The following is a 52,007-nucleotide window of genomic DNA, read 5'->3' on the forward strand; positions in this document are numbered from 1 at the left end:
TCCTCTCTTATACCATAGGGCAGTGGCTCCCAAACATTTTGGTCCTTGACATTTTTATAAATGGCTGAGGACCCCAAAGAGGTTTCCTTTATGTTGGTTGTATCTATCGATACTTCCTGTATTAGAAATTGAATTGGAAACATTATAAATATTTATTTATTTGACTTCATGGATCCGCTGAAAGGGTCTCAGGGATCCACAGGTGTCCTCAGACCACATGTTGAGAACTGCTGCCATAGAGGATCAATCATGCTGGTTTTGAGTCTTTCTTATACCTCCTTCTTTGTCAGAATGAGGTTTTGTTAGTTGTCTCATAATTGCTCCTGCATTCCGTTGCTAACAATAAATTGTTGATCATCTTCTCCCCATCAACCACTATAGAGACCAAGGTAGTACTGAATATTCTTAAGCACTTTTCCTTTTGGTTGATAAGACGAGATGCTCTATTTCTAAACATGCCTTGGGCCATGACCACATTCTGTTTTCAGGAAAAATCTGTGATGATAAAGGCCAATGCTAAGGTTTTCAGCTTGCCAGCTCCTACCTACCTACCTACCTACCTACCTACCTACCTAAATATGTATCATAAATCCTACATGACATAAACCTAATGTGAAAATTATTTAATGAGTTAAATAATCTTTGAGCGTATTTTGAAAAGCAGGAATGATAAGGTGGGAGTACAACTGGGAAGAGAGTTTAAACCACAATCTAGGAATGAGGCATGATTTTTTATAAATTAATTTAAAAAAAAAGACTTTAGTAGGTCAGGAGGTTTTTATGGGTTGGAATCTGATGTGATGTTTGGAAGTCGAATTGAGACCCAGAACGCATGAGCATTGCACTGTACCTGTGTTTCAAAATAAAAAATAAAATACTGGGATTAATCTTAAAAGACAAACAAAGTAAAATTATCCCAAAGTGCTCCTCCTGGACATACAGTTTCTCTCTTTGTGTGTGTGTCTATGTGTGTGCATGATTTAATTATTTTGTTTTATTAGTTGGTGCCTGCTGTTAAGTTCTGGCCTCAGCACAATGAAGAAGCTTTTTGGGAAGAAGATGCATCCCAGTAAGGCAGCACTGGAGGATTTATTTATTTATTGGCCACCTCCCTCCCTTTTCCAGAGACAAAAATTGACACTCAGAATGACTATTGGATTTGTCAACATCATAACCCATATCCTACCTGGGGAAGTTTGTATAGACTTACGATGTCTGCAGTATGGAAGGAGGTGTCAGTCCCAAGTCCCCCAATGATACCCAGGAGGGTTTTCCTGGTGTCACATTTATATCTGGGGACAATTTTTTGAGAATTGAAGAGAAGGTCCAAAGTGGTTTGATAGGTCATCCTTGGATTGTGCTAATTGTCACAGATGTGGAAGCCAAGTATGACATTGGGCAATGTGTGTGGATTCTCACTGACCTCCTTCACAGCATATACCAAGGCAAGAACATGCTGGTAGGATTTTGTCACCATTCTACCAATGGAGTTAATTAATTATTTTGCAGAAAATGCTGGAATAGATGAAACTATCATACCATGTGGTACTTTCTTCTGGAAAGACCATCTGATTTTTTTTTTCTTTGTATCTTTTTTTATATACTTGTGCAGAGTTTCATACTATGGAAAATATTCTTGATAGTCAGGGTCTCACAATGTTTTCAGCAATGTAATTGATTAAAAAATATCTCTTCTATGGTTTACAATTTTAGAACAAATTATTTCTATAGAAATAAAGGCCAAATTTGCATCTTCTCAATATATGTACATACAAAAATGCCTTTTTCTAACTTTGGAACAGTTTTCTGCTTTAAAAATGCATAAAGGATATTTATTAGGTCAATTGCATGCAAAAAAGCATAAATTAAAGAAAAAACATTCCCCAAAACATATCTAGGTGAAAGTAGGCACACTTACGTTAGGTGAAGTTGTTTGCAAACATCTCTTTTGGAAAATATGCACACAAATTGCATTTATTGCAACATATTAGCAAGAATAACTTATTTTTCATGCAGTTTTTTTTTAATTCCAGGCACAATTTTAAATTCATACACACAGAGAAACAGTTATTAAATTGCATTAGTAAATGAGTAAAATTTCCACACTTCAATCCAGGAAAAATTACATTGATCTGATCAGGTTCTCAGCATAGAAAGATCAGAGTAAAGACAGAGACATAGAAATCGTTTTAGAAGAATATATCGCATGGTGGATGAGAGAGCGAAAGAGAGAGAGAGAGAGAGAGAGAGATGGAGCCATAGAAGTATTGTGCACTTTTTAATGAATTTTGTGAGAAGAAAATCTAACATGACTGAAAGGAACAGAGAATGATCATTAGAGGAAAAAACAAATCGCATAGGGATATTCAGAAGGTAAGTTTAGAAGCATAGGAATATACTGCAGAAGTATTCAGGCATAGGCATCATACCGAAGCATTCAAGTGGAGACAATGTATAAAATAACTAATTGGATGAAAAGTGCCTAAGAGAAAAGTACAGGTTTATGGAGAAATCCAGAAATTGACTAGGGTTTCAAAAAAAGAAAAGAAAGAAAGAAAGAAAAGAAAGAGAAAGAAAGAAAGAAAGAAAGAAAGAAAGAAAGAAAGAAAGAAAGAAAGAAAGAAAGAAGATACACAATAGATAGGTATAGATAGATAGACACTGTGGATAGATAGATAGATATAATAATATTCTCTTGAAAGCCAGAAATGCAAGGATCTATCCAGTTTGGCATTGTTCAAAATCTTTCCCTGAATGTGATGAATGGAAGAAATTAAACAAGGAGGAAGAAGGCCTTTATAGACCAGTCACAATCCAAATGAAGATTGTTTCTGAAATCTAAAGTATGTTGGCCTTCAAGGAGATGATACAATCATTTTTCTTGCGTTGTTGTTGATAACTTTTGTATACCTGCCTACCCCCCACCAAACAAACAAACAAACAAACAAACAGACACATGCAGCGTAAGGATTTCTTTTATTTCTCCTATCTTAAAGAGGAAAAAAAATAGCTCAGACAATTTCCACATTTGGGCTCCCATGGTGTGGCTCATGAAGAAGACCTATCAGATGTCTTTTGGTCAGAAAGGTGGATGCAGCTCAAATTAATAAAGCCTTACCTTGCTGAAAATTGTGTGTCCTTTTCTGAACTGACTGAACTGACAATTTATAGATTTAGGGAATAAAAAGGGTTAAAGAGGGAGGGGAAAGAGTAAGATGGTAATTACTCAATAGCAAGAAGGGTGGAAGTCATCATGCTATCTTTTCTTTCTTTCTTTCACTTCTTTCTTCTTTCTTTTCTTTTCTTTTTTTCATTTTTTATGCTTTTATTGTATTGTAAAATTATAATACAAATATTTTTTTTTTAAAAAAAGAAACTGCTTGCCCCAAATCACAAAGAAATACTGTGATATTGATGATGAGATATTTTGAGTTTATATACATACGTTCTCTCGCAAATCCTGTCTGAACAGGGGCTTTGACTAAATTACCTCTGTGGTCCAATACGTATTAATTATTATTATTGTTAGTTACAGAAAGCCAAGAGAACTTCGGTTTTCCACTTAAAACCTAAGAACATCCCTCTTAACAGACATTTTCTGGGACAAATGAAGGAGTCCCTTTGAGATTCAACCTGACGATAGATAGATAGATAGATAGATAGATAGATAGATAGATAGATAGATAGATAGATAGATTTCATTTATTTACTTATTTATTTATCTAATTTGTCCCCGCCCACCTCCTCCCGTCAGGGGACTCTGGGCGGTTTACAACAATCAATTAAAAACAATTAGATAGATAGATGATAGATACATAGAGAGATATAGATAGATATTTTTCTATGCTTTGTTACAAGTCAGTTCCATCTCATGGGCTTGGATGCACCACGTTTCCACTCATTCTGCAATTTGATTTAGGTTTCACTTGGTATCTAGTAGGCTGTTGCTTCTTCTCTGTTAATTTCTCCATTTTGTCTTTGAAATCTGTTAGGTATTGTTTTACTGGTGATGCTGAATGGCTCATATCAGTACTGATAAGAACTTGGAGAAGCCCACGCACTGAATCGTCCCATCTCTGCATTCAGTATGTATATTAGCATGTGCCAAATGTTCCTTGCAGAGCTACTGTATTTTCTAGATGGAACAGCTGGCTTGGAGCAGTCCTTGTATGGGTGACATTCAAAAGCACGTTCCTGGCCCAAATCAGAACACACACGTCCCAGCAGAAGAGTTTTGGGGGGAGAGCAGGGGGCCAAAGTAGGACAGTGGAGAGTGTGCAATACTAACATCTAAGGGGAAGTAGGTGCTAAGCAAATCAAGACAGATATCCACCACTGGGGCCTACACACCAATGCCCATCACAATTATTGTGTCCCTTCTGCAGCTGGAAACTGCTGACCCAGCCCCTCTTAATCCCCCTTCCCCTGCCTTAGGGGCTGCAGTAAGGGGCCAGAAACCATAAAGGCTCACCGCCCCCCCACCTCCAAGATCTTCATCCAGGGGGGTTCTGGCACCAGGGCCTAAAGTCCAAAACACTCATTGCCCCCTGTCATCAGCCACTCCACTGCTGGGGCCCACAGCCCAGAGAAGACGCCAAGTCTGCTGCTCCTCACCGCAAGGGTGCCGTGTTGCTGAGCTGACTCGGCTATGCTGGAGTTTGCTGAGTTCTGCCGAGCCACCAGGGGTCAGGGAACCGTTAGGCTGCTCCTCCACACCACCAGGGCCGTTGTGTCACCATCCAGTCTGCCAAGGCCCCCAGAATTCACAAAGTATATCCCCAGACCTGCTGGACCTACCAGGATCCACCAAAAGCATGGAGCACCTCAACTGCTCCATCCCAGGGACTCCGTCCACCAAAGATATCAGCAAGGAAAGGATGGGACCTGGAAGACCAGCCCATATTGCAGGCAGGTGAGAAAAGAACAAAGGATACTAGCCTTGCCTACTCACCCCAGGGGGTAGTAAGTAGTAAGACACTTCTGGACTCAGAACATCCAAAATGTTCTGGCTTTTAGTTCTGCTAAACTACAGCCTACCAGGAACAGTTCCAAAAAAAAAAAAAAAGTCTAAAGTGCAGTGTGTTTGAGGAGGGATTTTTCCCATTTGATATATACCCCTTAATAGTTACAGCACCCATAGCAGCATATTACCCTGAATTATTGATGTTTGTGGAGTTCTTGGTGCTCTCTGAGCTTGATTGTTTAACTGCAAATGTTTCATTATTCAACTAGAGAACATCATTAGTGAGAGTGGGTGTGAGGTTTCCTGCCTTTTTTGCTTCAATTTTATAAATAGGGATAATTTATTATTGGTTTAATAAATAAATAGATTTTTTTTAATGAATAAACTCATACTTACGTATTTCGTAAATGCGTACTTTACACCAAAACCCAAGATAAGCTCAGAATCTGTGACTGAATACTCAATTCACTGAAACATCAATACGATGACAAATTGTAATATTTATTTTAATGGCGCCTTTCCCTGTCATGCAACAATACAATTACAAGAGAAAACAGAGACTAGATTATTTTCTCCTAATTAATAGTTCTCTGTCATTCAAATGAGGTTTCAGCACAATGATGTAGCATTTAGGGAAAAAGATGAAAGCCAGTAACCCAGCACTGGAGGTCAAAATGGAGAAGACCTCCACGGCCACCATGTCTTTCCCCTTGGAGCTCAAGTAGGTGGGAAGAAAGGATATCCAGACGCTGCAAAACACTAACATGCTGAAGGTGATGGACTTGGCTTCATTGAAACTGTCAGGTAATTTTCGGGCATGGAAGGCAACAATGAAGCTGGCAGTAGCCAAGAGGCCCATGTAGCCCAAGACAAGATAAAACATGGCGGGAGACCTTTCATTACACTGCAGAATGGCTTCCTCAATAACTGAGTCCATATCTAAATCAGGGAATGGGGGAGAACTTGCCAACCAAAACAGACAAATGCCTATTTGAATGACAGAGCCAGAAAAGACAATGGAAAGGGCCAATTTTTTCCCTATCCATTTCTTTGCGGTTGACCCGGGTTTTGTGGCCATGAAGGCGAGAGAGACAAGGATGGTTTTAGCTAACACACAGGAAATAGCCAGAGAGAAGACCATCCCAAAAACTGGTTGTTGGAGAAGGCAGGTGCCTTCCCTTGGTTGGCCAAGGAACAGCAGAGGGCAGAGGAAGCAGAAGAGTAGAGAGATGAGGAGAGTGTAGGTGAGGTCTCGGTTGTTGGCTTTGACAAGGGGGGTCTCTCTCTGCTTTATGAAAATTCCTAACACTGCAGCATTGATGAGGGACAAGACAACTGCAAGTGAAGTGAAAGTGACGCCTAAGCCTTCTCCATATGACAGAAAGTTTCTTCTTTTGGGAAGACATCGATCTTGCTCCTTGCTTGGGTATTTTTCTTCTGAGCATTGAAAACAGTTGTTCATATCTGGTAACAATGATAAAAAAGAAAGAAAGAAGGGAATTCAGATTCTTATCATTATACCTGTTTTACAAAAAGTGCCCATTCTGTGGCACTTCCATAATGGCAACCTTTTCTTTTTTTCTTTTCTCATCCTACAGATCAGATATGGTGATGTAGGAAATGTAGGAAACCTTTCAATAACCTTTGAGATAGGTGTCATCCTGAAATGGAAAACCATCCAATCTTTTCTTTCTTTGTCTTCTGTGAACACTGAAATTTATCTTAATATGATAGAAAAATGGACGTCCCTACCCTTCTGGTTTGATATCTTGCCTTCCGGGCAGGGAACACAATCATAGCAACAAAATTTTTCGCCTTCTCTCCCTTTTTTCTGATTTCCCTGATAGCAATGTTCATTGCACACTGAAAGGGGCAGGACCTATGCAGAAACAAGAAAAGCATTTAGTATGGAGGATTAAATTAATAAATACATCTTTCATATGGAGAAATTGAACCTACAATCATTTATAGAGAAATAATCAACAGCTGGCTTCTGAAAAGAAATGCCAACGTATTTAAGTAACTAATCAATCATACTTATTTTTCATTAAGTTTAGAAATTATGAAACCATAATTTATGAAATCAATTTATGAAGTTATGAAACCATCATTTATGTAATTATGAAACCATCAGCATTTTTCCTGAAAAGAAATAAGCCACATAGAACATGATAAAAACAGTCCTGCAGGACATCGGCATCCATGGAGAGGTGGGGCACTGTGCATCGTGCCCAGCCTTCTTTGTTATCCAGTGGCCAACTGGATCCATTTGAAGAAGCTCTCCAACCTGGGCAATCAGCAGGAGTCACTTTCCACTCCTACTTCCTAATAACCACTAATGAAGGTCTTATTCCTGGGATTCAGGAGGTAGCCAACAGCCATATAATGTTAGTGGCTCATGATGACCATGTCTTACATGAATTCCTCCAGTCCCTTTTGAAATCCTCCATAACGGCTGCAAGAGTCAGCTAGTAAGCTGACATCAGCGTTAATGCCCACGTCAACCTGTTCTATCCTCTTCTTAAAGATGTATTTTCTTCTGCTGCTCCCTTAATAATTCTGAACATTCTTTCAGTGGATCATCTCAAATTCTAACCTAATGAATGAGGGAGAAACCTAACCTCTCTCTTCCTATGCTAGCTGGGCAATGCATGATATTTGCCCAACTTTATCCCAAGCAGAGGGTCCTCAATCGTAAGACTTTTTTTTCCCTCCCAAGTGGAGGTGCTGCAGAATTCTCATCCCTGAACCTGCCCAGTTTGGCAAATTTTCTTTTCTTTTCTAATTTTCTTTTAATTATTTTTTTTACAGTTGCTGTACAACGCACTAACATTTCATCAAGCTGTCCACTGTCACCTTATTTGCCATTCAATATGCCCTACGTTTCATAACATTTCATACCATTTTCCCCAGAAAGCTGTCTGAGGAGGATGGGAAAAAGGGACTTTCCAGAAAGACACAGACATAAAGAGATAGTTCTCTTTTACATTCAAAGGAAGTTTATTCCTACAGTGCTTTCCGAGTACATTATTTGCCCTTATTTCGAGAACACAGCATGGCTTTACCCTATCAAGCTAACTAGTTTACAATTCCTTTATCAACTTCTTTTTAAAAACAGAGGTCACATTAAGTTCAGTCCTTGGCAAGAGAAGTCAATGCTAATGAGAAGTTGGACATTTTTTGGTGAGATCAAGAGTTTTATATTTTTGAACTTGAGAACTTTGAGGAAGACATAGCCAGGGCCCATGGATAGGGATCAATTTCCTGTTGTCAGTTCAATGCCTAATTTCATCTCTCTTGATACCTATTGATCACTGTTTACTGTCTAGTATTATTTCTATTGCTTGTTCTGATCTTAAACTCTGTATCCATTTCCATACCTCATTAAATCCCCTGTGCCACATAATCAAGTTTTCATTAATCAGGAGCTCTTTTCCTTCTGGAACATCTGGGTCCAGCTTTCCCACTTTCACTCTCTGGAAGGATGTATTTGGGAATGTGACCATGTTAAGGATGTCGAATCCAGTCTCTATTTCCCTTTCCTTACTGAAAGACACACTTTCTCCAGCCGAGTTGTTAAACAAAATACCTTGAAGAATCGGATGGAACTAGACAAAAAGGAAACAGGGAAAAGTGAGGGGGAGTAAAAGCAAAGTACTCTATGTGTGTTTAAGATAACATATGAGAAATTTCATATGACTCTTTCAACACTTGATTTTCCTTTGGAATTTCGAGCAATGTGTCATCTGTATGTTTTCATTTCTGCTGTAGATCATGTTATGATTATTCAGATGTGGTGTTCTGAACTAAGAAAGCCTGTTGTTGGCTCAGCCCATGTCCAGATCACCCTCTAGTCTGGAGGAGCACCATTCCAAAACCCATAATCCATGAAATAGTTGATATTGTTTTGTCCAGAGGGGAAAAGCAACATTCTAGAATTCTGTCAGAACCTTATTTTCCAAGGACAATAGTTCTTTACATCCCTAGTAAATTCCAGTAATGTTGATGTTGAAAATTGATCTGTATGTTAATCATTAAAAGGTCTTAAATACTTTAAAAATATTTATATTAGGGATGGGGCCTTTTCCCACCCATCCCCACCAAGTCATATATAGGGATTGGATGGAGTGAGGGCTACCCAAAAAGCATCTACCCAATTCTCACCATCTGAGATCCAGGGATCAATGGGAATATCCCAGCAATTTTTGAGGACCACAAGGTGAAATCCCATCCAATCTGTTATCCATGTAAAATAAACAAAACCATTGGATAGGAAATCCATTAATATTACAATATGTACATCAAAATAATTTCCATCTGGTTGTGGACACATTACCTGCCAAGGATGGAACTGCTGGTATTCAGTATATTTCTGTTTCATCTTTCGGTTAATGTTCAATCTCTGGGAGTTCATGACGTGCAAAGAATGAGCTAATATATAGACAGCATTATAGATACTGTAACTATGACCAGTCATGTCCAATTCAAATTGAGGTGTAGGGAGATTTTCCAGCCTCTCTTCTCCAGTGCACCTTTCATGTTTTTTTCTTTGCTGTCTGGAATTGGGCAAAATGCAGTCAAAAGCTTGTTCCCAGATGTCCTGAATAAAGCCATCTCCTTCAGCAGAGGAAGGACTGATGGTTTGCAGATATTCCCTGAAATCTAAATTATCTTTTGAGTGAATGGAGAAAGAAATAAAACCATGGAACTGTTCAAGATCCCACCCCTTTTGAACACCTGTTAATATTAAATCAATCTGGGCTGTCAAGATCCAAACTTTTCTAAATGATGAATAGTTCTGATTTCTAGGACCCATCACAAACATAACAATTCTCAGCCAAGCAATGCTCAAACATTCCCCATAGATGACAATGGTGTTGGTTTTATCATCTGTAAAAGCTTCACAAATATTTACGGCTATAATCAGCATGCCTTGGAAGTTACTCATATTTGGTTGTTGTGGGATCTTTTGTGTGAAGGATGAACAAATTCCATTCTCAGATAGCAGAGACTCCATGGTTTGTAGGAAATGCTCTCCACTATCACCATCCATCACAAAAATCCCAACCCAAGTCCATCCAAAGTGTAGAAGCAAATGGATAATTCCTTTGTGTTGATGGGCTTCACTGGTGACCATGCGATAAAACAAAGGGACCTCAGCTGAGGAAATCTCCTCTGGGGCCACAGAGCCATAAGTGAGCTAAAAGAAAGATGGGAATAATAACAAGTAGCTTTCCTTCCTGGAAGGATCATGGCTTGAGAGAAAAAGCTGGACCCTAAGCTACGGCTATTCTCCTCTATTGAAATAAATATGATAATGCATGGCAATAGTCAATCTTGATGCCTTTACTTAGCTTAGCATGCAACTGATGACACCTTTTCTGCACAGAGAGGAATAATATTCCAGTTCTCTTTAACCACTGGAGCCTTTCATAGCCACTTCTACAATCAAAGAGAGACTTCAACAACTGTCATGTGAAGTGTCAGTCTAAAAAACCCAGAAGAATGACCCCTGATCTTGAAAAAGCAATCCAGGGCCATGTATGGATAGTACTTTCCATAGACAGGAGCTCACAAAGAAATCTCAGAGCACAGCAATGACCCACCGCTACATTGATGTGCCCATTCCACCAAGAACTGAGTGTGTGTTCAGGGAGCCTTTCTTTCCACTGGGTCAAAAATATTGTGGGGGATACGAGTCCTACAGATTGAAATAAGCATCTCTGCAATCCTATCATCTATCACCTCAATAGGGGAAATCTTTGACCCATCAGAGGGAACAAAATCTGTATTATGAGCTTTGTTTCTCCTGTTGGGCCCAATACAGTAAAAGATATTGTTAGAAGAGAAGCGTAGATTCAGGAGATTGAGTGGCTATTCCATCAGAACTTTCTGCTTCTGGATTGAAAAGAGGAGGCTCTTTTTAAACCAAGCTATTTTTATTGGTTGCCTTCCTTTCTCCTGATGCGTACCTTTACAATAAGAATGTCAAGGGGTGAAAGTTATGTCTGAGAAATCTTGGCTTCTTACTTGTGGAATCTTATAAAGACTCAGAATGTCTGCAATATGGTAGGAGGTATCAGTTCCAAGTCCCCCAATGACACCCAGGAGGGTTTTCTTGGTGTCACATTTATAGTTGGGGACAAATCTATCCGAACTGAAGAGCAGGTCCAAAGTGGTCCGATAGGTCATCATTCTATCATAGTAGCTGTCATAAATGTGGAACCCAAGGGTGACGTTGGGCAAGAATCGGGGATTCTCATTGATCTCCTTCACAGCATATACCAAGGCAAGAACATGCTGGTAGAATTTGGTGACTGCTCTGCTGACAAAGAGACTGAGATAAATTACGACTTAAGCAACAGACTTTTAAAAACATTTTGCTTCTGTCTGTTGGCATCATTTCCATCCTGTGGTCCACCGGCAAGTTTAAAATCACTTGTGTGCATCAGTAAATTATTAGTCTCAGAATAAGCCTAAGCATCAAAACCCAAATGCATTTAGTTTTGATGATTTATAGTTTTCATGGGAATCCTTTGGAATGCCTGCAAACCCAGAGCATAGCATCGATTGTTAAAAAGGATACATATTTGCAAAAGATATACCATACAATCCAAGCAATGAGTTGCCTAATAATGTGTGATTCTGTACAATCACTTTGTTCAATGGTCACGTAAGTTTGCCTCAATAGTCCCCACCTCACGGGGAGTACTCCAAAATGAACACAGATCGATAGGATGAATACATACCATAGTGTTATTACTGCCCTCAGTATTTTATTACCCAGTTATTTTTTTAAAAAATGTGACTGCCTAACAATTGCCTAATTCTGCATTTTTATTTTCAACACTCTTACCATGAGACTAAGAATTTCTATGTTGCACAGAGGGGAAACCTTACATTGACATCTGAAACAATTTCTGGGAGGGATGCTCCTTAAAAGAAAGTTCTTCAGAATTATAAAGGAACTGAGAAGCAATCCCACCAATGAGGAAGTCACCAGGCTGGTACCACTGATGTGGAACAGGGAAGGGCTGAAGCACATGGCATTGATGGTCATTTCCTTTATAGCACCCAAGAGAGGAGAGAAGCAGCAACGCACAAAACACCCACATCCTGGCAATGAACTCTCCTCTCTTCAGGTAGATTGTGACCATCCATAGCATCTGCCTGACCTCAGGAAGCTGAAACACTACAGCAGATCTCTCTGTTCTTACACATTTTCCTTTCTTTTAGCCACAACAGAGGTGCAACCATCTGCCTAGAAGGCTGGTTATAATTATGAGGATTACTATTTCAGGCCTGGAGAAAACTGGAAAATGGTGAATTCTGTTAGGCAGAGTCCTTTGGGAACATGATCTTTCTTTCATCTCTCAATAATGCCTGCAATTAGACATAACCACTTGCAGGTTTGGCTCTTCATGGTTTCAGAAAAATGATTAGCCACATGAGACAATGATACGAATTTGGGCAATTGCGTGGCGATAACGACCTCACTTCTGAGACTGAATCATCCTGCGTGACTTGTGGATATACATACAGACAAATATATTTATTAGTGATGTGGATAATTGCTTGGGGAAATAATTACTTTTTCTGAGTTTCAATCACCCCGAGTTACTTTTCGTAAAAAATATGTATGTATGTATGTATGTATGTATGTGTGTGTGTGTGTGTGTGTGTGTATGTGTGTGTGTATGTATGTATGTATGTATGTATGTATGTATATATATATATATATATATTGCTGTTTTTTTGGCTTCTGACTACATTGCAAACTACCAGCTATGGTGAAGAAACCCATGGTCCCATGATTCCCAAGAAATAATTCCAAAATTCTAACCTCATGTGAAACCATTATCGTGACTGGGGTCAAAAGGTCATCCTAATTCTTGAAAGCCAAACAAACGTCTCACTGAATTTGTAAGAGGTACTTCTCCTAACACATACAAACTAGCACACACATACATATATAAACCCAAACATAGAAAAAGACATAGATTTTTTTCCCTAAATTTTAATGCCTGCCCAACTATTGTTGTTTGAAGAAATGCGATTTAAGAAATCACACTTTCTCTCTCAGTCCAGTCTATCTAAATGAGTTGCTATTAGAAGGTAAAACGTAAGTAACTAGTTTAGACATGTTTCCCTGAGATCTAAGAGAACAGATTGGATATACAGCCAACAAATGTCAAATGTTCCACTGCTTACAACTCCTAGAATTTCTTCCCCAACATCTTTAGCCCAGCAAAGCCCTCAGAACATCTGACAGGTCCCCTTCTTTCTCTCTTTTAATCCAATCTGTGCTCCTATTTAGCAAGTTACACTTTCAGAATGTAATAGTTAGGGAAAGTCCAAAGTCACTGATAGGATCTTGAGGGGAAGTCCAACATGGAAAGTAGACTTCTCCATGAGGGCCTGCAAGTCTTATGCCATAGGTTTATGAACACAAAGTCATCTTTTCTCTGTTGCTCTACAATGGGCAAATTAAAAATAATGACTACAGAAGTGTCTGGGCTGTTCGGATTTCTCCTAAAGCATCCAATCTCTCTTTCGAACCCTGTTTCTGAGGGTTTCTTTATTGGTCGCCAGGCTTATGCAAATCCCCCATGAAACGTTCCCCTGTAAAGGGAAGTCTGTCATGGTTTTTTCCAATCCTTGTCCCCAATATGTGTGGTGGAAATTAACAAGGGTATGATGAATTTCTCGCTCTTTTTCTTTTCTTTGATAGTCCTGCCAAAAGGTGAGTATGCAGTTTTAAAGTATGTGACCATTACTCTCTTGTTGCATTATCTACTGTATGAATCTTATTTCCCCCCTGCTCTTTGAGGGTCCTTCTCTGATGTTCAATTTGTGTCATCTGGGCCAGAAATAGGGGGACCTGGAGAAAGTTTAAACCTACTCTTAAAAGTTACCGGTGTCTCCATCACTAGTAGTAGCTATTCGTGGCACTGGGTCCATCAGGGAAAGGGCTTGAATGGGTGGCCAGAATTGAGCCCTATGATGGGAGAAAATGGTATTCGCCTTCTCTTCAAAGCTGCACCAGCATTGCTTTGGACAACCCCAAGAATGAGTCCTTCCTTCAGATGAACATGTCAGCTGCTGACACTGCCTCGAATTATTGTGTCCGACTGTCGTTCTTAACAAAACCAGGAAACTGATTCTGAATGTACATTTCAGTTCCATTCAAAGATTCAGTACTTAAGAGCAGAAAGAGTTTAGTGCTCCAACTATCAAATCATGCACTCGGATGAGTGTTTCTTCAATATTTTTTTTTTGAAAAACAATTATTTCATTTTGCTATTTCACATGCCAGTAAGGTAATGCTCAAGGTCCTGCAAGTTAGACTTCAGCAATTCATGGAGCGAGAATTGCCAGATGTACAAGCTGGGTTTAGAAAAGGCAGAGGAACTAGGGACCAAATTGCCAATATCTGCTGGATAATGGATATATTGTTGTTTATTTGTTCAGTCACTTCCGACTCTTCGTGACTTCATGAACCAGCCCACGCCAGAGCTTCCTGTCAGTCGTCAACACCAACAGCTCCCACAGGGATGAGTCCGTCACCTCTATCATCCATCCACTTTGCCCTTGGTCGGCCCCTCTTCCTTCTGCCTTCCACTCTCCCTAGCATCAGCATCTTCTCCAGGGTTTCTTGGCTTCTCATGATGTGGCCAAAGTATTTCAGTTTTGCCTTTAATATCATTGCCTCAAGTGAGCAGTCTGGCTTTATTTCCTGGAGTATGGACTGGTTTGAACTTCCTGCAGTCCAAGGCACTCTCAGAATTTTCCTCCAACACCACACTTTTCTAGCTACAACTGACTTATGTACAGTCAGTACTTGATAGCGGAATAGAATGATATATCAAAATATGCCATTGCTTCTGACCCATCTTCAGAATTTTTGTGACATATATTTAATCCAAGCTGTAGTGATCTGAACTAAGGCAAAATTCCTCTTGACTGATATATATTTCCTGTATGAACTTACCAGTATGACATGGAAAAGGCATTATTTATTTATTTATCACATCCAGCAACCTTGGGGTTGTGTGGAGATAGGTATTCTCCCACAATCTTGTTTTTATTATCTTATTTATCTTATTCTTATTTAGTTTAAAAGTGTTTTAATAGTTGTGATATTGCTTTATGTATTGGTTGTAAGCTGCCCAAAGTCAAGTATAGTGAGATGGGCGGCTATTTAAATGTTTGAAATACATACATACGTACATACATACATACTGTACATAGATAATTCTTTTTATTAGTTGATCCCTATTGTTTATCTCAGGTTTCAGCACAACAATGACAGATTTAAGGAAAATGATACATCCAAGTAGAGCTGCAGTGGAAGCAAAGATGTAGAAGATCTCCACAGCCACCATGGCTTTTCGTTTTACACTCAGATAGGTTGGCACAAAGGAGCCCTACACACTGCAAAAGGCCAACATGCTGAAGGTGATGAGCTTAGCTTCATTGAAGCTGTCAGGTAAATTGTGTTCAAATAAAGCCACAATGATGCTTGTGAAGGCCAGGAGTATATACAGACTAGGACAGAATAAAATGTGAAACTTGACACTCATTGCATGGTAGAATAATTTCTTGAAGAGCTGAACTCCAGTCTAACTTGGGAAAAGGAGGAGAGTTTGCCAGTCACACCATACAAGTGCTTATTTGAAAAAGACAACCAAAAGACTTCCAGTGGAGTCTCTGGGAGAGTGGAGACAACAACCATGGCAAAGACTAACAAACTGGTGAGTAGACCAGTTGTTTGGAACCTCTCTGGACAAGGAGAGGCCAGGAGGTCACCCACATGTGCTACAGATGGCTGCTCCTCATGAAGAGACCACAGGACAGTGGTCCCCTGATGGGTTTGAGTATTGGCAGACAAAGGGATCATCAAGGTCACAAACATGGAGCTTTTTAAAGGACATGAAGTTGGCTAACCTTGCTTCTAATCACTTTCAGAAATTGCTTATCTAAGCATCTTAAAGCTCTCTTTGGAGATCTTTTGAATGACAAGTTTGAAAAACCACCTGGTGAGTCTATCTTCAATTCTGAACAAAAGAAAAATTACCTATGAGCTTAAGAAATTAAGAATTTGAAAGCAACAGCAAAAAATGAAATAAGATATTGAATGAAGAAAGTAAAACACCAAATAAGGGTCCAGACAAATGTGGAATATTGAAACTTTTCCTAAAAGTCCTTAGAAGTAACTATACAAAAATAAACAGCATTCTATGGGAAACAAAATTATTTTGTCTACTGTAAGTCATAACAATGATTAGAGATCTTATGATTTAAATTAGACTCTAGGTGGGACTAAAAATTCCAGGCAAAAAGAAGAAGACAGCCAAAAAAGACAAAAGAAAATGCCAGTTTCTTCCCCACCCATGTTCTCATCCTAGATCCTGGCTTGGTGGTCATGTATGCTACAACTCCAGTTTTACACTTTAGCTTTCCTGACACAAGGAGCAGGAGCAGGAGAAAAAGTAGAAGGAGGAGGAGAAGGGAAACTGCAGCACTAACAAGAACTGAAGCAGCGATATGTTATCTCAAGCAGCAAATGAGAAATGACCATGGGGGAACAGAATCTGATGACCAGAGGGAAGGGATGGTTCTGCAATGGCTAAATGTTGCTCAGCAGGTCACCAATCAAACCAGAACATTTGCATAGGAAGGGTGACTCCCTTTTCCCTTGGAAATCCCTACCTTGAGCTGGCTTCAGCCTACCTCAGCAGCAAGAGGGCAGCAGGATGGACTCTCTGTGTTACTTACTTACAAGGAGAAGAGACTTGTGATCAAAGGGCTGACAGCTCAAAAATCATCCCTCACTGAAGGACATCACTTACTCATATACGTACTGCATATCCAAAGATGATACTCAATTTCTCAGTCATTTCATGGCCTTTATTATGCTAATACTTTGCCACACAGATTGACTATTCCAACAGGAGGATGGAGGGGGAAGTGAGTATTTTAAGCCCACCACTTAATTTCCCATTTCTGCACCTTTTCCTCAAATTGAGAGAGACACTTTTTGCCATGGCTACTCAAAGCAAGAGCTCAATTTTTTATCTAAAGCCAGTTTTGGTTCATGCCGAGGCTCAAAACAATGCTTTTTTGTATACAACTAGCCTGATTCAGGCTTTCCGTAGACCTAATCCCATCTCTTCAGCCTCCCCCACCTCTTTCTCTTTCATTTATTTGAACTAAAACTCTTAACATTTCTTTGAAAAATTTGAAGCTGTGAGGTTGGTGAAGAATCTGTTGATCTAGAACTCCCATATTATCTGTACCCCGAGCATAAAAAATGTGACTAGACTAACCCATATTTTTCTACTTGCTCAGACACAAGAAGCAGATGGGACTTTGTTCCCAAACCTCAAAATATTTACCAGCAAAGAATGTTAAGCCTTAAGAATTAACCAACTGCCCCTGGAATTGGTCAAATCCATGTAAATTCAAGTAGCCCAAGTCCCAATGGATTTACAAAAGACAGAATAAAGTGGTAAACATTCAGGGCACCAGTCTGGAGCCTTTATAAATATCAACTGCACAATGGAGATGGGGAAAGAAAGAGAGAAGGCCATTTCTCTCTCCTTTCGATCTCATAAGGCAGATTTAAAGACAGGCTCCTGGCAATCTCTGCTAGATGTCAAGTCCTAGTTTAATAACCCTGATGATACAAGCATTCGTCTTTCCCATCCTCTCAACAAACATTGGACTAAGTCATTGGATACTCTGTGAGTCAGACAACTTTTAATCAACACATTTTTTTTAAATCCGTTCAATTGTGTCCGATTCTCGGCAATTGCCTGGACAAGTCCCTGAAGTTTTTGTGGCAAGGGTTTTTAGAAGTGGTTTCTCATTGCACTCTTCATAAGGCTGAGAGAAAGTGACTGTCCCAGGTTACCCAGCTGGCTTTGTGCCAAGTCCGGGTTAGAACCCAAACTGGCTCTCAAAATCTATACATAGAAAGAATAAGTAAACCTGTTATTCATCAAATGTTATTTCTTCTCATTTCATTGCACCTGTTGCCTCCTATTTGGGGCAAAGAAGCTAATCTGCCGTGCCAAGAGGGTGATGCCTTCCCTGTTCCACATGAGTGGTTTCAGCCTGGCGATCTCATCATTGGTGGGATGGTTTCGTATACCTTATACTTTTACAATGAAAATTCATTCCAGGAGCATCCTTCCCAGAATCTCTTTGAGGTTCCACAGTAAGACATTATTTCTACTCACTTCATACACTCTCTCATTTTTCAAAGCTAAAAAGTATAAGTGATGCATGTTAAATTAAGAAGTTCAAAATATTGACTAGTGTTTGCCTCTAGGACAGTTATGGAGTTTGTTCTCATATAATGATAAAGAAAATGGGCAAACTCTATTTCAGCAAAAGATGAGCAATGAGTATGTGTCAGCAGACGTACGGAAAAGATCTGCCTTAAATGGATTGACTGGGTGGGGTAGGGGGGATGTTCAGATAACTTGAGAAGAATTTGCAATGCTATCTCACATAGAATAGAACAATAGGAAGAACCTCCATTGATTCTTATCTCTTTGTTTGGAATCTGACATATCCCTTTTGCAAGTCAGCCAAAATATTAATGGATTCTAAGGCGATCTGAAAATGGTGTGGAGAAAGAGAATCAACCTCCTTTTCCAATAGAGGCACAATGTCCTTATAGGAGGCCCTTTCCTTCCTCTTGCCAAGAGAACACTGCATGGTTATCCAAATAATTGGAGAGCCCAAATAGTGTCATTTTCCCGTACCCTAAGTTGTATTTATTGTGGAAAGGAAAGTGTCTGCACAGACACATCCTTGTCAACTTTAAGTTAGAACAGAATCTTGATGGAAAGGTATTGTGCAGTTTGACGTTAACTTCTTAAAGAGACAATTGATTCTATTTCTAGTGTGTTGACAAAGTTCTACCAGCACCTCCTTGTCTTGGCATTTGCTATAGAGGAGATCAACAAAGATCCCCAGCTCTTGTCCAATACAACCCTGGGCTTCCACATCTATGACAGCTATAATGATGCAAGGATGACCCATCGGACACTTTTGGACCTGCTCTTCAAATCCCAGAGATTTGTGCCCAGCTATAAATGTGATAGGAATAAACATCTCATAGCCATCATTGGAGGACTTGGCTCTGAGACGTCCTCTTCTATCGCCGATATTGCAGGTGTCTATAAGATTCCACAGGTAAGACGCTTCAGAGGGTGGAGACTGGGGATCCGCTCCATTCTTCTCAGTCTACGAATACATTTGCAGTCAGAAAGGTGGGGAAAGCCCAGATGTGATTGATCAAAATAAACATGCATAAAATTATATCATATTCACGTATTTCATAAAAGTTATGAATAACATATTTGAATAAACGAAATGAAATGTTCCTTCATTTAATTTCCTATTTCTCTTGATCCTCACTCATCTTGTACACTGTGCATGACTTTTAGTTCTCCTATGGCTCATCTGTCTCAGAGAAGAACCATAACCCTCGGCTGTTTCCCTTTTACTCCATGGTTCCCAATGAAGACAGTCAATTTGTGGGGATTATCCAACTGCTTCAGTACTTTAGATGGTCATGGATTGGGATTTTTGCTGTTGATAATAACAGTGGAGATCATTTCTTGCAGACTATCGAGCCTTTACTTTCTGAGAAAGGAATGTGTTCAGCCTTCCTGGATCTCAGTTTGAAATGAGCATGACGGGCCACAGCTACAGTATCTATAATGGGGTTTATGCCGTGGCTCATTCCTGGCATGACCTCTCCTTATACAGATCCAGGCACCGAACTACGGTGGGTGATCGTAGGTCTGAACTTCCAGATCTCCAATCCTGGCAGGTAACTTATTCACAACAAACTGATGAGTACACAACCAGAAATCCTTTCAGTCTTCTCTTCGTGATCAGGTGTCAAAATGCAACTCCTTTTGTAGTGAGATTTGGGGAGATCACAGCACAGCACCTACCTGAAGCTGGAAAAGCTTTTTATATTTCATTGTGACCACTCCTACTCCTAGGTCCAAAAAGCTCTTTGTTCCATTATTATCTGCAGGAAGAAATACTTTTAATGTAAGTTCTTTTCCAATCCTTCAACTCTTCCTTAATTACCTCGTTCTGTATTTTCTTTTCATCAGCTCCACCCATTTGTTCAAGGCATTTCATTTAACAACTCGGCTGGAGAACTTGTGTCCTTTAATGATAAAGGGGAGGTGAAAGGTGGATTTGACCTCATGAACATAGTCACTTTTCCCAACAGCTCCTTCCAGAGAGTGAAAGTGGGAATGCTGGATCCAGATGCTCCAGGGGGAAAAATTATAATCTTTAATGAAGATCAGATTGTCTGGCATCAGGATTTCAATCAGGTGGGAGTTTGGGCTTATCTTATTAGATGCCCCTTTTTTACCATCCTTTTTGTTGTACCTGGAAGCTAGAAATGAGGAGGAAAGTTCTAGCATGGTCTACCAGGCAACGCTGCTGTTTCAAGCAGGTTGCCATCTCCAAAATTCCTTCTGGCAAGAGGCCATCAGAAACCAAGTGAAAGGAAAGCCCCTAATGGGAGGGAAATTCTTCTCACCTGTGCTTGGAATTTGGAAATGTGGAACTGGGCTGGGAAGTCTCCGATTCCTATGTCTTTTTTACCCTGTGGAGAAAGAGCCAGCAGGAAAGATTATGATTCTGAGGTCTTCCCTATCATGACTCAAAAGGGGCCCACTAGGGAGAGAATCAGGAGATATTATATCAGATTTCTTACTCTTGTGTCAGAGGGTTCTTTCCAACTCAGAGGGAAAGTTCAGTATGGACTATGGTACATTCCAAAGTAATACCCTAGAATGGTATTTCATTTCATTTCATTTCATTTTGTGTCCTGCCTTTATTACTTTTATAAATAACTCAAGGCGGTGAACTTATGTAATAATACTCCTTCCTCCTCCTATTTTCCCCACAGCAGCAACCCTGTGAGTTGACCTGGGCTGAGAGAGAGTGACTGGCCCAAGGTCACCCAGCAGGCTTTCATGCTTATGGCGGGACTAAAACTCTCAGTCTCCTTGTTCCTAACTCAGCACCTTAAGCACTATACCAAACTGGCTCTCTATTTATTACTTCTTAAAAATATTATCTATATTCTGAAGCTGCTAAGTATAGTCCAAATTTGCTATGTCCCCTAAATAAATTTTCTTTGCTAAGCACCAAGATTTTAGTCCTCTTTATCTGGGTCGAGAAATCAAATTTTTTAGTTTGGAGTGAGACTCCCTCCCTCCCTCCCTCCCTTTTCAAAATCGTATTGACAGCCCTGCAATAGCATGCAGGAATGACCTTGGGAGACAGGCAGGGAGGAAGTGATGCTTCCTGGGGAATGATCAGATGCTGGGTTGGGGGACCCTTAGCTGCATAAGAGGCAGAGAGAGAAACTCAGAAAGCAAACTCTCAAATATATCAGGTGTTAAAAAGAGATGGTGGGAGACTTGTACTTTCGGATTTGATTTAGCCTTACAGTAAAGTAGAATCAGCTCATCTGGTCCTGTGTTATGTCCGGTCTCCCTGGGAAGGCTGACACTCCTTTCACATTTATGACTGGGTCCTTCCGTTTTCCCTTTGTAATGCACAATGTCATCCCGGAAATCAGAAGAAAAAAAAAGGAAGGAGAGAAATTCTGCTGCTATGATTGTGTTCCATGCCCAGAGGGGAAGATTTCTAACACCATGGGTAGGCTATGCTATATACAATTATTTACATAATGTATAGTTTATTAAAACTTTTTCCTAAATTAAAATTAAGAAGAACTAGAATGCAACACTTCAGCAAACGATCGTTACCTTGTCGTGGTGCTGGACCTGAGCACCTCAATGATGCCATGAGCTAAACCGTGAAGGGCCACCCAAGATGGGAAGGTCATGACAGAGAGGTCAGACTAAATGCGATCCCTGGGGAAGGTAATGGCAACCCAGCCCGGTATTCTTGCCATGAAAACTAAATGGATAGGTAGAACCAGAGATATGTCGGTATACCATGGGAAGATGAGACCCCCAGGTCGGAAGATGGAGAGAATGTACTGGGGAGGAACAGAGGATGAGTTCAAACAGCCCCAGACGTGATGACGCAGCTAGCTCAAAGCTGAAAGGACGGCTAGTGGCCGACGGTGCTGGTGGTGAATGTCGAATCCAATGTTCTAAGGATCAACACACCTTTGGAACCTGGGATGTAAGATCTATGCGCCAGGGCAAACTGGATGTGCTTATTGGTGAGATGTCAAGATTAAAGATAGACATTTTGGGTGACAGTGAACTGAAATGGACTGGAATGGGCCACTTCACTCCAGATGACCACCAGATCTACTACTGTGGACAAGACCACAGAAGAAATGGAGTAGCCTTCATAATTAATAGTCAAGTGGCTAAAGCAGTGCTTGTATACAATCCAAGAAATGATAGAATGATCTCAATTCGAATTCAGGGCAAGCCATCTAACATCACAGTGATCTAAATATATGCCCCAACCACAGATGCAGAAGAAGCTGAAGTAGAGCAGTTCTATGACGATCTGCAGCACCTATTGGACAACACGCCTAAAAGAGATGTTATTTTCATCACAGGAGACTGGAATGCTAAGGTGGGCAGTCAAATGACACCTGGAATTACAGGTAAGCATGGCCTGGGAGAACAAAACGAAGCAGGACATAGGCTGGTAGAATTTTGCCAAGACAACTCACTCTGCATAACAAACACTCTCTTCCAACAACTTATGAGATGGCTTTATACATGGACTTCACCAGATGGACAATATCAAAATCCAATTGACTACGTCCTTTGTAGCCAAAGGTGGTGGACATCTATACAGTCGCTAAAAACAAGACCTGGAGCTGACTGTAGTTCAGATCACGAACTTCTTCTTGCACAATTTATAATCAGACTAAAGAGATTAGGGAAGACCCACAGATCAGCTAGATATGAGCTCACTAATATTCCTAAGGAATATGCAGTGGAGGTGAAGAATCGATTTAAGGGACTGGACTTAGTAGATAGGGTCCTGGAAGAACTCTGGACAGAAGGTCGCAACATTGTTCAGGGGGCGGCAACAAAATACATCCCAGAGAAAGAGAAAGCAATGAAGGCAAAATGGCTGTCTGCTGAGACACTAGAAGTAGCCCAAGAAAGAAGGAAAGCAAAAGGCAACAGTGATAGGGGGAGATATGCCCAATTAAATGCAACAAAATTCCAGAGGTCAGCCAGAAGAGATAAGACATTATTTTTAAACAAGCAATGCATGGAAGTGGAAGAAGACAATGGAATAGGAAGGAGAAGAGATCTCTTCCAGAAAATTAGAAACATTGGAGGTAAATTCCAGGCAAAAATGGGTATGATGGCAAGGACCTAACAGAAAAAGAAGGGATCAAGAAAAGGTGGCAGGAATATACAGAAGACCTGTATAGGAAGGATAACAATATCGGGGATAGCTTTGACGGTGTGGTCAGTGAGCTAGAGCCAGACATCCTGAAGAGTGAGGTTGGCTGGGCCTTAAGAAGCATTGCTAATAACAAGGCAGCAGGAGACGACGGCATCCCAGCTGAACTGTTCAAAACCTTGCAAGATGATGCTGTCAAGGTAATGCATGCGATATGCCAGCGAATTTGGAAAACACAAGAATGGCCATCAGAGTGGAAAACAATCAACTTATATCCCCATAGTGAAAAAGGGAAACACTAAAGAATGTTCAAACTATCGAACAGTGGCACTCATTTCGCATGCCAGTAAGGTAATGCTCAAGATCCTGCAAGGTAGACTCCAGCAATTCATGGAGCAAGAATTGCCAGATGTCCAAGCTGGGCTTAGAAAAGGCAGAGGAACTAGGGACCAAATTGCAAAAACCGCTTGATAATGGAAAAAGCCAGGGAGTTTAAGAAAAACATCTATTTCTGTTTTTTTGACTATTCCCAGAGCCTTTGACTATGTGGACCATAACAAATTGCGGCACGTTTTTAGTGGTATGGGGATACCATGTCATCTTGTATGCCTCCTGAAGAATCTGTATAAGAACTAGGTAGCAGACCACGGAAAAACGGACCGGTTTAAGATTGGGAAAGGATTACGGCAGGGCTTTATACTCTCACCCGACCGGTTCGACATGTACGCAAAACACATCATGCGTCATGCTGGGCCTGAGGAATCCAAGGCTGTATTTATAATGGCTGGAAGAAATATTAAGAATCTCAGATATGCAGATGATACCACTTTGATGGCTGAAAGCGAAGAGGAACTGAGGAGCCTTATGATGAAGGTGAAAGAAGAAAGTGCAAAAGCTGGCTTGCAGCTAAATCTGAAAAAAACCAAGATGATGGCAACCAGCTTGATTGATAACTGGCAAATAGAGGGAGAAAACATAGAGGCAGTGAAAGACTTTGTATTTCTAGGTGCAAAGATTACTGCAGATGCTGACTGCAGTCAGGAAATCAGAAGACGCTTAATCCTTGGGAGAAGAGCAATGACAAATCTCGATAAAATAGTCAAGAGCAGAGACATCACACTGACAACAAAGGCCCGCATAGTTAAAGCAATGGTGTTCCCTGTAGTAACATATGGCTGCGAGAGCTGGACCATAAGGAAGGCTGAGCGAAGGAAGACGATGCTTTTGAACTGTGGTGTTGAAGGAAAATCCTGAGAGTGCCTTGGACTGCAAGAAGATCAAACCAGTCCATCCTCCAGGAAATAAAGCCAGACTGCTCACTTGAGGGAATGATATTAAAGGCCAAACTGAAATACTTTGGCCACATAAGGAGAAGACAGGACACCCTGGAGAAGATGCTGATGCTAGGGAGAGTGGAAGGCAAAAGGAAGAGGGGCCGACCAAGGGCAAGGTGGATGGATGATATTCTAGAGGTGACGGACTCGTCCCTGAGGGAGCTGGGGGTGTTGACGATAGACAGGAAGCTCTGGCGTGGGCTGGTCCATGAAGTCACGAAGAGTCGGAAGCAACTGAACCAATAAAAAACAACAGCAAAAGAATGTAATAAATCCCCTATAATAATTTAGCCACTTCAATTAAATTAAATTAAATAATTAAATTAAATAAGCAAAAACAGAAGCTATTTCTTTCTGAACACAGTATAAGTACATTTGTCTATTATGAAATTTATGCTAATGCTACATATTTCATTTGATTACACTTTTCTTATTGGAGCACTGTCCTGTGTCATATGGGTAGAAATGCAGAAGGAGTGAGTGGGTTTTCCATTTACAAAGAGAATTTTTTCGATTATCCATTCCTTAATGGGCCATCCGGCGTGAGTGGCCTGAAGTTGGATAAGGGATTACCGAAAGAAATCTATCACTGCAATATTCAGGACAATCGTAGATTACTTTCAGGGAGATGCCATACATGTATGTATGTATGTATGTGTGTGTGTGTGTGTGTGTGTGTGTGTGTATGTGTGTATACATACACACGCATGCACACATACAGACACAAACACACAGGAATAGCCCAGGTCGTATTTCGGTGCTAATAGGCTTTCCCCCATTCACGTTTCATGAATATAAATGTATTACCCTTGACCACACTTTGAACTCTTAGCTCCTTACATCTTCATTTGAAGGGGCTTGTGAAAAATGAGAGTAGACATCAAAAGGTTATCTCTATTTTTCAGATGTGGATGACTGTTTCCAATGCCCTGATGATCAATATGCAAACAAGGACCAAGATGGATGTATCCCTAAAACGATAACTTTCCTATCGTGTGCCGAACCACTGGGCATCGCATTAGCTTCCATTTCCCTTTCCTTCTCATTGATCACCACCTTTGTCTTTTGGTCCTTTATTAAACACAGAGACAGTCCCATCATCAAAGCCAACAACCGGGATCTCACCTACATTCTTCTTCTCTCCATCCTGCTCTGCTTCCTCACCTCTTTACTCTTCCTGGTGCAACCTGGAAAAGTGACCTGCTTTCTCAGACAATCTGCTTTTGGGATCATCTTCTCATTTGCTGTTTCATGTGTGTTAGCCAAAACCATACTAGTTTCTCTCGCATTCATGGCTACAAAACCTGGATCCAGGATGCGGAGATGGGTGGGGAAAAGACTGGCCTTTTCCATTGTCTTTTCCTGCTCTCTCCTCCAAGCCAGCACATGTACGGTGTGGTTGTCAACCTCTCCCCCCTTTCCAGAGTTAGACATGCACTCAGTCACTGAAGAAATCCTCCTCCAATGCAATGAAGGGTCGTCCTCCATGTTCTATTGTGTCCTGGTCTACATGGGTCTCCTGGCCCTCACCAGCTTCATCGTGGCCTTCCTTGCCCGCAAATTACCAGACACTTTCAATGAAGCCAAGTTCATCACCTTCAGCATGTTGGCCTTCTGCAGTGTCTGGGTCTCCTTTGTTCCAACCTATCTGAGCACCAGAGGAAAAGCCATGGTGGCTGTGGAGGTCTTCTCCATCTTGTCTTCTGGTGCTGAGTTATTGTGCTGTATTTTTTTCCCCAAATGCTACATCATCATGCTGAGGCCTGAGTTAAGCAAGAGGAAGTTATTACTAAGAGGCAAGGAGTAATGAAATTATGACATTTTCTTCTCTAAGCAAATATTTGCAGCTCAGGGTTGAACTGTGGAGTCCTTGGTGCCCTCTGAGCCTTCTTGTTTTCTTGCAGACATTTCATTGCCAGACTAGGCAACATCTTCAGTGCAAAGAGGGAGTGGACCTTGCCCTTGGTCTAGATACCGTGGCTTGCCCTGCTTCTGTTGGTGGGGGTGTTGTTCTCTCCTTACGAGTGCTTTGATTGGGCTGTTGTTTGCTGCTTGGTTGATTGCCTGAGTTAGTGGTGCCTTGGTTAGGGTGTATTGTGCCCTTTGATGGTTCCTCTGGTGTTAACCCTAGTGTTGATTTTTGCATATCTGGGTGTTGATTGCTGGCAAGGGAGTGTCCTGGTCTTTTGGCTTTTCTATTGTCTCTTTTGAATGGTGTGTAAATTTGGTTGACCTCTATGTGTCTGTTGATGGCTGCTTTGTTTGAGTGCCAGGCTTCTAGGAATTCTCTGGCATTTTTGGTTTTGGCTTGGTCTAGGATGCTCATAGTTTCCCAGTTGAAACTGTGGTTGAGTCTGTCCATGTGTTGTGAGATTAAGGAGTTCTCATCATGTCTTCTGACTGCTAGCTGGTGTTTGTGGATGCGCTCTGCTATTCTGCCGCCTGTCTGTCCTACATAGTGGCTGTTACAGTCTTTGCATTGTATGATGTTAAGAACTCCTGTTTTTTCTTCTTGGGCTATTTGGTCTTTTGGCTTGCTTAATATGTTTTGAAGAGGTTTAGTTGGTTTATGTGTTACAATGATGCCATGTGGTTGTAACAGTCTGTTGGCGGTTTCTGATACGTTTCTGATGTATGGCAGTGTTATCCTTTACGTAGTTTCCCTGGGTTGGGTGGTGAGGCACTTTTTGATAAAGTTGAGCGGGTATCCATTTTGTTGGAAGACGCTGTACAGATTATCTTTTTCTTCTTTCTGGTGTTCTGGGTTGCTACAGTGTGTAAGTGCTCGTCCGAATAATGTTCTTACACAGCTTGACTTGTGGGAGGTTGGACTGTTACTGTGGTAATGGAGCACTTGGTTGGTGTGGGTAGCTTTCGTGTAGACTTGTGTTTCTAACTTACCGTCATTTCCTCTACTGATGAGGATGTCCAGGAATGGGAGTGAGTGGTTGTTTTCTTCCTGCCTTGTGAATTGTATTCCATTAAAGATGTGACTGATGGTTTTGTGGGCTTCTTCCAGCTGTTTCTTTTGTATTATGACAAAAGTGTCATCTACATACTGGATCCATACTTTGGGCTGTATGTTTGGGAGTGCTATCCTTTACAGATGCTGCATTAGGGTAAGGGTTAAGGTTAGGGTTCATATTTAAAATATTAAAAAACTGCAAAAACCTCAGCTCCTGCTGTCTACACACCTATCTCTGCCATCATGTTGTCCTCGCTCCTTCAGGGATGTCTATCTTGCCATGTCCTCACCAGAAGTTCCATTCTACTTTTCATCCAGAGTGAAAGTGGGTCCACCCAATTATCAGTCTCCCATGCTTTGTGGGAATAAAGCACCAAGTGGTTAAAAGAGTCTCTAAAGAGGTCAATGAATATTTGATACATAGATAGAGACTAGATAGAGCAGTGGTTCTCAAACTTTCTGTTCCCTTGACATTCTTAAAATGATGGAGGACCCAACGAGCTTTGGTTTATGTTGGTTGCATTTATTGATATTTCCTCTATTAGACATTAAAATGGAGACAATGTGAATATTTATTTATTTGTTTGACTTCATGGATGCCCTGAAAGGGTCTCTGGGATCTCCAGGGGTCCCCAGACCACACTTGGAGAAATGCTGTCAAGGACTATCAAGCATAGTTGGTTTGAATCATTCTTATACTTCCTTTTATTTCAGGATCAGGTTTAATTCCTTGTCTCATATCTGTTCATCGCTCTTGCATTCCTTTGCTAAAACTGTCTCTGCCTCCCTCTACAAGAGATAGTATTGGGTTCATTGGATTCAGAATCCAAAATACTAAAAAGGTGTGGATTCCCAAAGTGCTGCTCCTCCTGGGCAGATGATGGTCATAGTCATGTAGCAACCAGGTGGGGGGCTGCACTCAGAGAGACAGTTCCAGACAAGGAGCTAAAATTAATAATAAATCTTACAGTGAGATTTAGTATTAGAGAATTATTTTATTCTTACATACTGAGTTCTGGTGAAGATGCCTACCAAGATGTCATCAAAATGATAACACATTTTTGGTGATGTCAAGACTCAAATTCCACCCTTATGGTTCTCCATCTGATTCAGATACTGAATTTGCAAGATTCACATCTGTATGCCATGACACATATTATATCAGAACCTCCCTTGCCTGTCCTCCTCTGGCTGATCGTTGATTGTAATGAATTGAAATTGAGTTTCCTGTCCCCCTGCTGATGCCTACAATGGGGAGGTTCCATGCTTTTCTTTTTAATCTGCAAATGAATTGCTTCCAAGAAGGTGGCATCACTCCCTTCAAAACTGCAATAGGCTGATTCTGCTGTGCTGGTTACATTCAAGAAGCTCACCCCACAACAGAGCTGCAGAGAAGAAGGCACCAAAGAACCAGAAACCAGAAACACACAAGGCAGAACGGAGGTGCCAAGAAAATACACTATGCTATTATGACTGGCTATCGAGAACATGTGTTTTTCAATTCAGTTGTACCTTGCTGGGTTTTCCCCAAAAATGCCCTGGCCCAAACTAGAAGCAGTCCCAAAGCCCTGCAGGTGCCTCTTTTCCATATGGCTTCACATTCTTTGATTCAAGGCGGTTGCCCTCCTTCCTCCCATCCCACCCTGAATTCTTAGAAAACCAGAAGCATCTGTGATGGGGTTTCCAGTGTCATTCAGCTAAAAATCTTTAACATTTGCACCTCAGAATGATCATTTGGATTTCAGAATGTTCTCAGGGAAACACGGGATCACCTTGGTATTTGACTGCAGTGACCACCTTTGACTGTTGTCTTTCACTGCATGAGCCACAATTTGCTTGGAAATGTCTCAGCTGAGATGATTTTCCTCACAGCTAAAAGGCCCTTTGTGGGGGATATACTGTACAACACCGTTCTTCCATAGCATCTACTACTAAGTGCCCTGCAGCTAATGTTGCTGTAAAGTAGCTGACCTGATTGGACAAGATGTAGTAATGAATATCATCTGCTTTGTATGACCATCCCTTCCACTTCAGATGCTGATTCTTAGGATTCAGGGATGAGAAATAGGGTGGACGGCTCTTTGGAATTGGGGAGAAGCGATTTCTGTGAGCTTCACCGTGGATATAGCTTGCTGGAAAGGCACTGGTTGTGTCACTACTTTATGAAGTGTAACAGATGTCTTAAACATAGATTAGGGGGAAACTCCATCTTCTGTCCACCTGTCATTCAAATTACCCTCAGCAGCTTTTAAGGGGAAGTTTATTCCCTTCCCCTTCCCGCTCCCTCCCTCCTCCCTCCCATCCATCTATCCATCGATCCTGAATTTTGGCAATTGCCTGGGCAAGTCAAAGCAATTTTCTTGGCAACATTTTTGGAAGTGGTTTGCCTTCCCATTTTCTCAGGGCTAAGAGGAAGGGATTGGCCCAAAGGTAGCACTAGAACTGATGGGGACTAGAACTCATGAGAGAGAGTTTGGTCTGGGGGAGAAGGTGCTGGCCTAGAAACCAGGAGATGGTGAGTTCTAGGCCTCCATTAGGTATGAAAGCCAGCTGGGTGGCTTTGGGCCAGTCTTTCCCTCTCAGCCCAACCCACCTCACAGCATTTTGGTGGTGAGAATAGGAGGCAGGAGTTGAGCAAATTAAAAAAAAAGTGTGATAACAATCTGATGGTGGTGGTGGTGGTGATGATGATAACCACTACAGCCAGCTGCTTTGTTTTGTTTTTAAATGGGCTTTTATGGTGTCACAATGCTTTGCATATGCAAGTCCAAACTGGCTTAATAAAAACCCATGAGCAAAGCCTGCAGTGAGTTTGGAGAGATGGATCTAGTCATCTGTCAAAACCGTCTTCCAATCACAGCCATGTTATGTAAATCTATTTTTTTTCTTGTTTGGGGAGGGAGGTGTCACATAAATTACCATGAATTAATGGAGGGGTCGCGTTATGGCAAAATGTGAGAATCACCAGTCATTTTCGACCATCTCCTAGATTCGTCCAAACATTGCGTGTTCGAATATATCATCCCTGTGGGTGGGAGACACGAGAAGACCTGCTAAATGAGTCTTGTGCCTTAAGAGTTATGCCTGATGCCTGCATAATGCATGATAAAGACGTTCACTGTAGGTCCCTTTGGAGGTCAGCAAAATGTTGGGGGTGAAAACTCTGATTCTTCTTCAAGATGGTGGGAGAGTCCAGAGTTGTGCCAGGTGCAGCTCTTGCAGCTGCAGGAGACAGGGCCATCCAGGGACGCAGGGGCCAAACCGTTTCCCCTGACGAGACCTGGAGGCTTCCGAAGAGCTTCCCTCAGTACTTTAAAGTACTTTATTTGCAGATACTGCAAATCTTGCTGCAAGGTTGTTAATTTGCGTCCCTACTTGCTTCTCAGGTATCTCGTGATTTCAGTCTGCACATGAAACTCACTTTTCCGCCATCTCCTTCGCAATCTAATTTCTGATTTTGTTAAAACAAAAAATTATTGATCAGGACCTTCAAAATACTATGAACTCCTGTAACTGCCTGGAGAAGTCCCTGCAGTTTTATTGTTTTATTCACGGCTTTATCACACATTGGCCTTAGAGCAAATAGAGGACCTACGTGGCATTCTCAGAAATAAAGCTAATGCTAAATGCTGGGGCTTTGCGTTTTATCTTATCTTATTCTTTTTTCATTCCATTCCATTCCATTCCAGATTTCACTTCACTTCACTTCACTATTTCTATTTATTTCTATTTCTATTTCTATTTCTATTTCTATTTCTATTTCTATTTCTATTTCTATTTCTATTTCTATTTCTATTTCTATTTCTATTTCTATTTCTATTTCTATTTCTATTATTTCTATTTCTATTTTATAATAAATGTTCCAACATAGAACACCTTTGCCTAATATAGAGTGGAGGGGAGCTGTGTCAATTTGTCAGTCTCAGGTTCACATAATAGCATTAAATGACCCAGGAATCTGTGTTAAGAAAACATTCCACATGGTTTCGGTTTGAATTCATCTAGCATGTGTGAATTGGTTTGAATTTTCTCCATGCTTTGCGTTTTGACATGTCTGTTTTTCAACTTGGGACATGCACTCCAAAAATACGGGGATGAAATTCAAATCCTTGCAATGTACTCATAGAGAGGATTCTTTAAAAAAAAAAAGAAAAAAAAGAACAGAAACAGGACCAAAGATCGATAATTGCCTCATCAGAAATGGTAGATGTGAGGAAGGGGGAGATTGGGAGAACTACCAAGGGGGCCTTCCAGCCTTTCTTCGTCAGCCATTCCTCTGGGAATGCTAATAACTCTATCATTCAGTCACGTTACGGTGTGTAATTTCAACGCGGAAAGCCGGTCTGGCTGGCGGCAATTCTGCTAGGACGTGTGCCAATTGTTTGGTTGATAGGCCTAGAAATAGGAATCTTCAGGTCTGCTGGCCGGAAGGGTAAACACAGGAGTATAACTGAGGCACAGTGCTACAGACATCTTATGACGCTGTTGTCTCTTTCCCAGGAGAATGGCCCTGTAATCTGGCTTTAGATGTTTCCTCAGCCTCAGCTTTGAAAGCAAGAACGCTTCCAGGCTTTGACAGTTGGACTCCCCAAGAGACCTTCTCACAAAGTCCTCTTTTCACAGCTGAGAAACTCTGAACCTCCTCCTGTACTTCCTGACATGTTAACAGAATTGCTTCAATAACATTAGAGTGGCTCATAGAAATCAACAAACATACACACACAAACACAAATACACACAAACATTTGATTTATATCTCTGGAATCACAACTGACTTTTCCTGCTGCTGAAAATGTACATCTGTAGCTAGGACTGGCACTCCCAGCATTGCATAATAGAAAGTGGGATGAAATAATAATAATAATAATAATAATAATAATAATAATAATAATAAAAATGGTGTTGAAAGATTTAATGGTTAAATCTTTGAACACCGTTTTCTGAGGTGTTCAAAGATTTAAGTGGAAGTATTAAATCAAAACCTTGCCAGTGTGAAGAAATGCAGTGTTAAAGATAACACACACACACAAACAGATACATATACATTTATAAATTTAACCTTCAAAATATTTCTGTCTATGTATGTCTATATGCTTCTCTCTCCCTGTGTGTGTTGTGTGTGTATTTATAGTATAAACATCTGTTTGTGCATGTGTGTACCTAGCTTTGTAGAGTACATGTTTGAACATACACACACACATATACTCTAAAAAGCCAGGTCCTTTCATCTACATACATTCATAAAGAAGTGGTACCATTTTGGTTCCTATACGGTTATCCAGTTCAGCAAGTTGTCAAAACAACATAACTGTAGCCACCTCTTCACCTGTACTTCACCTGCAGAATTCTGGGTAAATTACGGAAGTTGATCGATGTGGCATGAGGAAGCTACGGCTTGCCCCATTCCTAATGTGCAGCCACATCTGGGCAGCCAATCTGAAGAATCTAACTCACCCCCTAGAATGCATGCAGTATATAGACACCCATTTAGAATACCTATTTTTAACTTTCTATTACTCCATAGGATGGGCTGATCCTATAGTTATCTCTTCTCTGTTAATACTTTCCAATATACTCTCGTGGGTATCATTTGAAGAAGGAAAAGGAGAAGGAGAATATAGAAATAATTCATTTAATTTTGTCCTCTCTTATAGCTTTGGCAACTTAGTGTAATGCTGGAAGCTGGATTCCAAATAACGGGTGGAGCTAAGACAGAAACTAAATGTGGATTGATTTCAATTAAAGTTATACACTAGTTTCATTTTGGATTATGTATGTAAATAAATTTCATTAAAATCACGTCTACTTCTTGGAAGCAGAAGAATGAACAATCCTGTACATGAAGAATCATATTTAACTGCATATATTTAAAGTTGGTTTAAATTGAAACAATCCTACATGTATGACATGAAGGGGGTGGCTGGCACCTTAATATGGCCCTGGGGAATTTGAATATCTTCCATCTTGGGTTTTAGCTTTCTACATTATATATTTTATAATAATGATATATTTTTAGAGTCTATATTGCATATTTATATTTTAATTTTTTTAAAAAATTGATATGAACCATTGTTATTTTAATGTATTGTAAGGCACCCAGAGTCGTGTTTGAGATGGGTGATGGAAAAATCTGCTAAAGAAATAAAAATAAATTACTTAGAAACTCATCTTCTTAATTTGAACAGAAAAAGATCTTTACACGATTTAATACCTTTTTATTAATTGCTCCCTGTTGTTCATTTTGGGCCTCAGCACAATGATGTAGCATTTGGGGAAAAAGATACATCCCAGTAAGGCAGCACTGGAGGACAAGATGGAGAAGATCTCCACAGCCACCATGGCTTTCCCTGTCGTGCTCAGGTAGCTTGGCACAAAGGACACCCACACGCTGCAAAAAGCCAACATGCTGAAGGTGATGAACTTGGCTTCATTAAAGCTGTCAGGCAAATTACGTGCAAAGTATGACACAATGAAGCTGGCAAGAGCCAAGAAGCCAAGGTAGCCCAGGACAAAATAGAACATGAGGATGGAGCCTTCATTGCATTGCAAAAGCATGGTTTCCATAAAGGAGTGCATGTCTAACTCAGGGAATGGAGGAGAGGTTGCCAACCACACAGAACAAAGGATGGCTTGGAAAAGAGAGCAGGAAAAAAGAATCAAAAGGGCCAGTCTTTTCCCTACCCATTTCCTCATCTGAGATCCTGGCTTGGTGGCCATGAAAGCCACAACCACAGTGATGGTTTTGGCCAGGACACAAGAAACAGCCACTGAGAAGATGAGGCCAAAAGATGGTTGCTGGAGGAGGCAGGTCACTTTCCCAGGTTGGCTGAGGAAGAGAAAGGGAGAGAGAAAGCAGAGCAAAAGGGACACCAGGAGGGTGTAGGTGAGGTCCCGGTTGTTGGCTTTCACTATGGGGGTGTCCTTGTGCTTAATAAATGTTCCAAGTATCCAGGCTGTTATCAAGCAAAATGCAACAGCAGCTGATGCCAAGGACATCCCTAAAGGTTCTTCATAAGACAGGAAACTTGATTTTTTGGTGATGCAACAATCTTGCTCCTTGCTGGGATACTGATCTTCAGGACATTTGAAACAATCTTCCATCTCTACATTAGAAATCAAAAGAAATCTCAGTCATTGACCAACCAAGTCAAACTGTAGTATCTTTGGTGTTCATTCTGTCTACAATCTATCTCTATATTGCAATATTATACTGAAATATAATATTTACACAATATCATCATATAGGACCAAAGGAGGAAAGTGGATTTGAACTGTTAAGGACAGTGAGTATTCACAATGCAGACTTTTGAGATTTCAAAATTTTAACAGTACTCTGAATGTCCAGAACTGGGGAAAAAAAGGAATTGGCAGATTGAACTGTGGAATTTAGGAGCAGCAGCAGCAGATGTTGATAGTATTGACTGTGAGGGGATAAACTAGTATCCTTCATCAAAACCCTTTGAATTTTCTACTTGTGGAAGAGTAAGTTAGCATAAAGCCTTCAATTTATAAATTCTTAGTAAAAATAAGATATTACTATTCAAAGAACATTTCCCCCTCATGTTCATTTTCTAGTGTTTTGCTCGTCTTAGACCAAAATGTATCATTTCTGGCAAACTCATGGAGTATGCCCATCTCTGAATCCTAAACTAGGCTTCCAGAAGGCTTCTTCTGAAATGTTGGGCACAAATGCCAACTCATCAGGAATACCTGTGAGAATACCAGAATTTTGCAACTTAACATAGTCTTTATTTTTTTTCAGATCATTTGTCAGGGAGATTCACATGACTCCCTGGATTTCATCTGAGGAAATATGTCCTTACTAATACAATACTTTAGTTATATGCCCATCATATAGTTACTTTCCTTAGCTCTGAGGGAAACATTTCTTTTAAGCCCATGTCATGATCAAATGGAAAACTGCACAACTGACCCATCTTATCTGAAATCTTTCCCTCTGGACATGGAACACAGTCATAGCAGCAGGATGGTCTCCCTTCCATCCTTCTCTTCCAGGTTCCTGGGTAACAGTACTCATTACAGAGAGAAATGGGAAGAACCTGCTGACAACATGAAGCAGAGCTCAGAAAGAGATCCCAGGTTTGTTGTTCTTATGTACATGAGAACTTTAAACCATTTTAACTATTTATTCCATAAAAAGTGATAAGGCAAGTAGGAATGTTTGGGCAAAAAATGAATTATAGTTTTTAAAGGAAAATATAACAAAGACATATGTTCAAGTATAATTATGTATCATAGTTTTTCAAAAGATTAATACAGTGTTACAGAATGACCCCATATTTGAGACAAATGAATGTTGGCATGATCATGTGGAAAGTTTTGTTTTTTCTATAAAAAGACAATTCTGAGTTGGTCCCTCCCAAAAGAGGATTTATTGAGATTTTCTTGACCATACCTGGTTGAAACCGGGGTGCCAGAGAAGCCTATTTTCATCAATGACCATTTTTTTGCCTTTTGCAGCATTAGGATCTAGCCTTCCAACTTTAACTCTCTGAAATGACCTGTTAGGAAAAGTGATCATGTTGATAACATCAAATCCTCCTGTTACTTCCCTTTTGTCATTAAAGAAGACTCCTTCTCCAGCTGAGTTGTTGAAAGAAATGCCTTGGAGAAATGGGTGGAGCTGTTTGGAAAAAGAAAGTGAGGTGGGGGGAGACAGAGAAGAAAATAACATGGTCATACTTGGAGGAAAGAGTTCAGTACTGGTTACTCTGGATTCATTTGGCTGGGTGTACAATTTGGGTAAGAACAATGTTTTCACCCTAGCTCCTTGAAGCATACCTACCTAGTGCTGAAATATCTTAGCCAATTTTGCCAACCTAATCAAGTTGTACTAAATTCTTCATGGAAAGGAAAGTGTAAAGAGGTTACCTGCCAAGGCTGGAGATATCTGAAGCATACATATCTAGTGTTTAATCCTAGCCTATTTTGCCATTCGAATCAAGTTGTGAGAGCCAGTTTGGTGCAACAAGTTAGAAACCAGGAGACCGAGTTCTAGTCCCACCTTTGGCACAAAGCCGGCAGGGTGACCTTGAGCCAGTCACTTTCTCTCAGCCATAGGAAGGACGAAATTGCAAACAACTTCCAAAATCTTTGCCAAGAGTATTGCAGGGACTTCTCCAGGGAGTCTCCGAGAATCCGACACAATTGAATGGATTTAAAAAAACAAAAAACAAGAAACAATTTGTACTAACTTCTTCACAGAGAGGAAAGTGTAGAGAGGTTACCTGCCAAGGCTGGAGATCTGTGACTCGAACCATGTTTCCCACCACCCTTTTGCCCTGGTTTGGTCCCTTTGATAGTAAGGCCTGCAAAGAATGAGCCACAGCGAAGACACCATTGTAGATACTATAACTATGACCAGTCATTTCCATTTCAAAGAGAGGTCCAGGAAGTTTCTCCAGGTTCTCCTCCCCAGTGCACTGTCCAATGTCCATTGTTGGCAATCCTGAATTAGGGAAGAAACAGTCAAATGCTTGCTCCCAAAATTCCTTTATAAATCCATCTCTGGGCCTCAAAGAAGGTTTTATGGACTGAACAAATGCCTTGAATCCCAGAACCTCATTTGAAGGAATTTGAAAGGAAATGGCCCCATTGAACAACTGGAGGTTCCAAGACTTTTGAAATCCTGTTAGGATAAAATCAAATTGACTAGTCATGATCCAAACCTTTCTAAAAGATATATTTTCTTTAAATGTAGTGTCCAGCGTAAATATGACACCTGAGAGCCATACAAGCAACAGAGATTCTCCATAGATGACAAATGTGTTTGTCCTGCTGTCTTCGTAATGTCTATAAAGGGTAAACAGTATACCACTAAATTTATCCAAGTCATCAATATTCGGTATTCCTGGGACTTGTTGTAGGAAAGCTGAACAGATTCCATTCTCTGAAAGCAAAAGCTGCATTTTCTGCAAAAATTGTTTTCCGCTCTCACTCTCAGAAGCCAACAGCCCAACCCACTTCCATCCAAAATGCTGTAACAATTGGAGAATCCCAACATACAGCGGAGCCTCATTTGGGGCCATGGAGTAAAGTGATGAGAACCGACTGGTATAAAATTCTTCTGGTGGATATGAACCATATGTAAGCTGAGAGAAAATTAAAATATGTTAAAGTCATAAGTTAGGCTACGTGCCCTTCTCTCTGTACCTCTTTAGGGTACAGTTGAAAAAAAAGAAGATTGCTCCTGTACTCCCAGTTCCTCTGTTTATCAGAAGATAATGCAATTACTGGGGTACTCACTCATTTAGAGAATCTATCAGGAAAGACGTCTGATTTGAAGCAGGGAAAGTAGGATTAAGATCCATCATCGCTTATCCAATCATGATTTACAGTTACTCAATAAATCTTCTTCCTAGGACTGACAGAGGGACTGGCCCAAGTTCAGGCAGCTTCAAGGTAGGATTGAAATGCATGATCCTTATGCTGGTTGAGTGGTTTTCAGGTACTCCCTAAGTCTTCTTTTGGTGATAGTGTGCGAGCGCATGTGTGGGCTTTTGAGTCAGTGTTTACTGCTGAAGACTGCCTGGACCAGTCTGTGAAGGTTTCCTGGCAAGATTGCAGAAGTGGTTTGCCATTGCCTTCTTCTTCCCAGGGCTGAGAGAGAGGGACTGACCCAAGGCCACCCAACTGGTCTTCTGCCTAAGATGGAACTAGAACTCATGGTCTCCCACTTTCTAGCCTGATGCCTTAACCACTACACGAAACTGGCTCTCCCTTTGGCAATAGTAATGGGGGATAAAAAAAAGAACTTCATCTATATTCTTTGGGCTTTAAGTATAAACAGAAGAGTGGGTTAACTTTCCCCACCCACAGACCAACCTGAGGAATCTTGTAGACATCTATAATGCCTGCAATATGGGAAGAGGTATCACATCCAAGTCCTCCAATGATGGCCATGAGGTTCTTAGCGATGCCACATTCATAGTTGGGGAGAAATCTATTCGATTTGAAAAGCAGGTCCAGGGTGGTTCGATAGGTCATTCTTGGATCATAGTAGCTGTCTGATACATGAAGACCAAGTGTGACATTGGCCAGGAGTTGTGGATTCCCATTGATCTCCTTTAGGGCAAATTCTAAGGAGAGGACATGCTGGTAGAATTTTGTGATCATGCTGCAAATAAAGAAAGCCTTTGAGAAAGCAAGTCTACAGTGAATGAAGTGGTGTCATATAAAACATAATGATACTTTCTCCCTGTGAATGGAAGGTCTACTTCTTGTGTCATGCTGATATTTGAGAATTACATAGCATAACACAACACTAAATGGTAAGTCTGTTTTGGGAAGTAGCCATTCTATTATTCCTTCCATGAGATCTGAAAATTTCCTCATAAAACATACAACTTCATAAATGGTTGGGTTTTAAGGCAAAAATGAACGGACCAGATATTGCCCTGTTTCTACTGAGTGGAACCTAATGTTTCCTTGGAGATTATTTTTCTTTCAGCTTTGCTCAGTCCTGACCCATTCTGTTCTGAATGCACAATTGGATAGTCTTGATTTTGGGTGTCTCAATAGAGGATGATTTAAAATTGCATTTTTGTGCTGTTTCCTGCAGATGCTTCTCAATCTTCCATAAAAAATGGGATTGGTTAAATGGATTTTCACTGTATCATTCTTATTTTATATAGTAGAAGAACATCATGGTTGAACATTTTCACATCTATCCATCCATCCCTGTCTGTGCTTTCTTCATGATCCAACTAATCTATAGGAATTCTAAAGAAGTTTCATATTTAATTTTATCTAGTGGAGACAGAGAAGCAATTCTTGCTTATTTTTTTCCAGTTATTTCTTGTGTTCATGATGAGTGGGCTAAAATTCTGCAAAGAAAATTGAAGCAGGGTTGTAACTTTAGCAGAAAAGAAGCAGTATTGAGAGAAATCTATGAGGTAGGAAGAAAATCCTAGCACCTAGCAAGATGCATCCTACTAGGAGGTAAACCAAGAAGAGAGTATATGCTTGTGGGACAAAGACAGAAAGGATGAGCCTAAGACTGCTCATGAAAATGTATTAAAAATCAGAGGATAAAAGGGATCAGTATAGAACCCACAGGAATTCCAGATGCCCTTTCTGTAGCCTACAGCCTTTGTCATCTGTTCATCTGAAATCTTCAACAATGTCTTCATAATCTAGCTACTGTATTTATTAGCAAAGCTAAAACAGGTTTCTAAATTGCTCCTCACAGTTTCATGACATCTTTTCAAAGTAGAATGATCATTTATAGTGGGAGAGCAGCATTCACACTTGGTAGAGCATTAGAACTAATGCAGAAACTGAGGAAAAAGAGTGGCTAAGAAGCTTCTCATCTGCTTGGATCATTTGGTTACTCACAGAAACAAGGGTTGTGATTTGTAAGAGCCAAGGAGGGGCAAAGTCCAATTAGATGAATCTGGATATTTGCTTACTTTGTAATCTCAAATATCCTATGTGATGGGTATTCATCAAACCAGAGTTCATTGGAAACATGTGTAATCTGCGAAACCATCCCTCCAATTAAGAGATCCGCTGGCTGGTGCCATTCATGCAGAACTGGAAAAGGATTAGCCACCAAGCAATTCAGCGTATTCACTTTGATCACGGGAAACATCAGAAGGAAGAACATATCTGCAGCACAAAGTGGAAAAGTCGAGACAGCCTACTGGATTTCAAAAATGGATGATTCCAGATGCACCTTTTGAGAGAAAAGCATCTATCTAAACTGAACTTCAACAGGGAAACAATGGCATGTTTCAATGCTGACTAAGAAAATCTGAAATCTGAAGTGTTTTCTGATTAAGAGCAGCAAAAGACAGCAGAAGAAACAAACCTGAATAGCAGTGTTGGTCTCTCCTTACTATCCCAGATCTCCACAGAACTGGGTTTAGATTTTGACTCATTCCAGACTTGCTTTCTGTTTTTCACATCTTTCTGTAAAGCCTTCAGAGGCTTGAGTAGGTGAACAAATTATAGTGATTTGCCCAATTCCAGGAAGTCTAAATTGTCCATTCTATTTTTTTTAATCCAGAATTCAAAACAACAGTCATTTCCCATGAAAGGATTGTTTTAATTAATTCCAATATCTTACTTCAAATCCATCTGGACCGTTAGTCTGTTTATAACTTTATAATTAGAATTAAAGTTGGTCCACCTAACTATCAGTCTCCCAAGCTTTGTGGGAATATTAAGTATCAAGTGGTTAAAAGAGTCTCTAAATATGTCAATGCATAGATAGATAGATAGATAGATGGTAGATAGAGAACTGACATGCAAGAGAGAGACAGATGGATGTCAGCCTTTCAGGGTAGGCTTAGCCAGGAAGGAGACTTTTAGAACTCTATTTTATTGTTGCAAGGTTTAATAAGAGAATCTTGAAATCCTGCCAGAATTTCCTTTGTCCTCTCTTATACCATAGGGCAGTGGCTCCCAAACATTTTGGTCCTTGACATTTTTATAAATGGCTGAGGACCCCAAAGAGGTTTCCTTTATGTTGGTTGTATCTATCGATACTTCCTGTATTAGAAATTGAATTGGAAACATTATAAATATTTATTTATTTGACTTCATGGATCCGCTGAAAGGGTCTCAGGGATCCACAGGTGTCCTCAGACCACATGTTGAGAACTGCTGCCATAGAGGATCAATCATGGTGGTTTTGAGTCTTTCTTATACCTCCTTCTCTGTCAGAATGTTTGTTAGTTGTCTCATAATTGCTCCTGCATTCCTTTGCTAGCAAGAACTCTGCCTCCCTCCACAAGAGCTAGTATTGGGTTGATTGGATTCGGAATCCAAAATACTAAAAAGGTGTGGATTCCCAAAGTACAGCTCCTGGGCATATGATGGCCATAGTCATCTAGCAACCAGGTAGAAGACTGCACTCAGAAAGACAGTTTCAGAAAAAGAACGTTACAGGAATCCTACCCTGAGATTTCCAGCAGAGGATCTGTCACCAGCTAGTCTGAATTCTAGCCATTTAGATATTCCAGGTCTTGACCCAAAACCGTTTTCTTCATCATCTGCATTAAAATATTAGGAGCTGGATTAGGCCAAAGTCAACAAGCTTCCAGCGCTGGACATGTTTGCAAGGCTGAGGGCCTTATTTGGACGCTCTCACAAAATTGATACGATGAAGGGACTTTCACATTCATAGATTGTTTCTCCAGATGGTCCTATCTGGACAAAAAACATCCATTTAAATAAATGCAAATTGTTGATCATCTTCTCCCCATCAACCACTATAGAGACCAAGGTAGTACTGAATATTCTTAAGCACTTTTCCTTTTGGTTGATAAGACGAGATGCTCTATTTCTAAACATGCCTTGGGCCATGAAAAGATACTCTTTTCAGGTAAAATCTGTGAAGATAAAGGCCAATGCTAAGGTTTTCAACTTGCCAGCTTCTATCTATCTATCTATCTATCTATCTATCTATCTATCTATCTATCTATCTATCTATCTATCTATCTACCTACCTACCTACCTACCTACCTACCTACCTAAATATGTATCATAAATCCTACATGACATAAACCTAATGTGAAAATTATTTAATGAGTTAAATAATCTTTGAGCGTATTTTGAAAAGCAGGAATGATAAGGTGGGAGTACAACTTGGAAGAGATTTTAAACCACAATCTAGGAATGAGGCATGATTTTTTATAAATTAATTTTAAAAAAAAAGACTTTAGTAGGTCAGAAGGTTTTTATGGGTTGGAATCTGATGTGATGTTTGGAAATTGAATTGAGACCCAGAATGTATGAGCATTGCACTGAACCTGTGTTTCAAAATAAAAAATAAAATACTGGGATGAATCTTAAAAGACAAACAAAGTAAAATTATCCCAAAGTGCTCCTCCTGGACATACAGTTTCTCTCTTTGTGTGTGTGTCTATGTGTGTGCATGATTTAATTATTTTGTTTTATTAGTTGGTGCCTGCTGTTAAGTTCTGGCCTCAGCACAATGAAGAAGCATTTTGGGAAGAAGATACATACCAGTAAGGCAGCACTGGAGGATTTATTTATTTATTGGCCACCTCCCTTCCTTTTCCAGAGACAAAAATTGACACTCAGAATGACTATTGGATTTATCAACATCATAACCCATATCCTACCTGGGGAAGTTTGTATAGACTTACGATGTCTGCAACATGGAAGGAGGTGTCAGTCCCAAGTCCCCCAATGACACCCAGGAGGGTTTTCCTGGTGTCACATTTATATCTGGGGACAAATTTTTGAGAATTGAAGAGAAGGTCCAAAGTGGTTCCATAGGTCATCCTTGGATTGTGCTAACTGTCACAGATGTGGAAGCCAAGTATGACATTGGGCAATATTTGTGGATTCTCACTGACCTCCTTCACAGCATATACCAAGGCAAGAACATGCTGGTAGGATTTTGTCACCATTCTGCCAATGGAGTTAATTAATTATTTTGCAGAAAATGCTGGAATAGATGAAATTGTCATACCGTGTGGTACTTTCTTCTGGAAAGACCATCTGATTTTTTTTTCTTTGTATCTTTTTTTATATACTTGTGCAGAGTTTCATGCTATGGAAAATGTTCTTGACAGTCAGGGTCTCAGAATGTTTTCAGCAATGTAATTGATTAAAAAATATCTCTTCTATGGTTTACAATTTTAGAACAAATTATTTCTATAGAAATGAAGGCCAAATTTGCATCTTCTCAGTATATGTATATACAAAAATGCCTTTTTCTAACTTTGGAACAGTTTTCTGCTTTAAAAATGCATAAAGGATATTTATTAGGTCAATTGCATGCAAAAAAGCATAAATTAAAGAAAAACATTCCCCAAAACATATATAGGTGAAAGTAGGCACACTTACGTTAGGTGAAGTTGTTTGCAAACATCTCTTTTGGAAAATATGCACACAAATTGCATTTATTGCAACATATTAGCAAGAATAACTTATTTTTCATGCAGTTTTTTTTTTTTTTAATTCCAGGCACAATTTTAAATTCATACACACAGAGAAACAGTTATTAAATTGCATTAGTAAATGAGTAAAATTTCCACACTTCAATCCAGCAAAAATTACATTGACGTGATCAGGTTCTCAACATAGAAAGATCAGAGTAAAGACAGAGACATAGAAATCATTTTAGAAGAATATATTGCATGGTGGATGAGAGAGAGAAAGAGAGAGAGAGAGAGAGAGATGGAGCCATAGAAGTATTGTGCACTTTTTAATGAATTTTGTGAGAAGAAAATCTAACATGACTGAAAGGAACAGAGAATGATCATTAGAGGAAAAAACAAATCGTATAGGGATATTCAGAAGGTAAGTTTAGAAGCATAGGAATATACTACAGAAGTATTCAGGCATAGGCATCATACCGAAGCATTCAAGTGGAGACAATGTATAAAATAACTAATTGGATGATAAGTGCCTGGGAGAAAAGTACAGGTTTATGGAGAAATTGACTAGGGTTTCAAAAAAAGAAAAGAAAGAAAGAAAGAAAGAAAGAAAGAAAGAAAGAAAGAAAGAAAGAAAGAAAGAAAGAAAGAAAGAAAGAAAGAAGATACACAATAGATAGGTATATATAGATAGATAGATACTGTGGATAGATAGATAGATATAATAATATTCTCTTGAAAGACAGAAATGCAAGGATTATTCCAGTTAGGCATTGTTCGAAATCTTTCCCTGAATGTGATGAATGGAAGAAATTAAACAAGAAGGAAGAAGGCCTTTATAGACCAGTCACAATCCAAATGAAGATTGTTTCTGAAATCTAAAGTATGTTGGCCTTCAAGGAGATGATACAATTATTTTTCTTGCGTTGTTGTTGATAACTTTTGTATACCTGCCTACCCCCGACCAAACAAACAAACAAAGAAACAGACACATGCAGCGTAATGATTTCTTTTATTTCTCCTATCTTAGAGAGAGAAAAAAATAGCTCATAGAATTTCCACATTTGGGCTCCCATGATGTGGCTCATGAAGAAGACCTATCAGATGTCTTTTGGTCAGAAAGGTGGAATGCAGTTCAAATTAATAAAGCCTTACCTTGCTGAAAATAGTGTGTCCTTTTCTGAACTGACTGAATTGACAATTTATAGATTTAGGGATTAAAAAGGGTTAAAGAGGGAGGGGAAAGAGTAAGATGGTAATTACTCAATAGCAAGAAGGGTGGAAGTCATAATGCTATCTTTTCTTTCTTTCTTTCACTTCTTTCTTCTTTCTTTTCTTTTCTTTTTTTCATTTTTTATGCTTTTATTGTATTGTAAAATTATAATACAAATATTTTTTTTAAAAAAAAAGAAACTGCTTGCCCCAAATCACAAAGAAATACTGTGATATTGATGATGAGATATTTTGAGTTTATATACAGACTTTCTCTCGCAAATCCTGTCTGAACAGGGGCTTTGACTAAATTACCTGTGTGGTCCAATACATATTAATTATTATTACTGTTAGTTACAGAAAGCCAAGAGAACTTCGGTTTTCCACTTAAAACCTAAGAACATCCCTCTTAACAGACATTTTCTGGGACAAATGAAGGAGTCCCTTTGAGATTCAACCTGACGATAGATAGATAGATAGATAGATAGATAGATAGACAGATAGATAGATAGATAGATTTCATTTATTTACTTATTTATGTATCTAATTTGTCCCCGCCCACCTCCTCCCATCGGGGGACTCTGGGCGGTTTACAACAATCGATTAAAAACAATTAGATAGATAGATGATAGATACATAGATAGATAGATATAGATAGATAATTTTCTATGCTTTGTTACAAGTCAGTTCCATCTCATGGGCTTGGATGCATCACATTTCCACTCATTCTGCAATTTGATTTCGGTTTCACTTGATATCTCGTAGGCTGTTGCTTCTTCTCTGTTAATTTCTCCATTTTGTCTTTGAAATCTGTTAGGTATTGTTTTACTGGTGATGCTGAATGGCTCATATCAGTACTGATAAGAACTTGGAGAAGCCCACGCACTGAATCGTCCCATCTCTGCATTCAGTATGTATATTAGCATGTGCCAAATGTTCCTTGCACAGCTACTGTATTTTCTAGATGGAACAGCTGGCTTGGAGCAGTCCTTGTATGGGTGAAATCCAAAAGCATGTTCCTGGCCCAAATCAGAACACACACGTCCCAGCAGAAGAGTTTTACGGGGAGAGCAGGGGGCCAAAGTAGGACAGTGGAGAGTGTGCAATACTAACATCTAAGGGGAAGTAGGCGCTAAGAAAATCAGGACAGATATCCACTGCTGGGGCCTACACACCAATGCCCATCACAGTTATTGTGTCCCTTCTGCAGCTGGAAACTGCTGACCCAGCCCCTCTTAATCCCCCTTCCCCTGCCTTAGGGGCTGCAGTAAGGGGCCAGAAACCATAAAGGCTCACCGCCCCCCCACCTCCAAGATCTTCATCCAGGGGGGTTCTGGCACCAGGGCCTAAAGTCCAAAACACTCATTGCCCCCTGTCATCAGCCACTCCACTGCTGGGGCCCACAGCCCAGAGAAGACGCCAAGTCTGCTGCTCCTCACCGCAAGGGTGCCGTGTTGCTGAGCTGACTCGGCTATGCTGGAGTTTGCTGAGTTCTGCCGAGCCACCAGGGGTCAGGGAACCGTTAGGCTGCTCCTCCACACCACCAGGGCCATTGTGTCACCATCCAGTCTGCCAAGGCCCCCAGAATTCACAAAGTATATCCCCAGACCTGCTGGACCTACCAGGATCCACCAAAAGCATGGAGCACCTCAACTGCTCCATCCCAGGGACTCCGTCCACCAAAGATATCAGCAAGGAAAGGATGGGACCTGGAAGACCAGCCCATATTGCAGGCAGGTGAGAAAAGAACAAAGGATACTAGCCTTGCCTACTCACCCCAGGGGGTAGTAAGTAGTAAGACACTTCTGGACTCAGAACATCCAAAATGTTCTGGCTTTTAGTTCTGCTAAACTACAGCCTACCAGGAACAGTTCCAAAAAAAAAAAAAAAAGTCTAAAGTGCAGTGTGTTTGAGGAGGGATTTTTCCCATTTGATATATACCCCTTAATAGTTACAGCACCCATAGCAGCATATTACCCTGAATTATTGATGTTTGTGGAGTTCTGCTCTCTGAGCTTGATTGTTTAACTGCAAATGTTTCATTATTCAACTAGAGAACATCATTAGTGAGAGTGGGTGTGAGGTTTCCTGCCTTTTTTGCTTCAATTTTATAAATAGGGATAATTTATTATTGGTTTAATAAATAAATAGATTTTTTTTAATGAATAAACTCATACTTACGTATTTCGTAAACGCGTACTTTACACCGAAACCCAAAATAAGCTCAGAATCTGTGACTGAATACTCAATTCACTGAAACATCAATACGATGACAAATTGTAATATTTATTTTAATGGCGCCTTTCCCTGTCATGCAACAATACAATTACAAGAGAAAACAGAGACTAGATTATTTTCTCCTAATTAATAGTTCTCTGTCATTCAAATGAGGTTTCAGCACAATGATGTAGCATTTAGGGAAAAAGATGAAAGCCAGTAACCCAGCACTGGAGGTCAAAATGGAGAAGACCTCCACGGCCACCATGTCTTTCCCCTTGGAGCTCAAGTAGGTGGGAAGAAAGGATATCCAGACGCTGCAAAACACTAACATGCTGAAGGTGATGGACTTGGCTTCATTGAAACTGTCAGGTAATTTTCGGGCATGGAAGGCAACAATGAAGCTGGCAGTAGCCAAGAGGCCCATGTAGCCCAAGACAAGATAAAACATGGCGGGAGACCCTTCATTACACTGCAGAATGGCTTCCTCAATAACTGAGTCCATATCTAAATCAGGGAATGGGGGAGAACTTGCCAACCAAAACAGACAAATGCCTATTTGAATGACAGAGCCAGAAAAGACAATGGAAAGGGCCAATTTTTTCCCTATCCATTTCTTTGCGGTTGACCCGGGTTTTGTGGCCATGAAGGCGAGAGAGACAAGGATGGTTTTAGCTAACACACAGGAAATAGCCAGAGAGAAGACCATCCCAAAAGCTGGTTGTTGGAGAAGGCAGGTGCCTTCCCTTGGTTGGCCAAGGAACAGCAGAGGGCAGAGGAAGCAGAAGAGTAGAGAGATGAGGAGAGTGTAGGTGAGGTCTCGGTTGTTGGCTTTGACAAGGGGGGTCTCTCTCTGCTTTATGAAAATTCCTAACACTGCAGCATTGATGAGGGACAAGACAACTGCAAGTGAAGTGAAAGTGACGCCTAAGCCTTCTCCATATGACAGAAAGTTTCTTCTTTTGGGAAGACATCGATCTTGCTCCTTGCTTGGGTATTTTTCTTCTGAGCATTGAAAACAGTTGTTCATATCTGGTAACAATGATAAAAAAGAAAGAAAGAAAGAAGGGAATTCAGATTCTTATCATTATACCTGGTTTACAAAAAGTGCCCATTCTTTGGCACTTCCATAATGGCAACCTTTTCTTTTTTTCTTTTTTTTCTTTTCTCATCCTACAGATCAGATATGGTGATGTAGGAAATGTAGGAAACCTTTCAATAACCTTTGAGATAGGTGTCATCCTGAAATGGAAAACCATCCAATCTTTTCCTTCTTCGTCTTCTGTGAACACTGAAATTTATCTTAATATGATAGAAAAATGGACGTCCCTACCCTTCTGGTTTGATATCTTGCCTTCCGGGCAGGGAACACAATCATAGCAACAAAATTTTTCGCCTTCTCTCCCTTTTTTCTGATTTCCCTGATAGCAATGTTCATTGCACACTGAAAGGGGCAGAACCTATGCAGAAACAAGAAAAGCATTTAGTATGGAGGATTAAATTAATAAATACATCTTTCATATGGAGAAATTGAACCTACAATCATTTATAGAGAAATAATCAACAGCTGGCTTCTGAAAAGAAATGCCAACGTATTTAAGTAACTAATCAATCATACTTATTTTTCATTAATTTTAGAAATTATGAAACCATAATTTATGAAATCAATTTATGAAGTTATGAAACCATCATTTATGTAATTATGAAACCATCAGCATTTTTCCTGAAAAGAAATAAGCCACATAGAACATGATAAAAACAGTCCTGCAGGACATCGGCATCCATGGAGAGGTGGGGCACTGTGCATCGTGCCCAGCCTTCTTTGTTATCCAGTGGCCGGCTGGATCCATTTGAAGAAGCTCTCCAACCTGGGCAACCAGCAGGAGTCACTTTCCACTCCTACTTCCTAATAACCACTAATGAAGGTCTGATTCCTGGGATTCAGGAGGTAGCCAACAGCCATATAATGTTAGTGGCTCGTGATGACCATGTCTTACATGAATCCCTCCAGTCCCTTTTGAAATCCTCCATAACGGCTGCAAGAGTCAGCTAGTAAGCTGACATCAGCGTTAATGCCCACGTCAACCTGTTCTATCCTCTTCTTAATGATGTATTTTCTTCTGCTGCTCCCTTAATAATTCTGAACATTCTTTCAGTGGATCATCTCAAATTCTAACCTAATGAATGAGGGAGAAAGCTAACCTCTCTCTTCCTGTGCTAGCTGGGCAATGCATTATATTTGCCCAACTTTATCCCAAGCAGAGGGTCCTCGATCGTAAGACTTTTTTTCCCTCCCAAGTGGAGGTGCTGCAGAATTCTCATCCCTGAACCTGCCCAGTTTGGCAAATTTTCTTTTCTTTTCTAATTTTCTTTTAATTAATTTTTTTACAGTTGCTGTACAATGCACTAACATTTCATTAAGCTGTCCACTGTCACCTTATTTGCCATTCAATATGCCCTACGTTTCATAACAGTTCATACCATTTTCCCCAGAAAGCTGTCTGAGGAGGATGGGAAAAAGGGACTTTCCAGAAAGACACAGACATAAAGAGATAGTTCTCTTTTACATTCAAAGGAAGTTTATTCCTCCAGTGCTTTCCGAGTACATTATTTGCCCTTATTTCGAGAACACAGCATGGCTTTACCCTATCAAGCTAACTAGTTTACAATTCCTCTATCAACTTCTTTTTAAAAACAGAGGTCACATTAAGTTCAGTCCTTGGCAAGAGAAGTCAATGCTAATGAGAAGTTGGACATTTTTTGGTGAGATCAAGAGTTTTATATTTTTGAACTTGAGAACTTTGAGGAAGACATAGCCAGGACCCATGGATAGGGATCAATTTCCTGTTGTCAGTTCAATGCCTAATTTCATCTCTCTTGATACCTATTGATCACTGTTTACTGTCTAGTATTATTTCTATTGCTTGTTCTGATCTTAAACTCTGTATCCATTTCCATACCTCATTAAATCCCCTGTGCCACATAATCAAGTTTTCATTAATCAGGAGCTCTTTTCCTTCTGGAACATCTGGGTCCAGCTTTCCCACTTTCACTCTCTGGAAGGATGTATTTGGGAATGTGACCATGTTAAGGATGTCGAATCCAGTCTCTATTTCCCTTTCCTTACTGAAAGACACACTTTCTCCAGCCGAGTTGTTAAACAAAATACCTTGAAGAATCGGATGGAACTAGACAAAAAGGAAACAGGGAAAAGTGAGGGGGAGTAAAAGCAAAGTACTCTATGTGTGTTTAAGATAACATATGAGAAATTTCATATGACTCTTTCAACACTTGATTTTCCTTTGGAATTTCGAGCAATGTGTCATCTGTATGTTTTCATTTCTGCTGTAGATCATGTTAAGATTATTCAGATGTGGTGTTCTGAACTAAGAAAGCCTGTTGTTGGCTCAGCCCATGTCCAGATCACCCTCTAGTCTGGAGGATCACCATTCCAAAACCCATAATCCATGAAATAGTTGATATTGTTTTGTCCAGAGGGGAAAAGCAACATTCTAGAATTCTGTCAGAACCTTATTTTCCAAGGACAATAGTTCTTTACATCCCTAGTAAATTCCAGTAATGTTGATGTTGAAAATTGATCTGTATGTTAATCATTAAAAGGTCTTAAATACTTTAAAAATATTTATATTAGGGATGGGGCCTTTTCCCACCCATCCCCACCAAGTCATATATAGGGATTGGGTGGAGTGAGGGCTACCCAAAAAGCATCTACCCAATTCTCACCATCTGAGATCCAGGGATCAATGGGAATATCCCAGCAATTTTTGAGGACCACAAGGTGAAATCCCATCCAATCTGTTATCCATGTAAAATAAACAAAACCATTGGATAGGAAATCCATTAATATTACAATATGTACATCAAAATAATTTCCATCTGGTTGTGGACACATTACCTGCCAAGGATGGAACTGCTGGTATTCAGTATATTTCTGTTTCATCTTTCGGTTAATGTTCAATCTCTGGGAGTTCATGACGTGCAAAGAATGAGCTAATATATAGACAGCATTATAGATACTGTAACTATGACCAGTCATGTCCAATTCAAATTGAGGTGTAGGGAGATTTTCCAGCCTCTCTTCTCCAGTGCACCTTTCATGTTTTTTTCTTTGCTGTCTGGAATTGGGCAAAATGCAGTCAAAAGCTTGTTCCCAGATGTCCTGGATAAAGCCATCTCCTTCAGCAGAGGAAGGACTGATGGTTTGCAGATATTCCCTGAAATCTAAATTATCTTTTGAGTGAATGGAAAAAGAAATAGAACCATGGAACTGTTCAAGATCCCACCCCTTTTGAACACCTGTTAATATTAAATCAATCTGGGCTGTCAAGATCCAAACTTTTCTAAATGATGAATAGTTCTGATTTCTAGGACCCATCACAAACATAACAATTCTCAGCCAAGCAATGCTCAAACATTCCCCATAGATGACAATGGTGTTGGTTTTATCATCTGTAAAAGCTTCACAAATATTTACGGCTATAATCAGCATTCCTTGGAAGTTACTCATATTTGGTTGTTGTGGGATCTTTTGTGTGAAGGATGAACAAATTCCATTCTCAGATAGCAGAGACTCCATGGTTTGTAGGAAATGCTCTCCACTATCACCATCCATCACAAAAATCCCAACCCAGGTCCATCCAAAGTGTAGAAGCAAATGGACAATTCCTTTGTGTTGATGGGCTTCACTGGTGACCATGCGATAAAACAAAGGGACCTCAGCTGAGGAAATCTCCTCTGGGGCCACAGAGCCATAAGTGAGCTAAAAGAAAGATGGGAATAATAACAAGTAGCTTTCCTTCCTGGAAGGATCATGGCTTGAGAGAAATAGCTGGACCCTAAGCTACGGCTATTCTCCTCTATTGAAATAAATATGATAATGCATGGCAATAGTCAATCTTGATGCCTTTACTTAGCTTAGCATGCAACTGATGACACCTTTTCTGCACAGAGAGGAATAATATTCCAGTTCTCTTTAACCACTGGAGCCTTTCATAGCCACTTCTACAATC

The 52,007-nt window shown here is 40.1% G+C and overlaps 2 protein-coding genes and 1 pseudogene across 2 annotated transcripts; all 3 read right to left on the minus strand.

Annotated features, from left to right (window-relative positions):
• Positions 1–5,528: 5,528 nt before the first annotated feature.
• Positions 5,529–26,247, minus strand: LOC134497199 (vomeronasal type-2 receptor 26-like). The gene is made up of 7 exons (XM_063302875.1): positions 26,239–26,247; positions 20,550–20,615; positions 18,899–19,222; positions 11,864–11,976; positions 10,994–11,285; positions 8,553–8,571; positions 5,529–6,427 (listed from the first exon to the last, which is right to left on the minus strand). The coding sequence occupies exons 1-7, from the start codon at positions 26,245–26,247 to the stop codon at positions 5,529–5,531; spliced, it is 1,722 nt and encodes a 573-aa protein (XP_063158945.1).
• A 7,630-nt stretch (positions 26,248–33,877) lies between these two features.
• On the minus strand, positions 33,878–37,722 carry LOC134497200 (vomeronasal type-2 receptor 26-like). The gene is made up of 4 exons (XM_063302876.1): positions 36,922–37,722; positions 36,090–36,317; positions 35,607–35,733; positions 33,878–34,776 (listed from the first exon to the last, which is right to left on the minus strand). Exons 1-4 carry the CDS (start codon positions 37,720–37,722, stop codon positions 33,878–33,880), a joined length of 2,055 nt encoding a protein of 684 aa, XP_063158946.1.
• A 9,364-nt stretch (positions 37,723–47,086) lies between these two features.
• On the minus strand, positions 47,087–48,007 carry LOC134497201 (vomeronasal type-2 receptor 26-like; annotated as a pseudogene).
• Positions 48,008–52,007: the final 4,000 nt, after the last annotated feature.

Source organism: Candoia aspera, chromosome 4, assembly GCF_035149785.1.
Source record: "Candoia aspera isolate rCanAsp1 chromosome 4, rCanAsp1.hap2, whole genome shotgun sequence".
In the NCBI taxonomy this organism is placed as follows: Eukaryota; Metazoa; Chordata; class Lepidosauria; order Squamata; family Boidae; genus Candoia; species Candoia aspera.

Coding starts and splice junctions, on each gene's coding strand:
- LOC134497199 (XM_063302875.1), bottom strand. Junction 19,223..20,549: donor TTTCCAAATTCCAAGCACAG/GTGAGAAGAATT, acceptor ATGTATTCGTAG/ACTGAGAAGAATGGAGCGGA. Junction 11,286..11,863: donor AAATTGTTTCAGATGTCAAT/GTAAGGTTTCCC, acceptor CTTTGTCAGCAG/AGCAGTCACCAAATTCTACC.
- LOC134497200 (XM_063302876.1), bottom strand. CDS start 37,722: ATGGCCCCAAATGAGGCTCCGCTGTATGTTGGGATTCTCCAATTGTTA. Junction 35,734..36,089: donor GGCACCCCGGTTTCAACCAG/GTATGGTCAAGA, acceptor TGTTGTCAGCAG/GTTCTTCCCATTTCTCTCTG. Junction 34,777..35,606: donor AAAGATTTCAGATAAGATGG/GTCAGTTGTGCA, acceptor TTTCTAATGTAG/AGATGGAAGATTGTTTCAAA.